Consider the following 72089-nt stretch of genomic DNA (forward strand, 5'->3'; position numbering starts at 1 on the left):
CTGAGACCTACATACATTACTTGGTCATACCATTCAGTGTTATGCATGAAGTACTAACTGCAGTTGCTCATCCCATTACGGAGACTTATTTAATCTAGTCAACCTGAAGTCTTAATACCAGATAAAGGCACCAGATCACATCTGATATCGGAAGCTAAGCAGGGTCAGCTCCGGTTGGGAGTACCAACAGGGCGATTTTGGGCAAGGCATATTCTCTGAGTCTTAGAGAAAGGAAAGGGCAAACCCTCTCTGAAACTTTGTCAAGAAAACATCATGTTTGGGTCACCTTAGGGTTGCTATAAAGTCAGAAATGACTTGAAGGTGCACAACAGCAACAACAGCTTTTCATACAGAATAGCATCAGGATCAAACAGTATCCCAGTCAACATGTCTATAGATTGTTATGCAACAAAGGCAGCCACATACATGTTTGTGGCAGAAATTATTTTAACTGGACACACAAGGATGCTGAACTTGACACTTTATCCAAGCAAAAGGCATTCAAGCACCTCTCCCTAGGCATCTTAAAGTGTCCCCTTTCAAGGAATTAGTTCCAGATTGATCCCATTTTTAATATGAAAATTTTATTTACTGTATAAGCAAAATATATCACAGAGCACTCTCTCTTTCTCTCTCTAAAAACAGACCTTGCCCTGAGAGGGAAATGTGTTTGTACAAAATTATGGGAGTGGAGGGGGGGGGCATTTCATATACAGCATTTGTTTTTTAAAAAAGTATATACATACATATATTTATATATTTATATATAAAAACATTTCATTAAAAAAAGGATCTGCAATGGGATAAAAACCAAATACGTGGATAGTTTTGCAGGCACATCAGTGTAGCAGATGCAAAGAGAAGGCCTTGATTTCAACATAAGGAGCACTTGAGGGAACAAGGCAAGGAAAACCTTCGGAGCTCAGAGTCCTTGAGCAAAGTGTGATGAATGTGTCGGCAAATGGGGTGGAAAACATGATCTGACACTGAAAGAGCATTGCTGAAAATATGATTCAGATGATGATGATGATGCATTGATTTCTGAAGAAAGGTGGTGGCCAAGTGTTTTGGCAGGCTTGCCCCAAGTTAAGCCCTGATGGGAAAGCAGGAATCCTTGAGTCAGACCTGTGGCTCAAGAAGGCAATGGAGAGCTGACCCCTTCCTCATCCTTTTTCCCAGCCTGGCTCTGAGACATGTGAAATCATGGCCTCATTCCCACCACCTTTTAAACCGGATCGCTATTCAATTTGAACCAATTCAAATGACCCTGGTTCCCACTTAAATCAAATCGCTGAAGCAATTCGGCGAGAGGGGCCATGCACTACACAACCTGCGTCTTTTTGACGCTGATGTTTTCCGTGTCTTTTTGGATAAATTGATTCTGCGCAAGGGTGAACCAGATGCAGATCGTAATCGGTTTAAATTTACCCCTTGGCCGGCTGGAGCGGGTCCATTTTGAATTGATTCATTCGTGAATGTTGAACCACAAGTGGGTTGTTTTACAGGGAGGAAAATGTGATCGGGGCAAATGCATTGGGAACCAAATGTAGCGGGAAAGAAAAATTGTGCAGAAAAGTGCAAACTAGGCAATAGGTTCTCAGAGAGCTAAAAGCAACGGACAGATTTTTCTTTTCTTCCCCACCATTGAATAGGTATCGCAGGTGAATACAAAAACCTGCCACACCTGGAGTCAAACTGGGATGAGCGTACAAACTGGGAGCACCCATCCTTTTGTAAACCAGCTTCAGCTCTAGGCGGAAAAAAAGCCTGCAAAGTGTTTTCAGCCAAAGTGACTTTGAATATGCAATAAGAAATTGCAAGTATGTGCTATCAACCTACTATTCAGTGGCTTTTACTGCTAAGAAGTTGCCAGATGGGATAAGAGGCAATGAGCCATTATAGCAAGGCTGCTGGAGTAAGCAATTCTACCCTGTCATTCCTCTGAGATCGAACGGTGAATTTATTCTGAATTACTGATTTGCAAGAGATTGTGGAAACTTCCAAGGCAGCATCCCCAGATGAAAACGTCCTCCATCAAGAGACCGTGAAGTTGGCATGATTTATCATAAAATCAATGGGGAGTTTCTAAAATGAGAAATAGGTTTCTTCTCCGGTGGGCAATGGTGGCCATGTATGCTAGAGCACCAAGTGGGGCTTCTTTCCGTTTTGTATCCCTTCCACTTATTTCCATGGAAAGCTGAACTGGATTCTCACGAAAACCTCACTGAATGGGATGATGGAAGATTTCGAAGAAGGACTCAGAACTGAACTCTGAAGTTTTTATCTACCTCTTTGTTCCAACTAGAGAGGAGAAAGGCTGAATGTGACCAAGCTAAAGGCCTCCAACATCTGCATGACAAGCAGAAAAGGAAAGTGCACCTATTGTGCTTTCACCTGTTTACAGTTGCTAAAGACACTAGTGTCTTTGCCAATAAAAGGAAGAAGAAAGAAGTGGCAACTTTAGATTTTCCAGCAGTTTGCTAACTAAGAGGCAGGCTCTAGCTTAGTTCAGTGGTCCAACAATAACCCCAGACAGAAGGGAGAGAAATGTTAGGATGCATTTTAATCGCACCCATCTATGGGCATCTCTCAGGTAGAAGAGACCAACCTTGGCAGTGAAACAGCTGGCAGTGAAACAAGGAAGGGGGAACTGGAAGGGGAAGGCAGGCATGGCTTTCATATATATATATATATATATGGTCCCACACATTTTTTTTAGCAGACTCTGCCCCTGCATCTTTGATACCAGCTGCACAGAAATTTCACAGGCAATGCTTTTCCGCAGCGAAGCAACTCCATGCCAGGAAAAATGTCACCCATGCAATTACTGTGCATCACCCCTGTCATGAAAGGCACCGAAACAGAGCCACAAATATAATCCCCCAAAGATTACAATCCTCGTACCTCTGAGCTGGTGGGAGCCAGCTCAGTTTGGACTGCACCATATAGAAAGGTGGGGAGAAATTAGGGCTCAAACCTCCAAGATTCCTTTTCTTGGATTGCTCTGCATGGTCTTCCCCACTTTACCATCTCCCCCGTAACCTGAGAAGGGCTTTTCCCACACCTGCAGCCTCTGTATTGTGGCATCAAGCATTGTTTCTCCCTTGTGTTGGAGATGTGGGCAGGAATCCCCAAATTGTTGTAGGGTGGGGTATGGTGTTGGCCACGACACATACTCAGGGGCCAGTCTTTTCAAAAAAACCCACCTTAAAAAGGAGGAATAAGCCAGGGAAACAGAGGGAAAGAAAGGTTGGCAGAATGGAAGCAGTGGTTCATTTTGGATAGGAAGTGTGTGTCTCAGTTGTGGGGTACTTAATAAATCCCTTCCCCTCAGCAAGGGGGCATTCTGGATCCCATAAGGGCTGTTGTTGTTGTTGTTTGCAAACTCCCTTCCCCAACAACTAAACACCTTCACCCTCCTTAGGCTCCTTCTTCCGTGGCGGCACAACTGGGGGGGCTCTGTGAGGAGTCGGCTGCTCTCGTGTGGAGTGGGGCACATCACATAGCGTCCTACGCCTTGGGGCTGATGAACCTCAGCAGCCGTCACCACCGGCTTCAGTGACTGGATTTCCTTCGCCGAAACCTCCTCGGAGCCCAAGCCACCGACAGCTCCCAGCTCCGCTTCCCCGGGGGCCACCCCGTCATCCATGTTGACGTAGAGGATCTCCTCGGGGTCCTTGGCGGGTGGGAGAGACTTGAGGATCTTCTCCAGCTCGTTGTGCAGGACCTCAAAGCTGGGCCGGTCCCGGGGGTTGAGAGTCCAGCAGCTCAGCATCAGCTCATACCTGTGTGGGCAAGACAGAAAGGTCACCCATTGTACAAAGGACTAGAAAATAAAATGACTATATATCTGTATTGAAATAATCCCCTCTAGTGTCAGTTTATTGATCGTCTGTTGGGGGGAAACTCAATAGGTAAGGGAATTAATGGATTATGCGGTAGGAAATTATGGGAATTTCACAGAACCTGTCCATGACCTTAAGGAAGAATGATGGCACTACTTACAAGCCATCCAGGCAGTCGATGGGCTGCTTCAGACGGTTGCCTTGGCGCAGGTAGTCATAAATCTCACTGTTTTCCACACCTGGATATGGCGTCTGGCCACGTGTTGCAATTTCCCACATAGTAACACCAAATGACCACTACAAGGATTAGAGAAAAGGTGTGAGATAAGCAGAAAAACAGCCCACAAGCCAAACATAAAATCCAGCTTTTTCCTTTGATCTAGAGCCGGGGAGGAAAGAGTGCAGCCCATGGTCTTCTCAGGGCCATTTTTTAAAGGCATTTTTAAATAATGGGGGGAAAACCCAATTCAATTGCCTGCAAGTTCCTTCTAGTTGGCTTGGGGACATTTCCATCACGTTTTGCCCTCTTTGGGCCATTTTAGGCACATGAGATGCTCTTTTCTAAATGAGGATGAAAACAGAAAGGTATCTCCTAAGCCTAAAATGGCCCAGGGGTCTGCAAAAACATGGCAAAAATGTTCCCCATCTCCCCTAGAAGGCATTGGGGAAATTTGGGGACAATATATTTGCATGCGTGGGGTATGTGTGATCTTCCTAGCCTCCTGCAGTTACTTATCTAGAGTAGTCTAGAGTATCTAGTCTAGAGATGGAAGTAATCCATCCCTCAAGATGCTGTTGGAATGCAACTCCCATCTATCATCATTCCTCATCACTGTCTCTGCTTGCAAGGCCTGCTTGGAGCTGTGGTATAGATGCAAAGCTTGTAGATTTTACATTTTTGGACCACAGTGCATGTCCAAATGCATCTAAAGAAGTGGACTTAAGTCTATGAAAGCTCATGCTGCCAACTTCTTTCTTTCAGTTAATCTCAAAGGAGCTACAAGATCTCTCTACATACTTAGACTACACTATTCAGAACTGTCTAGACAGCTCTTTGTGGCTTCTCATTGGCTTTTGAAGGCAATGGTGAAAGGTGAAGACCCCATCATTTGGCTCACCACATCACTCTTGATGGTGTAGACGCGATCTGCCAAACTCTCAATGGCAATCCACTTGACAGGCATCTTGGAGATGCGGCCTTGCCGGTAGTAATCCCCATTGTAGATCTTCTTAGAGAGACCAAAGTCAGCCACGCAAGCGGTCATGCTCTCATTCAACCTAGTGCAGGAGACAGGTTACATGTCAGTGTCTGAGATGCTAGTGAAAGAAACATTTTGGACAGGATGAACCCAAGACTACCACGTGTTGCTCATGCCACCTCCCAGCCTCCGTTGGCATCTCTGATTTTCTTTAACCCTCCCTTTTGCCTGTTTCCAATGTTACACACTCACATGCAGTTGCGAGCCGCAAGGTCACGATGTATGAAGTTCTTGCTGCTGAGATACTCCATCCCGCTAGCAATGTCTGTCATGAACTTGACCAGCGTCTGTGTGGGCAGGTACTGGAGGGCAAGGAGAGGAAAACCACAATTAGACACAGGGAAGGCTTCCACTGGAGGCCCTGCCCAGATCAGGAGTGGACAACTTCACCAGGTATACAGGTTGGATGGGCTGATATCTCACTATAAGGCAGCTTTCTGTATCCTGTCCTAACACAAGAAGGCTCTTATGGCTACTTGCCATAACTTAGGACATTACATGTGATTCCTCCACTTTTCGCACAACATCAGCATTCAACAGTTGCTGACCAGTTATCCTATCGTTGTTATTTCCTTCCTCTCCCATCATCTTTTCCTATACAGAGTGCATTCCCTAGCTCCTGGCATTTGCCTGTCCTTGCCGTAGTTCAACAAAATGCTGCCAAAAAATTATATATATATATATATATATATATATATATATATTGCTTCATGTACTTTTTATATATTTTCCAAGAGTGGAATCTTTCTTCAGCAAATACAGGATAGAGAAAGGGCAAGAAATGGGTGCATGTGGACTCTCCTGCTAGTGGCCAATCTTTTAGGACCTGCTTTTGATCTGGCCTACCTGTCTAAATCTAGGGTACCATCTGCACAGAACAAATGCTGAATTCTGTCTCCTTGCTATGAATGCAGGTAACTGACCCAGGCCCTGGTGGTCTTGGATCCAGAGATCTGGTGTCTGAATCTCAGCAAGAGATGTCTTCACATATTTATAACTTACCAATGGGCTATCTCCAAGACGGGAGTATAGGAGGAAACTGTGGAGGTCACCATGTTTCATGAAGGGCAAGATTACAACAGGAGAGGGATATCCTTCACTCTCTGTGTTCTGCAAACAGACGCCTGAAAGAAAGAAGTGGCGTCGATCTGAATTATTTCTCCAGGGCAGATGCAGCCTTAGGAACCCACTGTGTGAAGGGAGAGGGATGTGTTTGGCTCAACAGGTGGCATGTTGCACAAGGCCAGACACTGTGCTACTGGGGATTATCACACGGGGGAAAGGATGTCCTTTTCCTGTCCTTATCGCACAGTCATGCAAAGATTATCCTAGGATGTCTCGCTTATCTGGACATTTTCCCATTAATGAAATGGAATTGTCTGTGATTGCGCAAACGACTATCATACGATGTTGCACTTATCCTGTAATTATCCTGACAGTGAAGTGGAATTGTCCTGTCATTTTTCATTAATGGCAGTCTCCATTATTCACAAGTGACAGGATAATTCCACTTCATTGACAGGATAATGATGGGACAAACGCGACGTTTGTGATACTCTTTTGGGCAATCATGTGATAAGGATGGGAACAATCCACCTCGCTCCCATCCTTCTCCCCTACAGTGGATGTAATCTCCACTGCTACCTCCCTACCAGAGCACTATAACTCCCAGTACCCCTAGCTAGGACTGCAACTCTCCAAATTCCCATAGCCAGTGGAATCTAGGAATTGTAGCCCAAAAAGGAACTTTCTCAAGCAATGATCCTTGTAAAATGAAAGGACAAAAGCAAGAGGCATTCCCATCCCACCCTTGTGCATTCACACTATGATTTCCCAGCTCGCCCTTGTGTTTCACACCTGTCCCCAAACCTCCCCTCCTTGCCCAGGGGTTCTCCCTGTGAGAACTGCCCTTCTTGTGGCCTCCTAGGCAGTAACACTTTCGGTGAACAATATTTTTATTTCTCCCCTGATGTAAACCAGAAGAGTGGGAGGTGGGGACAGTGTGACCCATCCTGCCTTGGTGCCTTGCAAGCTTCTAAGCAAGGATGTTTTGCATTAGTGGAGCTTCCGCCCACCCAGCCCTGGCTCCGTCAGAGCTCCCAGCATCCTTGCCAACATCTGTTTTCCCAAGAAGTCTTTCCTCCTCTCCTTCTTTCGGAGGCCTCTTCCCTAGGGACCATCCCTCCATTTTCCTTCTCCTCCTCCACCGTTCCCTAAAGTCCAAAGGCTGTTTCCTCTCTTTCATTTTTTCCCAGGCTCCAGCCGACAGAGTCCTCTTTCCCAATACAGACTGAGCATCCAGCTCACCAAATTGGGTTGACTCACAAGCCGGGCACCAAATGTAAGCAGAGATATTGGTGCATGGATGGCTCTCTCCTAGGCTCTATTCAGTTGTTTTTATTTTTGTGTGACTGTCCAAAAAATATCACTAACACATTCAGGTCTTGTTGTTCACACTATTTTTTAAAATCGGAACTGCATCTAAGCGCATCTCTGCCAGATTTGTTGCTCATAAGTGTCAGCATTCGAATAAAGATGGCTTCCAAAGCACCACAACGTTCCTTTTGCAGCACTACAACACCCACCGGCTTCCAATATTTGCTTTCTCGCACTTATGGGGATGATGGGAATGTATTTGACATACATTATAAGCATGCAGAGTTTTACCCAGGTTTATCCCAGGTCTATTAAAAAACAAAAAACAGACTGATTTTGGGTTAAGTAGTTTCCCAACTTAATTGAATGCATTCAATTCATGCCCAGAGAAACCAGAAAGTTCAGGAAAAATTTAAAGAGTAAAAGAGTAAACACTGTATGCAAACAAGTAAAGAGTAAGTTTAAAAAGTAGTATGCAAAAGGAAAAGTGGGCAATTGTTGGTTTGCAGGAAAAAGCATAGATAAAAATGGTGGAAGTGTTGTGGATGTTCTAGACCTAACTGGGGTGTGTGTATGTGTTCCATAATAGTATCCTTATGTAATGTGTAATTGCACAATTGCACAATTATGACTTTCTTTGTTGCGTTGTTTCTAAAAACATCACTCACGGAGCAAACAGGGGCAGTATAAATGGTATTTGCATATTTTAAGTGCAAAAAAGCAAACAAGGGGCTTGTATTGCTGGCTGGGGGTTCTGGGATTTGTAGTCCGAAAAGGAACTTTGTAATGTTTTAGTAGGGATGCAGCAGTGTCTGGCCTTTTGCAGTGTACCATACGATAAGTGATGATGTGAAAGAGCACACTGCTAGTCTGCTACCTTCCAGGATACAGGAAACACAGTTTTTAAGACGTGACATAAAACAACCGACTAGTGTGAGAAGCACCTTAGATGTGAACCCCGCTCCAATGAAAATGTCCACTTTACATTCACCCTTCATGTGGCACAGCTAAAAGGCAAGAGACAGTGACATATTCCCCCTCCTCTTACCAATCAGCTTCATGACATTGGGGTGGTCAAAGTCCTTCATGCAGACGGCCTCGCTGAGAAAATCCTCCATCTCGCTTCGGGTGCAGATGGCAACTGCAGGTCGAAGAAGGTTAGGAGTGTGAGCATGTTGGGGCTCAGAGAGCAAAATCGGTTTGCCATATTTGAGACAGTCTGAGGATCCAGAACATGTGAAGTGATAGCATGAGACGAGAATTCCTCTGAGTCTGGACAGAGTGTTCATTCATCACCTGCACACCTGGCAGTGGCTTTTTGGATTGGGGATCATAAAAAGGTGGCTTACACTGAGTCAGAGCCTTGGTCCATTGTAGCTAAGGACTGAGTGCATTGACTGTGGACTTTGCACGTGTGTGTGTGTGTGTGTGTGTGTGAAAACTTCCAGGAAAAAAAATACTGTTGTTTGTTGTGGGTTCTCTAAAGATGCCAACCACAGATGCTGGCAAAACATCAGGAATAACCTCTTCTAGAACATGGCCACATAGCCCCAAAAACCCACAGAAAACTATGGATGTCAGCCATGAAAGCCTTCGACTTCACATTAAAAATAATGTTTCTTGCTCTCTACTTTCTCAAGTGGCGATATGTTTCGGCACATTAGGGTCACTGCCACACTGCAGAATTAATGCAGTTTGACATTGCTTTAAGTTTCATGGCACTATCCTATGGAATCCTGGGGGATTGTAGTTTGTTGTGGCATCAGAGCTGTCAGAAGACTAAATATCACACAAAGCTACATATCCCAGAATGCCATAGCACTCAGCCATGGCAGTTAAAGCTGCATCAAATGGCATTAATTCTGCAGTGTAGATGCAGCTTAAGTTTGACTTGGGAAGAAGGGAATAGTAGAATCAGTCTTCAATAAGTAGAATGAAGGAACCATTTTAATTTTTCAGGGATTACCAGAGCCTGCATTTTGCCCCCAGCCTTGGAAGATGTGAAGTTATGGAAAGGGGAAGGAGCCTCTGAGCATATGCAGAGTGAAATCTTGTGATGTTCACAGCTGGAAGCTATCCGTTCTAAAGACAAGGGGGATGTTTCGGGAAGCTTTATCCAGAGCTTGGAAAGGTTAGGATTTTGGACTTCTAGAATCCCACATTCAGTATGGCCACTGCAATCCAAAAATGTACCTTTATCAGACTCTGGTTTCAGCCTCAACATGTGTCCTGCTTAGAATAAAAGGGTTGTTCCAGAACCATCAATGGAGGACCTTTGGAAAGGCCTGAAGGATTAGAAAATGGACACTTCTCTTCTTCCTACTTACTCTTCATGGTCTTAACAGCAACCTTAAGAACTGCTCCATCTTGGCTGAGTTGCCCCTCCATGACAGAACCAAATTCTCCTGCAGTGACCAAAAAGAAAAGCGAAGGCTTGTGAACAAGACAACAAGTATAAGAAATGTGAAATATCCTATTTATCCTGTTGTTCCTCCATGGATCTCAAGGCAGTCCTGGTTTCTTTCTCCTCCTCCCACTTTCCCCTGTTGTCCATGGATTACTTCAATTGCTGCAAACTTGAGTTCAAAGTACAAAAATAATTTGCGGTCAAATTAACCCAAGAGAGGAAGAGGTGAAATCTTGCTCTTCCCAATAGGCTCAGGCCAAGCAAACTGCTGCAGCTTGTGTGTTCCTCCTCATAAAGAACTTTTGCCACCTTGCCAAAGTCTGATTTTGTTGGCCACATATGTCCTGATTTTCATCTGTAAAAATTTGGAAGGTATGGGGTTGCCGTAAATCAACAGGCAACCTGAAAGCATACACACACACATACACACATATATATATCCACACACAGACACACAAACAACCCAGGCTTCAAATAATCTAGTCAGCACTGGTGGCTAGGAAATCAGCCCTGGGAAGCTAAAGACATTTTGCCAAAATTGCTTCTCCTTTTTCGGTTTAGGCAGCCTATCATTAATCTGGCCTGATAGTAAACCATTTTTTTATCTCTTGTAATGTTAGTGGAAGCTTCTGTTGCTTAAACAAAACATGCCAGGAATGTAAAGGGAAAGAAAGAACGCTCTACTCTGACAAGCATGTCCCCCACAAGACCTCCCCAAAACATCTCAAATTCCCATCTATCTCTATCCTTTCCAACGCAGCAGATGCAAACACATCCACGATGGAAGCAAAACACAATTGCATTGGATAGCTCCCATGCCTAAGAACCAGAAACTGCGAGGGATGCGGGTGGCTGTTGATCTTGCAAAGCAAGCTAAAAACAACAGATTTCTATAATGCCAAAACCATTTCTAGCCAAGCTATGAACAAGTCAAGAGGCAACTGTAGATGTATTTATGGGTAACTGATAACACAGCTACTGTTAGTCCTCTCACTGGACTTTCAAATCAGATCAAGGTTGGGGGATTCTGGAAGCTGTAGTCCAAAATGTAAATTTCCAGGCTCTAGGAGAAAGAGCATTTTGCTGTCATTGGGTGCCTTTAAGTCATTTCCAACTTAGGGCGAACCTAACTATCCTGGGGTTTTCTTGGCAGGTTTCTTCAGAGCATGCCCATTTTAAAAAGACAGAATAGCTGCACATAGTGGGAATGCTAGCAGTAGAGTGGCAGAGCATTGAAAAGTTACTTATTTGGGTTACAGCTCCCAGAATCTCCTCCAACCGGCACAGTCTTGGGGAAAGAAGTCTAAACTCTGATGGTATGCCTTCTGAAAATCAGATGCTGAGTCTTGCCTTCTAAACTACTGCCTTCATGCTCTGCTTGTAGGCTTCCCAGAGGTATCTATAACTATCCAATGTTGGATGCTGGATGCTAGATTAAATTACTCCTTTGCTTGATCCAGCAGGGCTCTTCTTATATTCTTCAGTGTAAGGAACAAGCCAAAAGGAGAAGCAAAATTCTCCCCCACCCTAAAAAGCTGCAAGATGTGGAAAGAGGCCATTGATCTAACTCTCGATAGTCTACATCTGGAGGATCATGCAGAGTTTGCCCTGGCAAAAACAAAGGCATCTGGATGGATAGGAAATGCAGACAGGTGGGAAAGCCATCTTCCCCGCTCCCCTCTTGGGGCAGAAGAACATGAGTCTTGTAAGGGTTTCCGCACGCGACGCAGCCCCTTGAAGAGCAGAGCCAACTGCTGACATTTCGGGGCCAGTTAAGACTTTCCATGTCTGACTCAGTCTGGCTGCTGCTGCTACTCTTGCTTGCTGAAATCTAGGGCATTCAAAGGACAAATCCAGATGAGAGATCTGTGTTAAAACTCAATGCTTCTCCTTACCATACCAGACCCAAACAACACTGCAGAGAGCTGAGGGGATCACATACATCCCGAAGGACTGACACATGACCCTCCAGATTTTGTGGGACAACCCGTTCCCATCAACCCTAGCCACCATAGCCAATGGTAAGGGATTATGGGCTCTGAAGTTCAACAACATTTGGGAAAGCCACAAGTTGCCCACATCTTCATCAGGGATGTTAGGCTTAGAACCTTTTGCTGATGCCAGGCATCCACCAAGGAAAATTGTATTTGTAATACACAAAAATAACTTTTCCAAGCTCTGGCTGGCATCCTGTTAGTGGCATATATACATGTGTACGTTTCCCTTAAGTGTGCATATGCCCTTTTCAGGTGCTGCAAAAATGGTTATCTCTTCGTCTCCATGTAGCACCCGAAGCATCTCCCCCAAGACTTATTATCGATGTGCTGGCAATTTCCCATACACATTGTGACAGGTCAAGATCAGAGAAGCATCTGGCTATATCACCCTAGTGCTAGACACAAAATGATTTCGGTAGCACTGAGACGTCCAGAGAAACCTGGCACATTTTACATCTGGCTACAGGGAGGGACAAAACCAAATGTTCCTCTGATCCAGCTTGCTTCCGGTGTGGCACAGAAAGGCCATGTGAGCTTCAAAGGCTTTATGGTAAGTCCAGGAGATATTATATGGCTCAGCCTAGCATAGCTTCACATGCAGAGCTACTCTGCTATGATGAGCCATGTCTCTGATAGTATATCCTCTGAATATCAGACATTGAATATGGGGTTGGATGGGGACAAATGAACTGAAGCAAAAGCAAAGCACGGAAGCAATGCATATAGTGAGTCACAAGGAAAATGCTTCTGACCATTTGCAAAGCACTATACCTGTCTCCACTGACAAGCTAAAAGTCACTCAATCCAGTCAGGGTTTGAGATCAAATCTTTTAAATCCTCAGTGGTGATAAAGTTTAATTTGGATTTGAACAACTCTTCATTAACTGATTTTTGAGACAGGAGACTTGCAAAAGCTAGTTTTGGGGACTATAACGTCCAGGATCCTTCAGCCAGCAAGGTTACACAGCCATGTTGGCAAGAGGATTTGGAATTGTAGTCCAAATAAATTACTCTACCAGTCTCTGAGGCGCTACCACTAACACTCAAAAAGTAGTCCTTCTACTCTACTTAATAGATTTCCTCCCCCCCCCCTTCCTGGCTATTTAAAAAAAGACAATGTTGTGGGAAAACATGGAATGGCCGCAAACTGAGAACATCATCTGTGTCTCCACAAAATTCTATGAATGAAGCAGTACAATTTCACAATAAAACCACATCTGGAAGCTCCCTTAATTTGCTAGAGAAAAATTAGCTGTTTGGCCACTAAAGGAAATAGAAATTGGAAATATCATTTTATTACTTTTCTTGGAAACTGACAGCCGGATCTCCGCTTCCCCCCAGTATTAATTCCAATTACAGTTACTCCTGGATGGTTTTCCTGTTGGGATCCTAGCTTTTACAAAACATTACTTTGTATTTTTAATCTAATCTTCTTCACTTTTTTGCCTGACTGCTTTTATTTTACATTGACTTCAGTGTAGTTGAGTTTACAGGACCATGGAATGAGAAAAGGCCAAACGTTCCTAGTGTACTATGCCATAACTTTTATTTCACAAACAACAATTAGGTCTTATGTGGTCAAAAAACATCAGAGGGTGGCCAGGATGACAAAAGGTTATTAATAGGCAATAACACACAAGCTAGAATAGGCTGCAGCAGTTTGCTTTTGCTTGAGTCCACAGGGAAAGATGGGATTCTGCACCTTTTGCTAAGTTACTTGGGTACAAACTACTTTTCCACTTTGAACCCAGTTGGCAACAAATGGGGAAAGTGGGAGGAGAAGACAGAAACCAGGTTGTTTAAAAAGTGGATGAAAAATTGGGATGGCAGAGAATTAATTGGGACTGACCCTTCCAAATTGGGACAGTTGGTGGGTATGCCCTACATCTCACATATGAGTTAGAACCGGCAGCAACTTGGCATTAACCAACCCTTTTTAGCCCTTGAATTGCCCATTTGGGATAAAATGAAATATGGAGAGAGTGGCACCGGTAGCAAACAGAATTTTCTAGCAAGCCACTTTAGGAGACAGAACCAGAGGCTCCCCAGCAAAAACCGTCGCTGACCCAGTATCTGATGACTTCCCAAAAGACTTTCTGATGGATTTTTAGGGTCCATACAAATAGGCCAAAATAAAGCTGCTTCGGATCACTTTGAGGTGTGTTGTTTAAATGATGCATGCATCCTAAGAGTCTGGAAGTCACACCAAAGCCACGCTCCAGTCCTTATGACTGAAGCATGGCTTTGGCATGGCTTCAGGACTCTTAGAACGCATGCATCATTTAAACAGCATGCCTCAAAGTGACCCGAAGCAGCTTTATTTTGGCCTGTCTGTATGGGGCCTTAGACAGTACACCTACTTCCCATCTCTTGCTTTTTTGAAACCAGAGAAAAGAAGGAGTGGAAATGTTCAAGGGGGAACATATGTGCCACTGCCAGGGGCTTTTTCATCTCTGCTTTCCAAATGCTTCCAAACGAATCCCAGCTGTGTTTGGAGGAAGCTTTTTGACTTCCTAAGTGAAGATGAGAACGAAAGCTTTCCAGTCCTTCAACCCAAATGAGCAAAACAGGCATTCGTCTCTCCACATTTCTCCTCCAAGAAAGCTGGGATGAAATGCTTTTGGACTGTTGCATCTAGTGCTTAGTATGACATGTTATTAATTATCATTGCCATGTTGGAAACCCAGCCATGACATTTACTCTGAGACGGGAACAGGGGCAGGGGAAGTTTTATGTCTCTGAAACACTGATTTATTTGTTATCCCCTTCACCCTGGAAACTTTCTTCATAATGCTGGATAAGTATAGTCTGGGAGTACCTTATGCTGAAAGCAAAACAAATCACTCTGTTTGTGCTCATAGATACTCTTTGCCTTATTATGGTGCATTGAGAATTCAGGTGAGAACTCAGATAGCCTCCGCTGCAGCGGCTTGCTTTTGCCTGAGCCTCCTGGGAAGGGCATGATCCCATCCCATCCTTCCTTCTCTTCTGCTCCCAGTTAAGGGGGAAGGCAACCTACCTTCTCCAAGCGTTTTCCCGAGTGCCACCTTGTGGCGATCAATCATCACATCTCTCAGCTTCTCTTTCAGCTCCTCGCTAATTCCCAGACTGTTCACTGCAAGAAATAATAAGGATAGGACATCATCATGGCGCATTACTAAACACAGCCTTTCAGAAACAAAAAGGGGGACCAAACGTCCAAAGTCTTATCCAAGTGGCACGCACAAAATAAAAGCCATAAACACTCATATAAATGTAAATTCCTGCTTCTTAGGCATGCTCAAAATGGAGGCATGCTCAAAATTCCTCCTGGACAGAAGGTTGAAATGTAGGACATGTCCCGGAACAGGAGGATGTTTGGTCTCTCAGTGGATAGCAGGTGTTTAGACCCTCAAGGAACAACAAGGAACAATGGAGCCCTGGTGGCGCAGTGGTTAAATGCCTGTACTGCAGCCATTCACTCGAAACCACAAGGTTGCGAGTTCAAGACCAGCAAAAGGGCCCAAGCTCGACTCAGGCTTGCATCCTTCCGAGGTCGCTAAAATGAGTACCCAGACTGTTGGGGGCAAATTAGCTTACTTGCTAATTAGCTTACTTGCTGTTCACCGCTATGATCTTTGGAATAGCGGTATATAAATAAAACAAATTATTATTATTATTAATTATCCCTCAAGTACACAGGCAGCTTGGTGCATAAGCTCCCAACAATTGGTCCGCCAGCATCCTTTTCAACTTCTGCTACTACTGATAGGATCTCCCAAGCCCTGATTGGCTTCTAGCCCAATTTTCTGGTTGGCTGGGAGCCCTGTAGAAAGCCTTTCAAGTCAAGTCAATCCTCCCACTCTTGGGTTTTTCGCTCATCGGTCAAGACCAAGGCCAATAAAATGGGGCTTCCCCACCACAGACAAAGCTCTCCTGACCTGGGGCTCTGATCTTCCTCAACTGGCTGCTTGCCTTATGACAGATCCTCATACTTTGACTCCAGCTCCCACTCTTCAGAAACAGCCTGAGGCTGCATTACACTTAACATTTGCTCTAAATGGACTTGGATAGTAAAAGGATTCCAGCTTGGAGCTAACACAGTCCTGAATTCCTTTTGTTGTTGTTTGGGATAGCTGTGTTGGCCATACAACAAAGTACAGTATCATCCAAAATCCACAAAACGGAGATATTTTTATTGGGCCAACCAAAATGCACATCATACATGTTGAAAGCTTTCAAAGCTCTGCTAGCTTATTCCTTAGGCAAAGGTGTTAAAATGATAGAGGAGAAAGAAAGAAAGAAAGAAAGAAAGAAAGAAAGAAAGAAAGAAAGAAAGAAAGACGATGTTAGTCATAGCCCTGCACTTGGTCAAGATGTTGTAGTTGTTGTTCTCTGTTCAGAAGGTATGGAAAGGTATTCATGCATTTATCTGCCTTCATGAATATCCTTCCATACCATCTAAACTGAAGACAACAACCACAACATCTTGACCAAATGGAGGGCTATGACTTAACATTGTCAATTCTTTCCTTCTTTCTCCTATATGATTTTTAACACCGGAAGAAGTCAGTGGATCTCTGAAAGCTTTCAACATGGATAAGATTAGAACTAGATGAAAAAGCAGGCCGGAGAACCAGAAAGAGTGGGACTTATACAGGAAATGTCTGTTGTTTGGGGGTGAACATGGATTGAGAGGGGTCTACATGTTGGGAATGCCCTTTAATGGTGCTGGAGATGGGAAGCATTCTTGCTGAACCTTGGACCGGGCTGAATGTGCTCTGGACAGGCATGAAAATGGGGCACACTCCTTGCATGACACTCACATGTGGCTTCGGTGGTACGGCGGCTGTAAGATTTGCGGACACGGTAGTGAACCACCAGCTCCCCCTGCTCCATACTGGGTTCAAATGCTTCCCTGAAGAATGAACAGAAAGAAAGAAAGACAATAAAACAGAAGGAACACCCTAATGATGCCCATCCCATTGACCTGCCTTTGCTAAAGGGCTGTGTAATGGGTATTGTTTCCTAGTGTCTGTTCTTTGCTTACCCATAACGGGTCTCTTTTCTCCTCATCCGTGCAAAGAAGATGGTGATGAAGGTGGCAGCAGCCACGGCTGTGGCTATAGCGATCACCACATACCACCAATGCCAGGAGAAGGCAGGGGTGGAGATTCCTACTGCGGAGAAGAATGCCAAGCGTTAACAGGGCAGAACTGTTCCAGGAACCATCCCATGTTCCATGTAAAGCTTTGACTATTTTGTTTCTGCATGCGGGGACAAATTGTTTCTGTAGTTTTCTCCCTGTCGTGGGAGAGGACGAATATTTCCGCACGGTTTTTAACCTGCCATTTGCACATCCCAAAGTGTTTTGGGGAATTGTTCTGTGAAAAAATACACACGGGTTTTCATGGTCAAAAAGTCAAATAAAATAAAATCATACTTTTATGCAAACACCATTTTTGAACCAGAAAACCAGGTGTTTCCAGGAAAAGCGTGCAAAAACAATTCAGTACAAAACTAATTCAGTACAAAACCTTTTTTCCTATTACTACCTGGACTCCAAGAATACAGAAGGGGATCCAGTGACTTAATCTCGGGCCAGGTATCATCCCAAAGGGAAAGTAGAACCATGTCACTGGCTACCCACTTAGTTCTGCTCCAGTCAACAATACCTCTTCATCCCCTCTCTGAAATTGCAGCCAAAGAAGTCAGTCCCTTTAACACATCCTTTAATCCAGTTCACCTTGTCTGAAAAGATATATGTTCAATGGGAATATGGGTGAAGGTAAATATATAGTGGGCTGCCATATTGTTGGGCTAGCCATTTGCATGGCACTCCCATACATTTCCCCACCCCATATTAGTCAAGGGTGGTGCATGCCCCTGAGTCTGCTACTATGGGCATGTGCCCATCACCACCCATTGACTAATATGGCCTTCAGCTCCCACTTTTTCCCCATCTGTAGGGGAAACCAGAACCAAACCCCCACAGATGGGAAAGGTCCACTATATTCATAGTTCTCCTCATGCTCTTTTCTCCCTTCCTTCGCAATGAACACATACTCCAGGACTCTTTCACATCACGCAGTTATAGCACTATGATTCCATTTTAAGTGTCATGGCTTTCTCCTATGGAATCCTGGGATTTGCAGTTTGGTGAGATATTAAAGATCTATAGCTGAGAATTCCAAGTGTCTCTCCTTAACCTGCAAGTCCCAGGTTTCCATAACCATAATGCAGTTAAAGAGGAATCACAGCATAATAATGGTATAGTTTGAAAGGAGCTCCATACATATATATGCATACACAGACTCCTTGCAGCCTTCACTACTACTTAGCACACATTTTGGACTAAGGAAATCACAAATCATTCTTGAAGTTAGCATGCCATCGGCGGTGATGCATGGCTTGATCTCTGGAAGGAGAACTTTTCAGAAGATAAAGGCTTCATTCCTTGACATCCCAACCTTCCCAGACCATTTCTGGTTCTCAGTAGAGCAATAGACTCTGCTTCTCACCTGGCAAGGCTTCTGGAAGATTTTCACCTGCCAGAGAGAAGAAAATGAAAACATTTAAGGAGTTTACTTGAATATGGATACTAACTGAGCCAAACGCAATGGCCAGGTTCCTAACAAACAGGGCTTCAATTAAAACCAGGCCACTTTCAGGACCCATCAAAGAGAACCAAAACAAAGCATGGCTCCCATTTCAGAGTTGGCTTTAAAGTCAATGACAATGCAAGGCTCCCAAAGCCACAACAAGCAGGACAGAAATTAAGACCAGGGGATCTTCAGTGATCAAAACCAGGCCTGAGATCATGGATTGCCAGACTCAGAACCACTCATGGAAAGCGGAAGCCAGGGCCCCTGAAACAACAACAACAACCCAGAAATCAAAAGCCACTTTGGGACAAACTGCCAGAATTTAATCTAGGAATATTGAAACCAGTTAGGAACTATTTTGCTGAAAAGCATAACTTTGGAAGCCGAATAACCTGCTCCTCCAATATATTTCTGATGTTTCTTAAAAAGATGTACAGGAATAGCTGGCTCCTATTTTATTTATTTCTTAGTAGTGCTTTTAAGTGTTTCCATCGTTCCCCCATTTTAATAAAATAAAGCCTTTGATCTATTTGTTTCGATTTTGGGCTCATCCAGACAGGCTCATTTTCAGCTCTTTTGTGCGTTACCATTTAATGTTGCTTCTTCATGTCCTCCTCCAGCTCTCCTTACTTTTCAAAAACCTCAATAAAAAGGCAACACATTCCACCATTTCCATTTAAATCTTTAGTACCCATCTTCTAGAAAGAGTGAGCAATAACAGTTTAAAAGATTGTAATAAGACATTGAGTCAATGCAAACCAGAAACACATCTGAAGGCTCAGGACAAAGGGCAAGAGAACCGGATATACCAAAATCTAATGTCACAACCCACAATAAGGCTCAAGGTCTAACCCTTCTCTGCCAAAAAGTCCTGGTGTCTCACAAAATTACAGATCCCAGGATTCAGTAGTATGGAGCCATGGTCCTTAAAGCAGCATCAAACTGCATTATCTCTAGTGTAAATGCACCCTGGGAGACCAGAGTTTCAATCCCCACTTGGCTACGGAAACCTACTGAGTGCTCTTGAGCAAAGCACCCTATTTGAGCTGCAAAGGGAACCGCCTCTGAAGGAATCTTGCCAAGAAAACCCTAGGACAGTCTGACAATATGCTGGAGTCAACTCGAAGGCACATAACAAGAACATCACACGCCCCGCTGCCTCCCATTTCGTACCAAAACCAGAGGAAGAAATCATGATGGCTCTGCTCCAGGGCCCATCGCCTGCATGTGTGTAGGCTGCAACCCGCACGGTCAGGTTCTGTACTGTTGAGTTTAGCATCAGGACGGTCTCATTGGTCAGCCCCACATCCACAACCACCTGGCGAGAAAAGGCGCAAATGCGTCAGGAAGGTTCATAGGAGGTCATTGGAGAAAACTGGTGCGTCTTACCTCGAGGGAGGACCAACTTACCTCAGGTGAGTCGCCACTCTGACAAACCAACTTGTATCCACGTAAGATCCCATTGATGTCGCCCCGCGGCTCTTCCCATTGGATCACAGTACAGGTGCCATTTTGTGTGGCCATGATGTTCTCTGGTGCCGCGGAAGGCACTGTCATGGAAATTATTTTATTTTTTATTTGAATCCCTCCCAAAATGGGATTCAAGGTGGGTTACAATAATTAATAATAAATAGAGGTATTAAAAAAAAAATGATTAAAGGACCTTTAAAGCATATGTAAAACATAGCGCATATATATATATATATATATATATATATATATATATGAGACTCTGTAGGACTCTGGAGATCAGGGTTTGAATCCCTGCATAACCATATATATATGGTCAAGAAGGTGTTCGAACCCTGATGTCCAGAGTCCTATGCTCAAACAACTATACCACACTGGCAGAGTGATTCCCTGCTTGGTCATGAAACCCATTGGACACACTCTCAGCCCCAGAAAACCCTGCGATAGGGTTGCCTTAGGACCGCGATAAGTCACAAATTATTTGAAGGCACACAACAACAACAACAACAACAACAACAACATGTTCCCCATACATCCATGTGGGGTGGGAATTGTGTGGCCCATCATATACAGGGCACACTTTAGGGCCAAACACAACCAATTTTAGGTTGGAAAATGGCCAATCGTGCCCCGAGAAGCCTCTGAGAAGAAGGGCTTGACCATTTAAAGCCTCCCATGAAATGTCATCAGCTGCCCATCCCTGATCAAATCCATTATTTCTTCCATTCTTCTCCAGAGATTAAATCAAAATCCAGGAGGCTCAGCCTCTAAACCTCCCCCACTGCCCATTTCTCCCCAGTTTCCAGCTTACCTCCTTCCAGGGTTTCCATTGCTACCCAGTGTGTCCATGGGGAGTTGCCTTCCCTGGAGCGGCAGGACACACGGACGTGGTACATGGTGAAAGGGCTCAAGTCTTTCAGAGTGTGGCTGAAGGGGGGCACGCGGAGGTTCTGGTTATAGAGCTCCCGGTCAGAGACGGTGCTGAGGTCCTCATTGGAGCGCACAGCCTGGGGAGAAGGGGCGATGGGATGGCTTTAAGAAGAGAAGGATGCCGGTGCGAGAGACATGAGAAACATACTGAATTGCTTTGGACCTGGTCAGTCTGTCACAGCCATTGCAGACTACTTGGGCTGCCATCCAAAGATGGCACTCTCCTTTGTTTCATTGACAGAAGCCAACTGGGGCTGGCAGTTTAGTCTTACTTCAGCACTGGTGATGGGACATTGTCTTCAATAGGCAGGGATATTACTAGGGACATGCAGAAGGTATGGACCACACTCAGAGAAGGTCTCTGCCTTCCGGTATGGAGTGTATCTCCTCACTTCTCCGCAGGTAGACCAAGACTCCTGGAGACTGGAGGTTTTGGGAAGGACCTGGTCTACCCACCCAGAAGGAGCAAGAACGCCAGCTGAGATGCTGTTGAAATGCCATGGTGAAATTTTGGAGGCCAGTCCCATTGCCAAATGATGCCTGGATCCCTTCAGGACTTGCAAACAAAGTAGTTAGACTGGAACAGCCAGGGACACAGACATCCTTTTGGGTGCCCTGCTCCCCCAACCATCAATGGGAAGTAGACCAGAGCCTTTCTTTTCCATAGCATCCCAATCTACTCCTGAAGGACCATTAGCTTGGTGGCTCTGAGCCTGGCAATGATGACATGAGTTATCACACTAACACCAGTACCATCTATTCATGTTCTCTGTGGGCTTCAGAAAGAGAAGCCCCACCCGGTCAATGGAGATGCCACAGAATTTTGAGACTTTGTGCATGCAAAGCATGTGCTCTATCACTGAGCTATGGCATCTCTCCTATAGGTAGACTCTTCCTCACGAACATTACATTTATGGTTTCCAGGGGTGGGACTCAAAAACTTATATTTCTCTCTCCTTCACTTGAGGCTACCTCCAGAAAATATATATTTTGATTATACAGATGGTAAATCACCCCCAGATGTATCAGCCTTCTACTTTTGGACAGCTTTAATGTGTTTTAACATGGGAGAATATTCAAAATGGCAATCCTGCTCCACCTCTATCCAGAAATGGTACAGATCACTCTTATCATCTCAAGCCTGCTTCATGAATTGGATTGGGGCAGAGAGGAGTCTGCATGAATTATCACACCTCGGAAATCCCCTCTCTGTTATCAGTTTTGTTTCTTGGCTCCTGCTTTCCCTTGCTCAGCCTTTTCGGTTCCCCATACCGGGGAGATGTCACATTTCATGGGACTGAGCCAGGAGGATGGGAGCGGATGTCCGACGGAAGCAGAAGTTGGACAGGAAATTGTTTCCAAAAATAAAAGAGTTTCTTTACAGGACTGTAGTGGAAATGGCAGAGAGGCAAACTGGAGCCCTAGGATTCCTGGATGGCTTCCTTACATCAAACCTCTGTTGTTCTAAGCCATCACTTTTTTTACCTGGATGGTGCAGAGCTCCAAAGCATAAGCCCCACTGGCCCCAGGCTCCCATGACACTTCCAAGCTGTGGTCACTGCGATGCACAAGGGATAAGTTACGTGGTTGTCCAGGTATCACTGTGAGAATAGCCAAGGAAAACAGGGGCACAAGGACATGGTTACTGTCTTCAGAAAAATCAGAACAAGAATATTTCACAGAAGATGTCTAGCAGGGGTAGACATCATATTTGCAATTATTCATTTCCAAGTCAAAATGTATGTTTTTGTGCAGAACAGTGCAATTCAGACTCAGAGACAAGCTAGAAATTAAATTAAAAGTGTTCATGTATCTGTATGGATTTCAAAAGACAAATTGTATCAGCTAGGCTCAAAGCAGATAATGAAAGGATCAGAGCAGGCAGTGGATGGTCTTAACTCTTTCCAGGCCTACAATGGTCCAAAGGAAAATCCCTTCTCAAAATCTTATATTTGCATTGGCAGGAAATCCCCCCACAATGGTTCCTGTCTCTGCAAAAAACAAATACCAGATTCATTCAGCAGATTTCCCCCAAAACTACATTAGAGGAGGAAAGAATTAAATACTCTTCCCAATGCATATTCTGATACAGTTAACTATCAGCTTTCCCCCAAATGAATGGAATTTGCATTTATGTGTTTGTTTGTTGTTAGCAACTAGCACCTTAAGTACAAAGACGCCATCAACAACCCAAAATAGTCTTGACTGTCAGCATAGGAAGAATAATTATGTCAGGGTTTCCCCATAGATTGCTATATTGTCCCTACAACTTCCTCTCACCTGTCACCACTGCAGTTCGCGATGTGCTCACTCCCTTAGCATTGTTGGCTTCGCATGAGAAGGATGCACTGTGATTTAGACCTAAAAGACAAAAGCATGCGTGGATTAATATTAACTAAATATGAATTGCAATTTTTAAATGGCAATGATTATTGGTATTTGCACTTCAGTTCTAGGTTCGATATTCTGATACTCTTGGTAGCCCTATAGTCTTCACAATATTCCTGTGAGGAACTCTCAATTGACAGAATGCTCTCCCAATTTACAGATGGGGAATGCTAAGACTTTGCGATCATTGTTTATGCTCAAGATCATACAATGAATTCAAGAACATGTAGAGAATTTCAGTTGTTCTCCAGATTCAAGATGGGGAATATTAAGACTTCAGGACCATTGTTTATGCTCAAGATCATACAATGAATTCAAGGGCCACAGAAATATCCGCTTGACCTGATGTATTCGACACCATGTCCTTAAGCATGTCTTTTTTAAAGAGCTGCAATGATCCACATCTTTGGAAGTGAATAAGATATTGAACTGATTCGCATAGTGCTGCATTATTCCCAGAAACTGAAATTTTAAACCAAAAGGGTGGCAAGTGTGAATGGCAACAGGGTTAAAATGCCATGGAGAGATTTGGAAATGGAAAACGTAGTGGGACCACCGATCCGGTATTGCATCACTGCAGAGATCCAGATCTCCTTGGGACAAAACAATAAGTGTGAATGCCTCCTAGGAGTTACCTGACCACCATCCGCTTTAGTCAAGCGTGCCTCCCTTCTTTCTAATGCACAAAGCCTTCCAAAAACAGTTGTGAAACGGACCATAAGCTCAGGAGGCAAGGAGGCAGGATTCTCATTCTGCCTATAATTTGAGCCGCTGAAGTAAATCCACATTTCCTACTCCCACGCTAACATTGGACACAAGGGACTTCTAAAGAGTAACCTACAGCAGCCTTCACACACGCTCCGTCCTGTTTCAAATTAAAGGCAGACAAAACCCCAAGCGAACACCATTGGGGACACTCCTGGGATGTTCTTTCTTGCAGAGGACTATAGCATGCCAGAAACATCCCCCCCATAAAAAGAGAGCTTTCCATAACAACAACCTTTCCGTTCCCACACATACGTTGCAAAAAGAAAGAACAGCACAATAATAGCCAAAAAAAGCTATTGTTTAATCCTGTTCCCATCCTGCCTATGTGAATAAAAATGCTCACGTTACACTACAATTCCCATTGCTGCTGTTCAGCATTTTTACCATTTCTTCTTACTGTCTTGTGAAAGGAGGAGGCCAACTACAGTATTATGTAGGTTGAGTCTCCCTTATCTGAAATGCTTGGGACCAGAAACGTTTTGGATTTTAGAGTTTTCCAGGGTTTGGAATATATGCATCTACATAAGGAGACATCTTGGAGAGAGGACCAATGTCTAATGATGACATTCATTTCTGTTTCGTATACACCTTATACACATAGGAGTTTATCACACCGGGGCTAGTTTTGGCATTAAAGAAAAAATAAAGTGCATTTAAAGCATCCTGCAAATAAAGCGAAAATGGCAAGTAATTGCACAAATGATTATCACACTCAATTGCGTAAAAAAAGTGATATCAGAAATGCATTGTCGTTGAAATCCCCAAAGTAAAAAGATGCGTGTTAATGCTTATTTGTGACCACTTTAATGGTGGGTTTTGTGCGACATTGTGTGAAATCGTCTCGAGTAATTACACAATTTTTCTGGGCTAAATAATAATAATGATAATAATATTTATTTATAGCCCACCTCTCCCCGGAGGATTGGGGTGGGTTACAATCAAAATAAAACGTAGTAAAATAATAACACAGTCCCGATCTCCTTCGTGTGATAAACCCCATAGTCTGAAAGTAATTTTATACATGACATTTTAAATAATATTGTGTATGAAACCAAGTTTGTGGACACTGAGCCATCAGAAAGCAAAAGTGTCACCACTATCTCCACCACCCAGAAAAAAGCTTTGCTTTTTGGAATGCTTCATATTTTGGAATTCCACATAAAGGAGACTCAACCCATATTTACCCAAATTGCTGTAACTGAGTATTGTAGTTACACTATAAACCCGTGGGTGAAGAACCAGAATGACATTGTTTTCTCTGAGCGAAACCACGTCCCTTCCCTTCCTGCCTCCTCCAGAGGAGCAACATCTGGGGACCAGTCTTGAGTCCCAGCTGGTATGTCCTGTTCCTCCCGCCCACCCGTCTGTGGTTTGGGTTTCCTTATGTCTGGCTCCAAACATTGGCCCTTTTTCCATGCTTCAACTAGTCCCTTGAGCCAGGGCTCCTGGGCTTATTTATCCCTGGTTAGGGGAAAGGAGGTTAGAATTGACAAGACAGAGCGCTGTGACACTGCGAAGGGACATCAGGAGACAGAGGTTGGAAAAAATTCCTTTTGGGCACAACAATTCCAATCAACCTCCAAACAAGTAGTTTCTGTGAAGTAGTTTCCCAGAAATTTTATTGTTGTTGCATGCTTTCAAGTTGTTTCCAACTTATGGCGACCCTCAGACAAACCCATTATAGGGTTTTCTTGGCAAGTTTCTTCAGAGGGGGTTTGCCATTGTCATCCTCTGAGGCTGAGAGTGTGCAACTTGCCCAAGATCACCCAGTGGGTTTCCATGGTTGAGTCAGGATTCGAACTCTGGTCTCTCAGTATCCTTAGTCCAATGCTCAAACCACTATGCCGCACTAGGAGTACCAGGCACCTTTACTACAGTCTCCATCTCAAGAATTTGTGAGCATAACAGTGGCACTCTCCCCTTTCCAGGGTTATTCAAAACACATTTGTATTTATTGGGGGTAAAACCATACCTTCCAACATTTCACAATGGAAAACCAGGCGACCTTATGCCCAAGCAACATCAGAGTGTGGTCGATGTGCCAAAAGTTATGAATGTGGAAGAACATACAGGCTAGGAGAAGCCACAGCTGTTTGCTTTTGCTTGAATCAACTGGGAAGGAGAAGGTGCTGCCACCTTCTCTTCTCTCCCTCTTGCTGAGTTAAATGGGTGCAAACTGCTTTTGAACTCAGTTTGCAGTGATTCAAGTAAGATGAGGACAAAGAATGAAAGTGGGAGGTGGAGAGAAAACCTGGGACATTTTAAAAGCACCTGAAGAAGTGGGATTATAGAGAATTAACCAGGGGAGTCCCTACCAAGTTGGGCCAGTTAGAAGGTATGATGTATCACATATTTAGGGTTGTGTGCCATGCACAGGCTGGTTCACGGCACTTCAGTGCCCTATCCACAGTATAGTCGAAACATCGGACCCCAGGATCCTTTGCACTTTTGCAGAAGACGATGGAAGTGTCCCTATGGATGAACGCCAGAAGCATAAATAACCTCTACAGGCGAAAAACAATACCTTGGGAAGAGAAGAATTATCTGCTGCAGTGAACCATGCCATTCCAAAGACAAAAGCCAGCTTTATTATTAAGAACAAAACAAAACAAACTTCTGCTATCAAAAGAGAAAGAGAAATCACTTAAATGTATTTATCTCCAGAAGTCCACGCCTGTGAGCTTTACTCATTTTACAACAGGCCTCCTCTTTCGGAAAGTGCCTCCACCCAGTCCTGCTTTTTATGCATTGGGCACTTTTATGGGGCACCATCGCTCTTTCCTCCTCCCAAACCCTATGCTAACCTCACCTTTTTGGTGAAGCCCCAAAACCTGCCCTCAACCTACACATGAGATCAACTTATAATCAAGTATATATGGTATATCCCATGTTTCTCCCAATAAGAGACCTAGGATGGCTCATTACACAGATTTCATTACACAGATTAAAACAAGATTCAAACAAAATCCCAGAATTCCATAGCATGAGCCATGACATTAAAGTGGTGTCAACCCAGATTATTTCTGCAGTGCGGATGCAGCCTTGGTCAGCTGATCTGACTATACAGGTATGAAGGGGGAAGAGTTATCAGTAATAGTAACACAGGCATTGGCTAATAGGTCCCTCTGACCCTTGTGCAACAATCTTGAACATGAACATGAACAAGAGCATGAACCTAGTGTATATGTGTGCATATTTGCACAAAATATTGGATTTTATGATGTGGGAAATGTGAGTCCTCAACAACCCCAGTGACAAATTTAGAGCTTTGGAAAAAGTGTGGTGATCCTCCGCACAACAACTAAGTTGCATTTCAAACCCAATTCTTTGGGGGAAAGCCCAGACAGAACAATATCCATCACTACCATGAATGCTATTTTCTGACCACCACGGCTCCTGCAAGGGCTGAGTCAGCCAGTGGGCACTCAGAGCCTGCCACCTGCACAAGCAGATGGCATTGACAAAAACCGAGGCAGGCAGGCTGGCAACGCGGTGGCACTGACATCACTGTGGGGAAGAAAGGAATTAGGGCAAAGTGCCGCTGGCTGCAAAGGAGAGCGATGACAAGGGGAAAGACGGAGGCCATATCCAGCCCTCTCACCATGCTGCATTCTGACCACATCATTCCTGTAAGGAATGAGTCAACAAGTGGGCAACTGCTGCCTGCTGTTGCCCGCTTGAGCAGATGGCACTGATAGAAAGGACCAGCCAGAGAGAGGGAACCCACTTAGGGGCATGAAATGCAAAGGCTTGCTGAGATAAAATGGAGCATCTGATTCCAACTAGCTTGCCTCTGGGAACCAGCATGGAGTAGTGGTTCGAGTGTCGGACTAGAACTCTGGAGACCGGGGTTCAGTTCCTGCTTAGCCATATGAAATCTGCTGGGTGAGCTTGGGTACAAGTCACTAAAGCGAAAAACACACATATTAATTAATATACTGTAAATTCATGCTTCTTAGTCATGCTCAAAATGGAGATTTTGGGATTCTTCCTGGACAAAAGCTGAAATGTCAGACATGTTCTGGGAAAGGAGGATGTCTGGTTACCCTGATCACAGTCCAACCTTACTTGGCCACAGGCTTCCCAGTTTTCATCTGTGAAATGTTGGAAGGTATGTAGAGATAAAGAGCTCTGAGAGACAGCGTGCCATAGTTGTTTGAGAGTGTTGGACTATGACTCTGGAGACCAAAGTTTGATGCCCAGCTTGGCTATGAAACCCACTGGGTAGCCTTGGGTGCAAGTCACACTCTCTCAGCCTCAGGAGAAGGCAATAGCAAACTCCTCGGAACATTGCCATAAGTCAGAAACAGCTTGAAGGCACACAACACACATACATTTTGTTATGTCTAGTTGCTTGGGGATTCTCGCAGTTTCTACTGGCTGCCTTTTTGTGGCACACCAAATCATCTGGCTGTCTAAGGTAGCTCCTTCAATCCACCTAATGGCAAAGCTGGCTCTGGATGGAGGATCTGGTGTATCTATGCCATCACCAACCATACCCCTGAAATGCCTTGGCACAAATGGGGATTAAGGTTTTAAAAAACACAACGGAGATCCTACATCATAGTTTCCGCTCATACTTTTACCAATCCTTAACTACATTGCAGAAACACAACCAAACTCTTAGTGAATGACAAAGCTAGGGGAAGCCACAGCAGTTTGCTTTTGCCTGAGCCTACTGGAAAGGGCAAGTTGCTGTCCCTTCTTCACCTTTTCCCCCTGCTAAGTCAATGGAGTGCACACTACTTTTGCCCTTTTAAACATAAGGTTGATAGTTTGCACCAATAGGCAGAAGACAAAGGGGGAAAGTGGGAAGAGAAGACAGAAACTGAGATATGTTAAAAACAGCTTAAAAAGTATGAGGGCAGAGGATTAATCTAGTCCTTGACTCTCCCAGTTTCCCAATGCACTCTTTCTCTGGTGAAAGAAAGAGTGATTTCTCTCTCTCTCTCTCTCTCTCTCTCTCTCTCTGCAAAGTCTCAAAAAGTGGCAATTCTCTTTAAAATGAGTTGAACCCCTGTTTAACATTTTAAAAGCTATGTGGGTATTTTTTTCCCTTTCAAAACTAGAAGATGACTTCTGATTGCTTCTGGTTTTGCTTCATTTTCTTATGGTTTGGCATTTTTGGCAACACATAGCCCTTGGAGGGTCCCAGGGGCAGAATATTGACCCTCAGATCTACTGCAGTTCTCCAGCCCAGCCTTAAATAAAAAAGTTGATTCTGGTCTTTCTGCATTCCAGAAATGCACCCTTCCTCTCTGTAGCTGTTGGGCTCTAACTTATTTCAACAACTGTGTAGTGTAAAAAAGAATTCCACAGATTGCAAAAAGTGTATGTAACTTGTTTTGAATAGTCTATACACAAAAGACAGAGGAGTTGGTTATAAGTATTGGAGGAAAGGGGGAAGAGGATGAGGAATGAAAGGCAGACTGCTTCTGGGGCTGCATCCATGCTGCAGAAATAATCTGCTTTGGCACCACTTTCACTGCCATGGCTCAGTGCTATGGAATTCTGGGAAGTGTAGTTGGTCATGGCAGAGCAGAGTGAGGAACTGAACCCTAATCTCCCAGTATCCTAGTCCAAAACTCAAACATCATTCTCTCAATTTCTCCACTTTCCAAAGGCTCTCCTGGCTGAAATCCCCCAGGATACAGGATCCCAGTTCCTGACTCAGACGTGTGTCATCTCCTGCCCAACATTCCCTTTCCTTGACTCACTAACTGCCATGACAAGGAGGCCAAATTAACCGAAGAAAGACAAAAAGGAATGGCAGGCATGTCGGGTGAGGCAACGCTCACAGGCACACACCCCATTCGAGTGTGGTGCAGTTTTCTCTCAGCAAAGGAGAGAAGGACAGCATGGGTTTAATACAAGTATATCAATGAAGACAAACATATGGGTTCTTGAACAGATCAGGCCAGGGACTCCTTGGAAGCAAAGATGATCAAGTTGAGACTATCGTGCTTTGGCCACATCCTGAGAAGGCACGGATCACTAGAAAAAACAATAATGCTAGGAAAGGTAGAGAGGGTTGAAGAAAGAGAAGAAGACTACAAACCAGAATGAATCAGGATTTTTTTGTCAAGGGCTTGCAGGATCTGGGCAAGACTTCAATGGAAGATTTGGATTCTTGGAAATGGCACATCCACGGGGTTACCATGAACAGAACTGACTAAAGGACAGCTAACAACAACAAATCAATGAGAGAGAGGGACTTTCTGGAGCCAAGTTCCTCTTCTAGGGATGGACATCAACATTGAAGAAAGAACTGAAAGTCCTTTCAGTGGCACAATGTTTTACTTCCCATGGGACAGGTGGACATTGGGGTTTTTTTGTCCCATTGTTCGCCAAACAGGTCTGACAGTCTTGAGAGGTGTATATGTGGAACCATGTCAAAACTCTGCCAAACCTGTTTGACTAGAGGCGACAAAAGAAACAGGTCCGCACTTTGGGAGAGGCGTGCCCACATAGTCCAGGAGCCATTCCTCCTCCAAATTGCTTTTGAATCCCAGGGGGCAAAACCAAACAACAAAAAAAGAAGTGCCTGGAGAAAGGTGCCGTGAGAATTGGAACCTACATTGTTATTATCTGTATTGTAAAGAAAATAGATGCCCAGGCCAAGAAAGGTTTATCAACACCGATGGCGAGAGCCAAAACAGGACAGAGCTTTAGGGCCATAACTGCACATCACTGTCCTGAACCGACAAGGACAATCCCAATTTGTCATCCCAATTTTTCATCCCACTGCTTTAACTGCCCTGGCTCAGTGCTAGGGAATCCTAGGAGCTGTAGTTAATTGTGTCACCAGAGGTCTCTGAGAGAGAAGGCTAATGTCTCACAAAACTACATTTCCCAGGCACTGAGCCAGGGAAGTTAAAGCGGTTTCAAACTGGATTATTTCTGCAGTGTGTTTTGGACCCTGGTCTCCAGAGTCTTAGTCCAATGCTGAGACCACTACACCGTGTTGGCTCTCACTTCAGTTCAAAGGGGCAAAAGTAGTTTGCATTCCATTAATTCAGCATGGGGCTGGTCTTTTCCTTCCCAGTAATTTCTTGCAAAACCAAACTGCTGCTGCCTCTCCTAGCTTGCATCCTCGCCCTTCCTTTTTATAGCTTTTTCCATCTGGACCACACTCTGATGTTGCTTGGCCACATGTGTCCCAGTTTTCCTCTGTGAAATATCAGAGGGCATGCAATTGACCCGGTTAGTTTCTCAACACCATCCCCTCTCCCATGCATTGATCAGCTTAACATGCTAAAACCCAGCAAGTGGGGCTTCTCCTGCCATGGAGATGCTGAGTGATGGGAAGTTACTTCATCCAGCATGCCCAAGTATTGCTGATTTAGGGCTCTGAAATGCAACTCTCACTTGAATAGTTGTATAAATCTGGACATGGTTGTGAAAGCTGGACGACAACGAAGAAAGCTGATAGGAAGAAAATCAACTCATTTGAGATATGGTGCTGGAGGAGAGTTCTAAGGATACTGTGGACTGCTAAAAAGACAAATAAATGGATCCTAGAGCAAATCAAGTCTTCAAACAGAGGCTGGATGGCCATCCGTCGGGGATGCTTTGATTTAGATTTCTTGCATGGTAGGGGGTTGAACTGGATGGCCCTTGTGGTTTCTTCCAACTCTATGAGTCTATGATTCTAAGGCTAAACTCTCCCTTGAAACCAAGATGTCTAACTGAAGCTGTCATACTATGGTCATATCATGAGAAGGCAGGTGGTGGTGGTTGTGTGCCTTCAAGTCATTTCTGACTTATGGCGACCCTAAGGCAAACCTATCATAGAGTTTTCTTAGCAAGTTTCTTCAGACGAAGATCAATCAATCAATCAAATATCAATCAAAAGACCTAAAGGGATGGAAATCCAGTTCTGGTTGTCAAATGTGTATGGGTTTTTTTTTATGTGCCAGTGATTCCCAAAACATTAGTCTTCCAGGTATTTTGGACTTGAATTTCCAGAGGCTCTAGCCAGCTTTGCTAATAATCAGGAATTCTGGGCGCCAAAGTCTAAAACATCTGGATGACGAAAGTTAGGGAACCTCTGTATTAAACAGTTGCAAGAGGCCTTGCAATATAGGTAAAGGGTCCATTGTTGCTCTGGAGTCTTGTGGGATCAGCAACGTGTCCTCTTTTTTGGCCAGAAAAAAAACATCAATTTGGTGATGCCAGAGAAGATAAAGGGCACAAAAGCATCCTTGGACTACAAGTTGCCCACTCTTGGCATAGACCTTTGCATGGAGCCACTGGGTCCAAAAACGTTGGACTGGGGCAATGGCTTGAAGAGACTCTCTTGTTGCCTTGATGAAGTTTCTATTCCAGGAGGAACAAGGAATGTCCCTTGGACCACAAAACCCTGCCGGAACCACTTCCTCTTACCCAGGCGTCTGGTTTGGCTGTGTGCAACCCCACGCATGTGCCGCATCAGCAAAAGAAAAAGATGGGGGAAAGGCTCCCACAGTAGCTGGCTTTGGCTAATTGCTCACCTGCTTCCAACAAAAAGGACCAGTGGTGAGGCTGCTGAGAAGCTGCCGGGAACAAGACCAAAAACGCACTGGAGCTGATCATCAAAGCAGCGGAAAAGGAAATGCCAGCAGACAGAGCCAGGCAAATCCGGGAGTGCAAAAGCAACAGAGAGCTGGAGAGTTAGCTAAAGTTACTTTTTGAGGACCACGACTCTAAGGAAACCCCAAGCAGCCAGGCTAGCAGCCATGCTGGCTGGGAAATTCTGGATGTTAGAATCCAAAAGTGCAATATTTCCCAGCTCTGGGTGAGGAAAGAAAATGCCAGGGAAGCAGACCCTTCAATATTTCATAGATGAAAACTGAGGTCTGTGTGGCCAAGCAACATCAAGATGGTCAAGACAGGAAAAGTTATTGTGAAGAACACACAAGCTATAAGATAGGGCAGCAGTTTGCTTTTGCCTAAGCCTACTGGAAAGGACTCTGGGCCTGAACATACTGTACAGGCCAAAATAAAGCTGCTTCGGGTCACTTTGGAAGTGTGTTGTTTAAATGATGCATGCATCCTAAGAGGCTGGAAGCCACACCAAAGCCACGCTCCAGTCCTAAGAAGAGAGATAAGATGGGAGCAAAAGGGGACAGAAAGCCATGGACAATTTCTTGAGCTCCCTGAAGCAGGAAAAAGAGGATGGAGATGAAATAAAGAATTAATCTGATACCCTAGGTTCTCCTTTCCACTGGACTGTGTGACCATATCTTCCATGTTAGCAGGAATGGTCCCAACTAATGCTCTGCCTTCTCACTTTTTCAATTGCTGTAAAAAATCCCACTTTCTCTTTCCTGCTTCTACTTTTCCCCTTTGTCCTGGGCTTACCTCAATAGCTGCAAATGATCAAAGTGAAATTAAAAATAGTTTGCACTCAGTGAACTCAGCAGAAGAGAAAGAAGAGTATGTGGAAGAACCTTGCCCTTCCCAAGAGGCTCAAGCAAAAACATACTGCTGTAGTCCCTCCTATCTTATCTGTTCATCTGCATTAATAACTCATGCCATCTTGACCTTGCTCTGATTTTGCCTGGCCATTCATCATGTCCCAGTTTTCATCTGCGAAATGTTGGCTGGTCTGCGTGACTCATGGCATTGCCCTTCCCTGCTGCGCCAGGAACAAGGGGGAAAGTCCTGGCATGCATACCCCCCCTACCCACAATAAATTGCCATGCTCCACACTGCCTATATGTTTGGCCTACTTTACAGGGTTACGGTAAGGATTACGCCGATGAGGAATGTAAAACAAGGTGTTGTTTCTAACCATCGTGAGCAACAAGGGCCATAGATGGCCGCGCACACAGACACACATGCCTGCCCACTGCCCAATTGGTATTTGGCAACCTTTGCTGTGGGGCACGCCTGTTCCCACGCTCAGAGCAAACCCCCTCCTCGCCTGAGCCATCGGGAACCAACCTCCATAGAAAAGGGAACAAAAGAGGCTGTGGGTTGGGGACAGTCCTGGCTTTGAGGGTATTGGGGGGGTATGAGACAATTAGCAAAGACAGAAATGCCAAAGAGAGGGAAAGTGGGCTCATGAAGCGAGGCTGAAAGGAAGGCGAGAATAGGGGGTCTCATGTATTCACTTCCCTCCCCTTCTACAGCCATTCCTCAGCCGAGCCAAAGCAGAGCTGCTGGGAGACTCAAAATTCCCTCTTTGCAAGCCAGTGGAATGGAGAGGAAAATACAAATACAAATAAAAGGCTGTTTTTTTGGCTCAGCCGCCCTGATAGGGAAAATGAGATACAGGAGTTGAAAACAAAGCTCAGTCCGAACCAGGGCTCCTTTTGGACTCAGACTGAAAACTACTATTTTCAGCCCTGGGGTCAGTCGGCCCCCAGAACATGCCAAGCAGGTGAAAAAAGGTTGTGTATTGAAGCTGCTGTTCCACATTGAGAGAGAAGAATGTCTTTATACGTTGAATAACCTAGAATGTGTTCCCACACCACAGGGATTAGCATTTAGGGCTCCCGAGATGAACGTTGGGAGCCTTCACAGCCAAAAAGCTTCGGCTGGAGAAAATCTAGCAGCAGTTAAGAAAAACAAAGCCACAAACTGTAAATGGAGTTAAGTAAGTAAGTAAGTAAGTAAGGAAGGAAGGAAGGAAGGAAGGCAGGCATATAAGGTCTAATACTGGAACCTCCAGGGCATGTACAGATCGAGATGATAGGGACCCATCCCAAACGCCAGATGTGTCTTTCTCTGGAAGGACTTTTTCACTCATAGATATATAGCTATATAGGGCTTAATCCACCCGCTGCTCACACAAGTATAGCTACAGGAGGAGGGAGAAAACTACGACATTATTGTCCTGCCCCAAATAGGAGTTCTAACCTCCCCAATGAAGTTTTCCATCACTTTGCCAAATTTCTAGCACTGCAGTCACTCAAAACGTGACTTGAGCATTCAGAAACACAGCTTAAGAGTCCAAAGAAAAGAGGCAAGCACTGACCAAAGGAAGGCGAACACAACAAACAGAAAAGTCTACAAATATCTCACGCTCTGCAATGCTAGAAATGTAGGGACTAAAGGAAAATTTAATGAAGGGGCAGAATCCATATTCTCACTTTCCTTGCTTCCATATCAGCCTGGTTGGCATGGATGGGGTCTGCTATGCTTTTATATGGCTTCTACTCATTTTCACAGCCAGCATAGTGGCCTTAACCAAGTCACACTCTCTCATTCTCCGAGGAAGGCACCGACAAACCTTTGCTGAACAAATCCTATCGAAAAAACCCTACAATAGGATCTTAGGGTCACCATAAGTCAGAAATAATTTGAAGTACACAACAACTCATTGTCACACGTCTTCCACAGGAAAAGCTACAACAGGGAAGGATTGTGGCTACCAATCCTGCAGTCCTGTGTGATGGCCCAAGCTCCTGCCATGAATACCATCCTTGTGCCTTATAGCAACAGCAACATCACTTATGTTTCTCTATTGCTTACCAGTGAACTCAGTACTCCCTGAGCGGTTTGCAATCTGTAAACCAATTGCCCCCAACAAGCTGGGTACTCATTTTATTGACCTACGAAATGATGGAAGGCTGAGTCAACCTTGGAGCCCTGGGATCAAATTCACAACCTTGTGGCTGTAGCATTGGCATTTAACTACTGCACAACCAGGGATCCTTATAGGGTTATGCCTCTGGATTATAGTCACTTTTCCTATTTTCTGAACAAGAGAAATGAATGCAGTCGGAAGCGACTCACCTTTCATCACCAACATGGAAGGTGTCTGGGCCAATGGGTCAACCAAGGAGTTGAGGGGAATGCTGTCTTGAAGCCAGATCACCAGGACAGGTTCTGGGGGTCCTTGGGCCCTGCAGCTGAGGTTGAAAGGGGTGTTGGCAGTGACCTCTAGATCCTGAGGCTCATCCGTGAAAAAAGGAAGACCTGGGTGAAAAAATAAAATACTCAGCAAACAAACACAATTGAACTCCAGTCTGGTGTCCAGGTGGAGAAAGGGAGACATATCATCATCATCACCATCATCATTTTATATCTTCCCTTCCTCCCAGATTGAGACACAAGGCAGCTCCCCAATTAAAAAGTAGTAGCATATACTTCAAAATATAGAAAAGCCAACATTAAAATTGCACCCAACTGTGAACCATATTTAAACAATGTAAAACATTTTTAAAAATTAATTTTACAATTTAATTTAAAAATCAGAAAAAGAATTAAAGACAGTCGCATTTAAAACAATGTTGTCGTTGGCAAGGCTTCCAGGTCAGTAAATAATGGCTATCCAATGGCTATACTTTTCCTGGTGTTTATACTAGATTTAGAGGTAGGTTTATGGTGAGCAGCTATAAGTGAAGGAAGCTATCTCCAGCATAGTTGGCCACCATAAATAAGAAAGAGGAGCGGATCATGACCTGGGCATCACTATGTTAGCACTCAAATGCTTCACCTTATCCTGGCCTAGAAAAGTACAAGGATGTAAAATTATACAGAAATGTTGGTTCAATGTGTTAGACCTGATCAACTATTTCAGGTACAGTCCCTACCTTTGATGCAACCTATACTTGGCAGCATTTTGATGCTGACCCAGGTCACAATCCACTCCTGTTTCTTATTTATGGTTGCTAACTATGCAGGAGGTAGCTTTAAAACGTAATTGTTCTGACCCACCTTGAATTCTTCGGAGGCTCAGCAAAGCGTGGGATTCTGTCATTAGCAGGAAGATTAAGCACCACAGGAAAAGTTAGGCTGGGAAAAGCTAACTAAAGGTTTTTCTTTCTTATTCACCCGAGTACCGTTCTTGCAGTAAGCCTGCAATCTTGACAGATCAGTAGCACAGCTCAAAAAATACAAGTATGTACACATATGTACATAAAGTGTTTGATCAAAGTAGTGGAGTCAGGTCTTACACAGGATCAAATCCCCAAAGTTTAATGATTATCAGTGACTATGAGATTACCTGTCAATCTCCCACACCTTGTGTCCCCCTTGAATCTGCTGATTTTCTAGTTCAGCGAATGTATGTGAATTCGAATTGCATTCGAACTGACTTCCCATTGCCTGAAAATAGCTTGCCATTGCCCAAAATTGCATATGATCACCTCTCATGCAATAATGTGAAACCCCATGATTGCGTTCGGACTGACTTCTCATTGCTTGAAATTGCATGTGGTAGTCTGTCACGCAATAATGTTAAATCCCATGATTGTGTTCGGATTGCCATTGGATTATACTTCCAATTCTCCATGTCTGATAAACTCCAATGAGTGAGAGATTTTACCTTCCAGTTGCAGGTAAGCTTCATCAGATAAGACTTCGGATCCGTTCACCAAGGCTACACACTGGTAGTTTCCCATATCTGAGAGCTGTACCATTGGGATGCTGTGGAGGCAAGAGGGGAAGAGATGAAAATATTCACACTGTTCATTCATCCTGTTTCCCGGCTCCTGAATTCTGATCTTGATCTGAGACAAGAGCGCTCAAATTTGACTCCATAAAGGAGAATCTGAACTCTTTAAAACAGTAATATTTGTTTTTTGAACTTTGTAATTTTAGTGCTTATACTGTTTTAACCTGGATTTTGTTAGCTGCCTTGAGTGCCTGGATCGAGAAGAAGGCAGTTTAAAAATAAATAAATAATAAGTATACTGCATCTGGCCATGGAGGGTCATTTCTTATTAATACTACTGCTCTTATTACCAAAAAAGAATCCAAACCATCCTTTCGGGGAAGAAGGTCCCGAAGGTGGTTTCCACGACACAAAGTCTCCATAACAACAAGTAACAAATAACAGTACATTACACAAAACATTGAAATTCATGTTCGGTTAGAATGGATGGGCAGAGACACAAATGCATCTCGCTCACCGAAATACTAAAATCCAATGAAGAATTAATTTTAAACACACACAACTCTGTAAAATCCTTTTTAGGAGAAAAGCACCAGACAACAAATGAGTCTTTGGGGTTTTATTTATCCATAGTTGCTAAGAGTTGCTGATAGATCTCTCCTCTGTTAAGACTTGGGTCTTTTTACACACTAACCTGAGAGTAAATGGGATTTGCCTGGAACTTCAAAATGGAGGATTGTACTATTTATTGTATACTGCTATAGGTTAGGGACACAACTGGAAAAGTTACCTTTGGATACAGTTACTCCCAGAATCTTCTAATAATAATAATAATAATAATGTTTATTTATATACCGCTTTTCCAAATTAGATCAAAGCGGTGAACAACAGGAAGTACAATACAAAGTAAAAAAACAAAACAAAAACATAACAGGCCTCTCTCCCCCCAAGATGGTGGCTGAAGGGAGGGGTTTTTTCTTCTTCCAGGCAGGCAGTTGGAGCTAGCCTGCCTCTCTCCCCCCCAAGATGGTGGCTGAAGGGAGGGCTTTTTCTTCTTCCAGGCAGGCAGTTGGAGCTAGCTTGCCTCTCTCCCCTCAAGATGGTGGCTGAAGGGATAGCCAATATAGCTATGGCTCACCCTGGTTGAGGATGCAGGGAGCTGGACTGTTCCTTCCCAACCTGATGGCTTCCATATGCAATTTTACTACAGCTCCCAATAATAATGATAATGATAATAATAATGGGAATTTTAGCATCTCTTGAGCATCTGTCAATTTTAGCATCTGTCAACATTTCACAGATGAACACTAGGACATATGTGACCAAGCAACATCAGAGTATGTTCAAGATGGTCAAAGTTGTTAATGAGGAAGAGCACACAAAATGGGAGAAGATGCAGCAGTTTACTTTAGGGGAAGCCTCTGCCCTCTCCTCTCCTCCTTCCTGAGTTAACTGTGTGCAAACCAGAGTTAATGCACCTGAGGAAGTAGGATCTTCTACAAAAGCACCTGCTACCACCTTCTTTCTTTCACTTAGTCTCAAAGGGGTTGCAAGATCCCTTTGCATTCTGTTTGCAGCAATTGAAGTCAGCAGAGAGCAAAGGGGGAAAGCGGGAGGAGGAGAGAGAAACTGGGACGGTTTAAAAGCAGCTGGAAAAATGGGATGGTAAAGGATTAACCGGAACTGTCTCTGGGCATTTTAAGGGCATGGTGCATTCAGGAAGCCTGCAACAATATGATATACTGCTGGTTAGCAATTCTATCTAGTTTGAGGACTGGCATGTTTTTGGAGGCAAGCCATCTCTCTTTTTGTGTTAACCTTTGGATTCTTTCACCTTTTTTGCCCCCCGTTCTTGAGAGCCGTCAGCCCTTTGCCTCCTCTACTCTCCAAGAAAGCAGACAAAACAAAGTATATATCATCTGCTAGGTTCTTTTGTTTGTTTCACAAAAAGTTCTTTAAACCCACTTTGTTTGTTTCAGCCGCTCATGGTTTCCCTCTCTGTTTATCAAATCTGAGATGGATGTATAAGCATTTCTGAAAAGGGAAAAACAGCTAAATTGCCTTTTTCTAACCAAGAATTAAAAAGAGGCTTAAGTGAGCCCACGCAGCTAATGAAAGATAGTTTACAAACCACAAAATATACTTTAAAAAACAAGCGTGGGAACTAAAGGACAACAATTTGGTTTCCGATAGTCATCCGCTGAGGAAGCTTCCTAGAACTTCAGTTGCAAAATTTTAGTCTCTCTTTAAAACAAGGATAAGCAAGTGAAGACTGTCAGATGCTCTGGACTACACATCCCTAAATCAGTTACTATTATCTGTGTTGGTTACGGTTGATGGGTGTTGTAGTCCTCAACATGCTGGGATACAAACATGGATGGCATACCCTCCAACATTTCACATGATCCATATCCAGAATGCTGGCTGGAAATCCTGGGAGTTGTAGTCTGAAAAAAAGGACTGGTTCCCAACTCTGCTCATAAGCACTGTGTCCATAGATAGCATTATGTTAAATCACAATATATTATTTTAAATTCCCCCCTGAATCTCCCATAGCCATGAATACATTGGGCCCTCAGTATCCACTGGGTTTGGTTCCAGGACCCTCCCTGGATGCCAAAATCCATGGATGCTCATGTCCCATTAAATACAATGGCATAATAAAGTGGTGTCTCATACATAAAGACAAGAGAGCATACTATCAGAAATCAGGTTTGCTTTTTGGAATTTATATACTGTACTGTGGTCCATTGGTATCCGCTGGGGTTTGCATACCAAAATCCAGGGACGCTCAAGCCCCACGCAATACAATGGCTTAGTAAAATGGTGTCCCTTATATATGATGGCAAAATCAAGCTTTGCTTTTTGGAATGTATATTTTTGGGATATCTGTGGATGCTTGAATTCGTGGATGAAAAATCCGTGGATATGGAAGGCCAATGGTACTCCTGCTTCCTGCGTTTGTCCCCAACTTTCCTGAAGCTGCCAGTCAAGAAGAGGGCAAGGAAAGAGCGAGAGGAGAAAGGCACCATGTCAGAGCTGGGAGCAAAGGAGAGAAGGAGGCAGGCTGCCAACCTTCCTGCTGCCAAGTTCTCCTGCCTTGGAGTTGAGCAACTGGAAATAATATTTCCCAATGAGTCACACACACTCATGCATAGCGCATGCATACATACCCTCAGAGGCAGCCCACCCACTCCCCGTCCCCGAGACAAAAATGGTTAACTGTTCACGTGAAGCCAACTCAAGTTCGTGACCTCCCTTTAAATGTGCAACATCAAAGATTATTTCTCAATTTTCCACGGTGTGTCGTTTCCTCGTGTTGCCTGAAGACTTCATTTCTATATTGCACATATTTGCAAGCAGCTGGAAATATGTGCCATACTGAAGTCGGAGCCCAGAGGCTCAGCACTTTCCTTTCCTTATTAGGAGGTAAGGTTGCTAAGTTTGGGATCATCCCAGGCTCTGAGCTTTCGGAGCCAACATTTGAGACCTAAAGACGGTCCCTGATCATTTCACCAAGCATTGTGCATTAAAGTACCAACCACAGTTGCTCACCTTGCTTGGAGAGATGGGATAAAGAACATTTAATCTAGCCTACTTGCTTCTAGCCAGAAAGCGGATGCGGAGCAGAGCGGAGGGTAAGACCTGGCACTTGGCAAATGCAGTTTTAATTCAGTTAAGTCAGGAAGGAAGGAGAGGACAAGGCTGAGTCTGTCCCTTCCCAGTAGGCTGAGGCAAAAGCAAACAAGCCTCTCCTCGCTTGTGTGATTTTCCTCAATATGAACTCTTGCCATCTTGACCACACTCTTGATGTTGCTTGGCCGCACGTGTCCCAGTTTTTATCATTTATGAAATGTTAAGAGGCCATTTATTTAAGCCATTTATTCAGATGCTGAAGCTGCAAGGTGCTTACCTGAGTTCGCTGGTGGCCATCCATTCTTCGTCATCCAAAGGCACCTGTACCTGGTTGCTGTCCGCAAACTCCAAAGCCATGCCATCCCGCAACCAGCTCAGCTCAGGCGGCTCTCCGGCGGCACGGACAGAACAGGAGAATTTTACATCCTTTCCCAATGAGGATGTCAGGTTGAATGGGCTCTCTAGGAAGTACACAGCTAAAAGGATAAAGACAAGAGAGTATACTATCAGAATGGCATAACAGAGAAGAAAACGGAGCAACAATTTAATTACATCTTGTTCTTATTACTAGAATACGCTCTACATAGGGCTGCCTTTGGAGCAGGGGGATTCGAACCCTGGTCTCCCAGAGTCCTGGTCCAATGCTGAAACCACCCTGATTATTATTTAAACCTTAAATACTCCCTTACATTTTAAAGGGTGGTCACTAGCCAGGAAAAAAGAGAGAATCTGGCCAATGTGGGTGCCTCCAACAGCAGTTTGATCTAAAGGAAATAATATGCGAGGCTTTCAAGAACAAAGAGAAAACACTACTAACTGTTGCAAATGTCTGCAGCGGGCTGAGTAGCTGTTTCATTGCTCAGGAGCAAGGGTTAGTGTAAATGCTGGCAACCTCTTAGCACAAGTGGATCTGGCTCCTTTCCTTTCCCTTCCATTTCCAATCTTCTGCTCTGTACCAGTTGGGGAAGTAGGAAAGAGTAATGCTGTCATGATCTGGCTGGATGAATGCAGACGATGCCTCTACTACTCGCCTCTCCGTCACTAGATGCCAAGGGTGGCAGCTACCCACACCAGTCCCACCCGCTTAATGATGGCTCCTGTTATTCTCTGGCATAGCACACCCCAGAGATGCCAAGGACCAAAAAAGCCTCTCATGCTATTAGAGGGTTTGGAGGATTCCCAGAGCAGACTGTACAATTTCTTGTTTGCCTTAACAAAAAACCATCCTTAAATGAGTGTCTTGGTGACAGAAATTCAACAGGCGAAGCTTATGCCTTTGGGATTTTATATACATTTTTGATTATTTTTCAAGCAGTGGATGCTTGAATCCATGGATAAAAAGTCCATGCATATGGAGGGCTGACTGCATTATTATATCCTGTGCTCTTTCCAAAACTAGGACTTACAAGATTAAAAACAGTACAGTTAAAAACATAGAAAAGGGTTGCATTAAAACAGAATTAAATGATTACACTATTAAAAACATACTGTATTCTTTGCCTAGTTTAGGGAAGCGACCGTTGAAGTAGCCCTAGGCAGATCCCCATTTTAATGGGAGATCTCTGGATGATTAGCAAGAGATTGGCAGGAGTCCCCAGCTTTCCATTTTTTAACAACCGCAACAAGAAAATGACAACATTGTCCATCCACCCACCCGCCCCATTCTCCCACTGCTCTAGTTAGGTTTTTAAAATTAAGAAAGATTGCTTTTACCAAAAATAGACTTTTATGCGAAAGGACGGCGAGGTCAGTTCAGTTCTAATACTGTACTTAAAACAAAACTCCCGCCAGGCTCAGAATGCATTCTTTTAACTCTTTAAATCAAAGTGCATCGCTTTGGCGCCTGGCTCTGGATGTTCAGTCTCGAGATAATAGATCCTATAAGACTTGAACATACATGGATTTTGGAATCTAGGAACCAAACCTCATCAGATATCAACGGTAGTTCCCGAAAAAGGAACAGGTCTTGTCGACTTTGTATTCGGATCAATGTCACGTTATTTTTCATTGATGCAAACATCATCTGAAAAACTACCCACTTTTGCAGGTTATTTCTAAATTCTGTTCAGGTTAACACTGAACAGCATGTGAAAAACAACCCACTATTGCAGGGTTTTTGAATTTGAATCAGGTTTCTGCACAGGATCCGTCCCATGTGATAAACTCTGCAGAAAACATGGTGCTTCCAGATGCTGCCAGGATTGCAACACTCATCGCTCTTTGCCAGCAAGAGTCAATGATGGAAGAGGATGGGAGCTGTAGTCCAACATCTGGAAGGGCCACAGATTATTCCTCCCTGCTCTAATCGGTGGCTATTACCAGCTCATTCCTATGCAGCGTAAACTATGTTATCCAGCTGTATATGGGGACGCAGAAGTTGGCTGAAGTTTTTCCAGCCTAGATCAGTAATGTGGACTAAAAGTGCGTCATTACAAGGCTCTTCCATCAGCTGCGAAACAAGGAGAATTTATACAACCCTTTGGGAGGCATACGCCAAGTGAAGGATGGAGTGTGTGTTTTTGTGTGTATGTAAAGTAGAGAGGGCAGGGGGTGGGTAAGTCCATAAATCTGAGAATATCCTGCCTCATAGCCACAGTTAACTCTTGAGGAATGAGGGACACATTCCAGGGCCTGAGAAACAAACCATTGTGTATTTGGACAGCACCCAGGACTCAGTCTTAGCCCTCACATTTCTTTCTCTGTTCATGGAACCGCCATCTATATGGCATCTGACTAGAGATGGGAAAGGAATTTATACAATCGGCCCTCCGTATCCATGGATTCTTTATCCACGGATTCAGGCATCTATGGCTTGAAAATATAGTTGTCCCTACATATCGACGGATCTTTTTATCCACGGATTTGAGCATCCACGGCTTGAAAAATATTCAAAAAATGTATAAATCCTAAAAAGCAAACCTTGATTTTGCTATTTTATACAAGGGACTCCATTGTATTTAATGGGACTTGAACATCCATGGATTTTGGTATTCGCCGGGGGACCAGGAACCAAACCCTAGCAGATATCAAGGGCCCACTGTATCTATCTATCTATCCATCCATCCATCCATCCATCCATCCATCTATCTATCTATCTATCTATCATCTTCCAAAAAGCAAACCTTGATTTTGCCGTTCTGTATAAGAGACATCATTTTACTATGCCATTGTATTCAATGGGACTTGAGCATCCACAGATTTTGGTATCCACAGGGAGTCCTGGAACCAAATCCCACTGGATACTAAGGGCCCACTGTACTATCCAAATCTTAAAAATGAATGTATCCAGGTTTTGGTCTGTGAGACTCTTTGCAAAAGCATGTCCATACTTTTCCCATCACTGGGCACAGACTACAACATACTTTAAATCATCCCAATATGGCAAGGATAGTCCGTATTAATCCTCAGTCCTACTTTTTCAGCGTTTTAAAAATTGTCCCAGTGTCTCTCTCCTCCTCCCGCTTCCCTCCTTTGTCCTCAGCTTGCTGCAGTTCCTGCAAACTTATGTTCGCATTGCTTTGCACTCAGTTAACTCAATAGAGGGAGTTGTAGCAAAAGGATTTTTTCACTCAAATGGATCAGCAGAAAGAGAGGAGAATGGTGAATCTTGCCCTTCCCAGTAGGCTCTGGCAAAAGCAACTTGTTGCAACCCTTCCTAGCTTGCATGTCCTTCCTCATTAATAATGTTAGCTATCTTGGCCACACTCAGATGTTGTCTGACCAGACGTGTCTTTGCTGAAATGTTGGTGCTTAGAGCCACTCAGTCTGGAGGCAATGGCATGCACAGTGGTTGCATGGATGAATGTGGGATGGGGTGCACCATTCGAAATTGAGCAAGGAAAGGAGAGGACTGATAAAATGGCCCCCTATGGACTGGACAGCTGTTTCGGTCCCCTTTCCATGCTCCTGACATCACTGAGCAAACAGTGCCAACCACTCCACCTCTCCCAGTCCCAAAGGGAGGAAAAATTGGCACAGACCGTTACCCAAAGGGTGGAGAGCCGTTCCTCTCCCTTCTTAGCTAGTTATCACAGACCATTCGGGAGCCTGAAAGGAGTCCCTGAGGTCTGGAAGACAAAAACATGCCTCCTCCTTCTGCTCCTCTGGACTGAAGAAAGACAAGCCTATTCTACATCTCTCCTTTATTGCCTCATTCACCAGATACCGACTCTCTCGACCACCACCTACACAAGCAACTCTTCTAGAGAAAGTCATCCCCTCGCCTCCCAAGTTTTGCAGCATCCCAAGACAAAGTGGGAAGAGGATAACACTATCAGCTGGCCATCTTGAATAAAGATGGAGTCAAGGATGCGAACGCATTCGAAGCACATTCAAGGCATGCAGAGTTTTATCCCGGATCCATTTGCATCAGTTATTCACACAGCTGAGAATACGAATCTTAGAAAAACTCAGGGGTTATTCAGATAGTGAAAATAATCCAGGTGGAATCTGGGTTGAATTGTTGTTCACATGCATTTCGAATGCATCCGATTAAGTTGGTGGGGCTGCCAAAAAAACCACTTAACCTAGGATAATTGATGTCAATCCTTTCCCCAAATTCCCCCCCCCCAAAAAAAAAACCTGGATTTTCAGCTGTGTGAATAACTGATAAGAATAGATCCAGGAGAAACTGGGAGAAAACTCTGGATGTCTTCAACGCACTCCGGATACAAGATGTAAATTTATGCTTCTCAGTCATGCTCAAAATGGAAGACATTTTGGAATTCCTCCTGGACAGACGGTTGAAATGTAGGACACATCCAGGAGAAGGAGAACATCTGGTCACTCTGTAAAGAGACAGTCTGCGTGTATTTATCTTGGCTTTGCTGCTATTAAAGCCACAAGAGTACAGCCGGAATGAGAGGTGGCTGGCAACATTCTTTGGTGTTCCACCTCCAACCAAACCCCATTCAGTTTTACAAGTTCAGCATTGGTCCTCCTCGACTTCAGCCATCACTGCTGTCTCCAAACCAGGGCTTGGGAAATTTGCTCCTGTGGACTACCAATACTGGAATCTCTCGGCCGTCATTGCTAGGGGCTGTAGCCTGCAAAAGTAAATTGCTCAAAGCTCTGCTTGGAGAAGTAGGACAGCATTTTTGGTCCCTTCTTTAAGGGCACTCATTCCACAAGAGACATCTAACTACCATGCTAAGGGTGCTAAAAAAAACAAGGGGGTGTGAGAAAACCAATCTCCTTCCAATAAGCCACAAAGCAGCGGTATGTGCCATTATTAGCCAGCTTAACTGATGGAAACTGATGTTAAAAGGAGTCAAATCCATCCACTCTATAATACACCCCAAAAGAAAGTAAGAGAGGGAGATAATGGGGGAGAGAGAAATAGCTGGAGAGATAAAATAGATACCGGTGGATGGATGGATGGATGGATGGATGGATGGATGGAGAGGGAGAAAGGCAGTAAGAAAGGATGAATGGAGGGATAGATAGATTAAGATAGAGATAAGATAGGATGGATGGGTGGATGGCATATAGATAGACAGATAGGATAGATAAATAGCTAAGGTAGGATAGAGAGACAGAGACAGATAAAATGACAGGCAGGCAGATAGGTAGATAGATATAGATAGACAGATAGATAGATAGATAGATAGATAGTAGGTAGATAAGATAGGATGGCTAGATAGACAGATGGAATGACAGGTACACAGGTAGGTAGGTAGGTAGGTAGGTAGAGATAGATAGATAGATAGATAGATAGATAGATAGATAGATAGATAGATGTAAGCTGCTCTGATACCCTTTTGGCTGAAGAGCGGGGTATAAATACTCTAAATAAATACATAAAGTCAGGACAGGATAGATAGATGTTAGCATGGATAGATATTCAGTAAGATAGGCAGGCAGGTAGGCAGTATTCCATTTCTTGGACACTTCAATATCCTGGGCACTTAAAACCTGTTTCTGAAACCTTACGCTTGCAAAGAGCAGCCACTCCCTCCAATCCTGGCCTCATGCAAACAGATCCTCTGTTCCCTAAAAACATGGTGTAAGATTTGCATTTGCAATCTGGAGCGCAGATGACATGCTAATGCTGATACAGACTTGATGAAAACTGTGCGTGTGTGTCCCCTCCTTGATCAGGGTGGAAATCGTGCAACCTTCCAGATGTTGTTAGACTGAAACATTCAGCATATCAGCATTGGAATCTGCAGTCTAACAGCATCTAGAGGATGGGACAACTTGCTTTAAAAGGACAACCGTCATTTCCAGTTTTTACAGCTTCTTTCTTCTCGGGGTTGGGGACAGGGGCTTTATGGAGTTCAGATTTAAATTTACACTTTGTTGTGTATCCTATAACACAACATTAAGTTATCACCTGCTACTACTCAAGCTAAGGCCCAAGCCTATCTGAAGATCTTATGCATCATCGAGTGATTTTACAGAATGTAGAGAGCCAGCATAGTGTTGTGGTTTGAGCATTGGACTATGACTCTGGAGGCCAGGATTTGAACCCCAGCTCAGCCATGTAAGCCTACTGGGTGACCCTGAGTAAGTCACACTCTCTCAGCTTCAGAGGATGGCAATGGCAAACCCTCTCTGAAGAAACTTGCCATGGAAACCCAATGATAGGTTCATCTTAGGGTGGCCATAAATTGAACATGACTTAAAGCCACACAACAACAACCATAACCTATTTTTCAGTGGACATGTTGTGCCTTGCCCTTTATCCTCCCACATCCAGTGGTCTTCTTTTTATCCGCTTACATTTTCCTATAGCAAAATGCATGACTCTCTGAATGGAGTGTTTCTCTTGAGCAAGCAGTTAAGGCAAAAACAGGCAAAAGTTGACTGTTTAATTGTTCATGTGATTCTTTGGTGTAATGTTTGACCGCAATTGTCTGGAATAATCTTCCTTACTATTAATAATAGGGCTTAGGTGTTTCAGCTCACCATGACATCACTTGTTTTGCCAATTCTCCTGAAATGCTAGGTGGCCTAGCATGCATTTCCAAAGAACCCCGTGCGCAGACATGTTGCAACCATACCAGTTCAAAAGCATGAATCAGGTCCCACTGAACCATATACTGGTGTGGTGGTTGCTATGTGCCTTCACATCGCCACTACCCTGCCACAGGGTTTTACTGGCAAGATTTCTCCAGGAGAGGTTTCAGATTGGCTTCTTAGTAGGCTGAGAAAATACGTGACTTGCTCACAAGGTGCATACCTTCCAAATGTCCAGATGTGCCAATTAATCCTCTGTCATCCTACTTTTTCGCATGCTTTTCAAATGTCCCGGTTTCTCTCCACTTCACTTCTTTGTCCTCAGCATACTTCAGTTGCTGCAAACTTAGCTCAAAATTATTTTGCACTCAGTTAATTCAACAGAATCTGGTCCTTCCCAGTAGGCTCAGGACAAAGCAAACTGCTGCAGCCTCTCCTTGCTTTTGTGTGCTTCCTCATATATAGCTTTTGCCACCCTGGCCCTATTCTGATGTTGGCTGGTTATATGTGTCTTGGTTTCCGTCTGTGAAATATTGGACAATATCAGAGTGGGGGATTATCACACCGCCAGTTATGGCACAAACCAATCGGCATAGTTCCGATTTGGCAACAGTCCTGACCATGTGACGCAGTGCGCAGACTGCTGCTATCCTGCTTTAAAACTGCCACTTTTCATTCCGCAATTACGCAACAATACTGCATCCAGCAACCAATGCAATCATGGACGTGCCGTTGTTGCGCAATCTCGCAACATTGCGCCACTCCCTCCCTTCTAGTGAGGTTGAGGTACTCATGCGCAGCTTTAAAAAAAAAAGCCCCCATTTAAAAAACGGGGTCAGTTCCTGCCGCTCTTATTGCGAATACATCCCGGTTTTCAGAGACATGTGTCATCTAACGCACGGCTGCAGCATGTCATGGTTTCATTTCTTTTGGGTTGCCAACAGTTAGCATCATGGTGCGATAATCTCCTGGGTTTCCATGGCTGAGGACGGATTCGAACCTGGGTCCCCCCAGAGTCGAAATCCAACGCTCAAACCACCATGCTACACTGACTTGCTTCCCTATGGACCATAATGTAATACAGTCAAAGTGGCTAAGAAATACCAGAAAGGTGGGTCTTATCCTTTCAGTGCAATCTTCTGGTGGAATGAGAATTGCAACCTATGCAAGCAGCTACAGATATTGCGCTTGACGGTGGAATTCCAGATTAGTCAGGAATACATCTGGTATTATTCCATCTTTTATTCAGCAGGGGGTACCAAAGGGGTGAAAAAGCACCTGGCGTCAGAGAAGACTCTGGGACAGTTTTGCTTGGTGCCGGCTCAACTGTTCCATTGTTTTACACATTCTTTTAAGTATACAGTAGAAAGGATGCCATTGTTTTCTGCCTGTAAGTCACCTGAAGTACCTTGTACAAAGGAGGGAGTATACATTAATAAATGATCATTTCGTCTCCTCGGTACTCGGCCCTTGGGTTTCACCCTTCAGAATCTAACCCTCGTCTTACACAAGGCATCAGATATGTAGCACCACACCCTTTTAGTTTGGCTCCGTTTATGAATATGAATTTGGAGAGCTCTTTCTGGCATTTTTTTTCCCATCCCTCCAGCATGACTTCCAACCACAACTTTACTCAACAAGGAAGGGGGAAAAACCACTTCTAAAGAAACAACACCAACACCTTGGACAATGACTCCGGGGACCAGGGTTTGAATCCTGGCTCAGTCATGCAAACCCACTGGGTGGGCAAGTCACACTCTCTCAGCCTCAGAGGCTGGTGACCTGCAGGTGGAGTTTAAGAAGTTACCTGGTTTCAGACTATTCCTCCCAGCATCCCCCAGGAAGCATGCTGTCCAGGGGATTCTGGGAGTTGTCATTCAAAAAGGTAAGTGATAGAAACTGTTGTTGACCCTTGAACTGCCAGTTCACAGAATCAGAGCAGTTTCTCTAGGGACCCACCTGCAGCACTGAAGTTCTTTCTTGGCTCCAGCTTCAGAGCATTGTTTTACCTTGCAATCTTCAAGTCAAATAGAGTCAGGTTTCCCCTGTAAACCTAGAGGCAACGGAGTGGGAGAGTCTGGGATCTAGCAATGGTGGTGACTGATGTGGCCCAGCTGAAGGCACCTGAAGTGGGCAATTTCCTAAAGCCTACAAGAACACACACAAACACACAAAATGTCCCAACACAGACAACTGAATCATCATCTCCCCACTCTGCCATCAGATCACCAGACTTGGCAAGAAAAGGAGACTTGCTCACTCCGAAATCCCACTCTGGCCAATATTTGGAGTGGAATGGAGAAGAGCATCAGACCTGCTGTTGTCACTGTGTGCCTCCAGTAATTTTTGACTTATGGTGACCCTATCATGGGGTTTTCTTGGCAAGTTTCTTCAGAGCAGGTTTGCCATTGCCGTCCTCTGAGGCTGAGAGAGTGTGACTTGCCCAAAGTCAACAAGTGGTTTTTTTTAGGCTCAAGTGGGGAATCAAACCCTGATCTCCTGAGTCGTAGTCCAACACTCAAACCACTACACTGTGCTGGCTCTCCGACATGAGTTCAAATTCTTTGCTCAGCTGCAGAGTTCACAGGCTAGCCTTGACCCAATCACCTCATCTTTGCCTACCTCACAGGGCTGTTGCGATACCGCCACGGGGTGTCACTTCTGCTTCTTGAAAGAACAGACAACGCTCCATCACCCATGCTTCTTAGACTGTCTAGATGTTCAAGACTCCAGGGCAGTACGTAACACCGAGAGAAAGCATGTTTTAGCATCACAACAACCCTTGGAGTAGGTTGGGTCGAAAGACAATCACTTGCCCAAAGCCATTTCGGAGAGCATCTTGGCCAAGGAGAGACTTTCTATCACTTGACCCTGACACCAACCCTGCGAGGTAGTCTAAATCTGAGCTGTGATATCCTATCTCTCATTGAATGTCACACTGCCAAAAAATTAAACCACTTGTATCCAGACATCCAGACATCTTGATCTACTTTCAACCTTCTACTTATCGCATCACACTTGATTGTGGTACTCTTGGTAACATCCACTCTGTTGTTGTTTTGAACACAAGACCAATGCTGTGCCCTCTGTTTCACATCCACAAATCCCCATGCAGGCACATCCTTACCTTCCTGGGCACTGCTGATGCCAGTCCACCAAACCATCAGGCAGGAGCAAAGAAGAGATCGGCCAAGTTGACTCATTTTCCCGAGACCAAAGAGTCTCCAAACAAATCTCAGCCTGCCCAAGAGAAAACTAAAGGCTCATTGGCAGAGATGTGGGGAGAGGGACACCAAAATTTGGGGGACAGATTCTCACAAGTGTCCGGCAGCTCCCCGGTTTGTGGAGGAAAAGGCTGAAGGGAGAAGTTGTCGCTGGAGCCGAAAACAAGTGACGAAATCGAGAGTGAAGTCAGCACCCAAGAGATGGATGGAAAGATGGATCCAAGGTTTTGAAACAAAACAAAGGCAACTTCGTTTTTTTTGCTTTCCCCGACTTGCCAAAACTCCTGGTGGAAATTCCAGATAAGTTTCCCAACTCGGGATAATGGTCCCTATCACAAAAAGGACAAAAATCCAAAGGAGAGCCAACGAGAAAAGGTCTTGCCTTCAAATTTCCCACTTAAGAGTTGGCTTCACTTGTCACAAGAGTGTTGTTTTTCCATCCTGGCTTGTCCCAAGTCCTGCACCTGATTTTCTTTTCCTCTTCTGCCTCCTCTTGCCAGGCAATTCTTCCTTCTGCTCTGGTTTTGTTTGCTTCTTCTGACTCGAGGAGGGAAGAAATAGATCTGTGTAGCCCAACAAACTTGCGCGCCCAACGTCTCCAAGAGTGCCAGCCTCTCTTGAGGACCAAAGTGCTGACTTCTCCAAAAAGAGAAAGGAGAGAAAGAGAGAAAATTAGGGAAACAGCTCTTCCTTTTTGCTCTGCCCCTGACTCACCCACTCCCACACACTACTGTTGAAAAGTGCTTTGGTTAAAAGGCCTGCCAGAGCTTAGCAAGTTGAAAGGGAGAGAAAGGCTGGGGGTGGAAAAGACAGGAGGAACCAGGCAAGGGGTGTGAGAATGAAAAATTCCATCCAGCTTTGGCAGGGTTAATGGGAGGAGAAGAACAGAAGAGAGAAAGAAAGACAGACTTTTCTTAAAGTTACACGCACCCACATGCCGGAGAAAAAGGAGTCGTGGGGAAAGCCGCACCGAGCGCATGGGACAGAGGCAGAGCATGGATTAGCAGCAAACTCTCTGACTTGACATCCTCACATACCAATGGCATATATATGTCTATGCTGGCTTCCACTCCGCCAAAAAGCATCTGAGGAAGTCAACTCAAGCCTGCGAAAGCTCATGCTGCCAACTTCTTTCGTCCAGTTACTGGCAGATATTGAGCCAATGCAGCATTTTGTACATTGAGATGGAGAAAGTTTCAAAGGTGCTACAAGATCTCTCTACATACTGATTCCACTGACTAACATGGCTATATTTTTAATACTCTTATCATGAGTTGACTGCCTAAGGATTGCTTTCCTCCACTTCTGGCAGTTCATCCCCAAAGGCTGAGATGTTGTTTGCCTGCTAAAGAGAGAGAGAGAAATGTTGGGACGTTGAGGGGAGCTGTGGACTGCCAGATGTTGCTGGACTGTTGTGCCCATCATCCCTGATCATTTCGAGACAGCCAGAGTTGCAGTGCAGAACATTTGAAGGGCTGTGGTTTCCTTAGTCTGATAGAAACTAGTACAGTTGGTCCTCCTTATCCATGGAATCAGCCATCCATGGCTTGGAAATATGTTTTAAAAATACAAACTCCAAAAAGCAAACCTTCATTTTGCCATTTTATACAAGGGCTTCATTTAATTCTTCCATTATAGTAAGTGGGACTTGAGCATCCACAAATTTTGGCATCCAGACAGGTTCCTGGAACCAAACTCCAGGGCCCACTGTATAAAATAACCCCTCTTTCTCTCACACGCAAAGACAGTGCCCTCCAGATATTTTGGAACTAGGATGAAATAGGGACAGGACTCTTGTACTGTTAATAGTTATATAGAAATGGGAATTTTGCATGAGGAGGAACACCGGCTGAAATTACACCTTCGACACTACTATTATAGGTACAGGAGCCCTGTCCCTTATTTCACTTGGCAACCCTTAATGGAACACAACCCAACTCAAGATGTTTGAGTTCTCATTGTACAATCAGAGCTTTCCTGTGCGACACAGTTTGCGAATTAATACAATCGGGCCAACAGTTTTCCAACTGGTGGGTTCTTGTGATTCACAACTGAGTCATGCATAGTCCTAAGGTGGCTATTTGGTTTTATGGGGTTTTTTTATCCATCCAGGAGAAACAAAATGAACAGATACAGATAAGGTTAACAAATTGAGTTTGGGGTTCAGTGCAGTACAAGTGAGGGTCATTTCTCACATGCTACTACTACTACTACTACTACTACTTCTACTATTTACTTACATCCCACCTTTCTCCCATTATAGGGACTCAAGGTTTAATAGAAGTTGGAGCATTACCGTATATACTTGACAATAAGTTGACTTCATGTATAAGTCGAGGACAAGTTTTGGGGCCAAAATTATGGACTTTGCTATATGACCCATGGATAGGTCGAGGTAAAACTTAAAGGAATATATCAAAGGATCTAAAAGATGAAGCGAACAAAGTCAAAGAACTTATAAAATACCAGCAGACATAACTCTTTGTGCTTACTCTTAGGGCTAGTTGGATGAGAGTAGAGGAGGTTAGTGCTTCCATGACAGATTATACTCTTGCTTTTCACCAGGGGATGGTTCCTTCTTTTAAATAAGAGTTAAGATACAGTACTTACATTCACCCATGGATAAGTCAACTCAGGTTTTTTGGGGTCAATTTATTAACCTAAGTTTCTAGAGTTATACATTAGTATATACTAGTAATTCATCTACTTAAGCTCACAGTGATAAGTAGCTTGACCATTGGTCAGGAGCAGAGACAGATATAACAACCCAAAGTCTGGAAGGCTTCTGCAAGATTTCACAGTACATTTATCACATTTCGATACTTCAGAAGACCTGACCCAGCCGCGGAAGAGCGGCAACGAAGGCGGACTCTCCTATCTTGGCCTTCAAGTTGAAAAATTCCTGACTAAACTCTTTTCTTCCTTCCTAGATTACTCTTATTTTCTAGTGTTACTTTTATCATGTCCAGGATGTGGCAAACATAGCGCTTGAAATGGACTGAATGCGTTGCTCTCCTCCAGATGAGGCCATGTGCCTTTAAAATGCCCAGCAGCTAACAAGATATTTTTATTGGCAGAACTTCAGCCAATGCAGCATTTTGTATATTGATGGAGAAAGTTTCATGGGTTTCTCTGAACATGTGAAGCGTGCATCTTTTCACCACTGAGAAATCACAACGCAGCCAAGTTGCTATAATAAAAGTAAACCTCACCTACACCAGGGAATGCAATTCAGATCATTCATGCAACCTTTGGTCGTCCAGGTGTTTTGGACTCCAGCTCCCAGAAGCCCCAATCAGCTTGGTCAATTGACAAGGATTCTGGGAACTGAAGTCCAAAACATCTGGAGGATCAAAGGTCTGCAATATTTTCCCTTGCCCTGCAGCCAAACCAAACATACCTAGCATATTTGGCTAATAAATGGCTTTAAAATGCTCCATTGTTTGTGATTTCTGGAGGGGGGAAAGGAACCTGTGTCTGTGAGGTTGCAGAGTTAACCATTACCTTCCACAAAGACAGGAGATGGGTGACATTGCTGAGGAGCTCCAAGGATCCGATGCAAAGGTAGGGAAAATTAGAGTCGTTGAAAGTCGCATTTATTTGTCTTCAAACTAACCTATGTGCCGATAATTAAGCAAATGAATCCTTTTCACTAGAGACTATATATATCACATTTTACATCAGAAACAATAAATAATGCATATCAGACCCAAAGTATGCAACTGCAAATGAAGATAATAATATAGTAGTACTGTATACGTACTTGCAGAGCCAGCATGGGATACCGGTTGAGCATTGGACTACAACTCTGGAGACTAAGGGTTCGATTCCTGCTTGGCCATGGAAACCCATTGGGTGACCTTGGGCAAGTCACATACTCTCAGCCTCAGAAGGCAATGGCAAAACCTCCTCGCCAAGAAGCTCCATGATAGATTCGCTTTAGGGTTGCCATAAGTCGGAAATGACTTTAAGGCACACAACAACAAATACATATTTGCACCATCCCAAATCCTAACGCAACCCCCCCCCAAAACACCCCCAAACCCCACAAAAAAACCCAAAGTAAACTTTATGTTCTCTCTTTGTCAAGAAAGCTGCGGAGGAAAAGCTTTGGTGGGACAAGGCACTTTGGGGGGGATCCTGTGTGCATATCTCCCTTTCAAGATTCAAGTTCTCTGTTGATTTATGGTAATCCCATGGGTTTTCTTAGGTAGGAAAAACTTAAAGGGGTTTTTGCCAGTCTCTTCCTCTGAAATACAGCCTACCTGGTATTCATTGGCAGTCCTCCATCCAAGTACTAACTAGAGCTGACCCTGCTTAGCTTTCACGATCAGAAGGTATCTGGTACCTTTAGGGGATTTAACTCCCTGAATTCCTTGCATTCAGGATCGTTCCAGGCCTTGAGGTTTCCAGGCCAAAACCTGAGACCTGGGAATGGTCCCTGGTGATGCTATTAACTATGATGTGCTAAGTATGAGCCATAGTTGCTCACAGCTGGTCATTCAAACACTGACCTGCACTGCAGAAATAATGCAGTTTATCACCGCTTTAACTGCCATGGCTCAATGTGATAAAATCCTGGGATTTGTAGTTTGTCCTAGCACCTGAGTTCTCTGGCAGAGAAGGACAAAGACCTTGTATAACTACAAATCCTAGAATCCCATAGCATTGAGAAACTACATTATTTCTATGGTGCGGTCAGCACCATAGAGATGCACACACTGGGGTTCGACGTTACAATAGAAAGCCGAACTGAAGGGGCTGTTCCCAGAGCAAAATGAAATTAGGAGATTATTCCTTCGCATTTAAGGAGACAGGATAAGGAACACTTCATCTATCTTGCTTGCTTCTAAGGAGAAGGTGGATGCAGAGTGGAAGGTGAGTCCTGGGGCTCCCATGACTGGGAAGGAAAGAATTTGAATTTAATCAAATGCATGCATAGAAACCCCTCTGCAGAGTCTTTGCAAGCTGCAGCAACAAAAAGAAAGCTTGCTGACTATAAGGATCAAGGTGCTGCTCTATCATCTGAGCTGCAGATTTGCCTCTAGCCCTTTCCTCTTGTCTCTGGAACCAAGCTCACCAAAAACTGAAGAATATGTCCCCTTCTCTCCTGTGACCCATGGAAACTGGAGACTCAAAGCCAGGCCCTCAAAACTGAGATCAACTGTCAGGGGGTGAAATGTACATCTTTAATCTCATCCCTTCAGGCTGTGAAGACCCATGGCCTACTTCTTTTATGCTGGCTAAGCATAGTCAAAGCTCTTCTCTGCTGCTGGGAGAAACACCCAGAATCCAAGGTCCTCTGGTATTCCCCTCTCCTCCTTCCTTCCTTCCTCCTGAGCTTTTGGCATTTATCTGCAAGGATGGGATGCAGGGAGGAGAGCTCAGTTGCGCAAACAGCAGATCTGGGCAAAGGTGCTGACATGCAGCAGAGCAGAAATGTAGAGTCAGGTTTCTTTCGGAAGGCGCCAGCCCAGTCTCTGTGTGTTGAAGGATCCTTCGGAGTCAGGGACTGTGGCTGATCATTTCTTGTTGTGTGTCTTCAGGTTCTTTTGGACTTATGGCAACCCTAAGGTGAACCAAACACGGGGTTTTCTTGGCATGATTTGTTCAGAGGAGGTTTGCCATTGCCTTCCTTTGAGGCTGAGAGAGTGTGACTTGCCCAAGAGCACCCAGTGGTTTTCATGGCCGAGTGGAGAACTGAATCCTGGTCTCCAGGATTGTCGTCCGACACTCAAACCACTACATTGCCTGAATCAATCCAAAACCTGAACCTGATCCAGACTCAAGTCAGGTCCCATAATCTCTATTTTTCTAACACTTTAGAGTTAATATATGCTCCCAGTTATTGGTTCTCTATGTAACTGTACAATTGAAAATCTGTGTATGCTCAAGTCCCATTAAATATAATGACATAGCAAAATGGTTTGCCTTATTATAAAAAAAATGGAAAATCAAGGTTTGATATTTAAAATACTTTTTTTGAACATTTTCAAACCGTGGATGCTTGAATCCATGTGTAAAAAAACTGTGTATAAGAAGGGCTGACTACACACACACACACACACACTTTTCATTTGAATTCCAACCCGCTGGATGTTGTTGGACTACAGCTCTCAGCATACTGCACCAAGGTATTTCACACTGCTGTGTTTTTAAGTAGACAATCCATAGACCCCCCCCATAGAAAATCTACACGTGTATGTATGTGTGTGTGTGTGTGTGTGTGTGTGTGTGTGTGTGTGTGTATATATATATATATATATATATATATATATATATATATAACCACCCTCAGTGTGCCTCATCTGTAAAACAGGAATGGTACTGGGGTGTTTTCGCACAGCTTTTGTAGCTGCGTTTCAAGAGCTGTGTTAATTTAGATATAGCTTCATACCTGTATTATACACACAACTGATAACAGAGGTCACAGGAACCAGGTAAAAATTAGCTTGCTTCCTGAGCAAACATTTTGCACCAGTTTCTGTCCTACACCCCACACAGGCTGCAACAAATGGGACCACACACATATATATGTGTGTGTGTGGGTGTGTGTATGGAGAAACCATGTTATCTTCATCATTTTCAATATTGTGGTGCCTAGAAAGCCTAGTCTCAACTGACGTGGTGAGAGACAAAATAGAGTCACAGCTTATTCTTCCAAATTGTTTTGTATATCAGCGTTCAAGCCTCAGAACATATGAAGGACACAAAAGAATATCTCATATTTAAGGTCCTTAGATTTCAAGGCCTTTCCTGGAATCTAAGGAATAGGTTCCTTTCCTCTAGTCTTTAGGATGTAGGGGAGGAATCTTTGAGCAAGGGCATGGTTTTGAAAAGCTCTAGTTGCAATTGAAATTTCCCAACAAATCCCAGCTGCAGCAGCTGTTCTGTCGCTCCCATCACATCTTTCCAGCGTCTTCTTTGTAGAGCGAGCGGAAAAGGTAGAAGAAGGGGAAGACAAACCCCTGAAAGACAACAGACACCAATACTTAACATTCCAGCTGTCCCTTGAGGGTATATGTATGTTTATATGACAGAGGTTGAAAGCAACCAAGGTCTAATTCCGTCTACTGGGAATAATGCTAAGAAAAAGAAACACACACATACCAGCCCTAGTCAAACTGGGATAACATTCCTCCCTCCTGCTTTGGATCTTTATCTTCCAACTGTCCAGATTTAAACAAGGAGAATCCTGAATAATCCTTTTGTCATCCCACTTTTTGCCCTGGTTTCCCTCTCCTCCTCCCACTTTCTCCCTTTATCCTCAATTGCTCCAAACTGAGCTTCAAGTACAACCATGGTTTGTATTCAAGTCAATTCAACAAGGGAGAGAGGAGAGATGGGGGCAAAATCTCGCTCTTCCCAGTAGGCTTAGGCAAAAGCAAACCGCTGCAGCCTCTCCTATCTTCTTCCTCATAAATAACTCTTGCCATCTTGACTATTGCGTGTTCTGGTTTTCACTCATGAAATGTTGGAGGTCATGGGCTGATGGTAGCCATTTAGGAACATGGAATGCTGCTGATATAAGGAGTCAGGTCCTTGGTCCATCTCGACTGAGGAGTACCAACTTGACTGATAGCAAGTATCTTCCAAGGTTTCAAGCAAGAGGACTTCCTCATCCTGCTGGAGATCCCTGTGATGGTTCCCTGGTGATCTACTTTCCAAAGGCTAACCAGATCCAACCTTGCTTAGCTTCTGAACTCAGATGGGGTTGGTCATGTAGGAAGCTATCTCATCGCAGGGATCTCCAACAGGAGTAAGATTCTTGGTCCATCTATCGCAGTACCATCAACTCTGAACGTCAGAGATGACACTCCAGGATTTCAGGATGGACCCTTTCCTAGCTCTACCTGGAAATGCCTGGGATTCATTCCTGGTGGTCTCCTGGCCATGTATTAAGTACTTAGTAGGCTCAATCTCTCTAAGCTTCGACAAGGAGACCAGATTTGATGCATTCAGGATGGTAACATCAAAGACTTTCCTCTCTCTTTATCTTTAAACCGGACGTAGACCAGACAGTCCTTGAAACCAAAGACTAGCCTCTGGAAAATGGGACGCACAGCAATACCACTCGGCCAGCACAATTTTGGTTGTTGTTGTGGGCCTTCAAGTAATTTCTGATTTATGGCAACACTGGGGTTTTTTGGCAGAATTTGCTCCAGTAGCCCTTGCCTTCCTCTGTGGCTGAGAGTCTGTGGCTTGCCCAAGATCACCCAGTAGGTTCCCATGACTGAGTGGGAATTCAAATTCCCCAAGTGGAAATTAGATGTAGTCGACCACTCGCATCACTAAACCATACCAGTTCTTTTAGCAATGTTGCAAAATGCCTCCTTTGCCCATCTTACATTCCTTGGTTTCACCGTCCATCAGCAAAAGGAGGATACTCTCTTATCTCTGTTGCTGCCCAAAGGAAAAACTCTATGTCCCTGGCAGCAGAGGAACTGTCTTTCAGGGTCACACTATCAGCCCGGTTCATACTCCCCCCGAATGTGACATTCTTCAAAGAAAACAGAAAGGGCTGAGATGTTCTCCCAATGTGGAGCCAAACACAGAGGCTTTGAATATTTCCATAGTGTAGAGGGGGAGTGGGCATCATGTGCCCCTCCAGATGCTGTTGAACTGCAGCTCCCAGCGTTCCTGATGCTGGCAAAGGATGATAGAACTTGCAGTTCAAGCACACTAGATCCATAACCTAGATTTCACTGGTGGCCAGGGGTTCCTTTGCAAGGTTAAAACTAGTGGGCCAGTTGCACCCACTCCCGGAGATGTCAGATTGGGCTACCATGGCACATGCCTCCATTATATCCCATTTAGATTGCCGTAATGCACTCTAGGGACCAGGGTTCAATTCCCAGCTCAGCCATGAAACCCACTGAGTGACCTTGGGCAAGTCACACTCTCTCAGCTTCAGGGGAAGGCAATGGCAAAGCTCTTCTGAAAAAATCCTGCCAAGAAAACTCCATGAAAAGTTTGTCTTAGGGTTGCCATACATTGAAATTGACTTGAAGGCACACAACAACAGCAACCAGAAAAGCACTCTGCATGGGGCTGACTTTGAAAAACGGTTTAGAAAGTCCCACTTGCTGGGATCAGAATGCTGATAAGGGAAGGCTGAGAGAGTGTGACTCACCCAACGTCACCCAGTGGGTTTCAGGGCTGAGCAAGGATTTGAACCCTGGTCTCCCAAGTCCTAGTCCAAGACTCAAACCACTGTGCCACACTGCCTCATGACTTCTTCTTAGGTTTCCCTTTTGTCAGTCATAGATTTTTATTTTCATGCTTCTTGGAGCACCTCCTGGTGGCCATACTTCCATGCTACAATTGCATTTGGAAAACTCCCTCATCTACTCCCTGCCCCATTATTTTCTACAACGAAAGTAAAGTAGCATTTTTATTCCCAAAGCAAAAGCAGCAGCCTACAAGATCCTAACAAACAACCTGGGAGTCGAGATCCACACCTGTCTGACGGTTTAAATGGACAACTAAACTCTCTGATATCGGACCACACTGAAAAGCATTTCACAAATCCTGAATGCATCACTTCATTTTCACAGTCCTTGAGGTCCAGAGGTTGATCTAGACTCCACTTGCTCTATTAAATCAAGAAAAAAAGCACCTTGCTTTTATAGCCTTAATTCCTTAAAATGTTTTTTAAGGCATTGAATATATATTCCCTTGGAAGCCAGAACAATTTCGCTTCTTCTCAAAGTGTACCTGGACACACTTGTAAATGCAACTCTTCTGTTGAAGAGAAAGCACTCGGTACAGGCTCAGAGGCACTTTTAGTACTGCTCACCTCTAGTCCTGGTCAGGAGATGAACATTTGCTAACTGAAATCCTCCTTTGGAGCATGGTTTGAAACCTGAGCTCAAGCATGTGTGCCAAAGGAAGTATCACTCTCCACAAAATATCTGGTCGCTTTGCCATAAGAGAGAAAGGGGCTGTCGAGATGACAATTTCCAGAGGGACGGACTGGCAAATAATTTCTGATCATGGTTCTGACTAGTTGTTTCATCTTTTGCTGGATCATAGCTAAACTATTTCCTCCTCTTGGACAAAAGAAATAAACAGAATGAGTAACCAAGATAATAAGGGATACTGTGGTTGACCCCTTTTTGCAACACATTTTGATTACATTTCTAGTAATATATATGCATGAAGGACAGTAACGTCCAAAATCTACCAAACAGTGATACCTTTCCTAGACTTCAATCCGGTTCCTCGGATGCATTGGACCTGCATCTGAGGAAGCAGATTGAAGTCTAGGGAAAGATCATGCTGCCAATTTCTTTCTTCCATTTAGTCACAAGATGGCTCTAAGTACAAAAAATAAAATACTTGGGGACAGCCTTGCAGCAAAGCTATTGGTATCCAGTGACTAGGTTTAACTGGTTTTGCAAAAGAGGAACGTTTGGGCTGACCGGCTTGGGATAAGAAAGCCCCCTCTTCTTTGCTGCTATAAAAAGGTACAAGAGTGCAGCCTTAGACACACATCTGGTAATCCTAGCAAGAGGAACAAATCTCCTTCTCTTCCTCCACCCGGCCTTTGTAGGTTCAAGCTGGATCTTGTGCTGAATCGCCAAGTATTTGAGGTCAAGAAAACAAGGCAAATGCTGTGGGGCCTCACAAAGGATCCGAAAGCGCAGAGGTGGCTTGTAACTGGGTTATCTGAGGCTGCATAGGGAGGACAGGGAAGAGTTTTCTTTTCTTTCCAACAGTTCAACTGTCCTGCCATCCTTTTGCCATCTTCGCTTCGGTCGCTTCAACGGCCTCCAAGCCACAAAAATAAAATACCCCATTTCCAAGGCAGGGGAGGTGGACAGCTGCTGACAGCTGGCTCCAGATGTTTTCTTCTGCGATGTGGAACTCAGCTTCCCTGTCTCTCTTGGCCCCAAAAGCCAAAGGATCACACCCTGTTCTGTGTGTTTTGTGTGCGCAACAGCAACAGGGCCCACTTAGGAATGAATAGGGAGGTGCCTTGCAAAACACTGCACAGCCAAAGTCACTTTTTGAGAAGCAGTGATTCCCAAACTCTGGACTTCCAGATGTTTTTCACTGCAACCCCCAGAAGTCCTGACCAGCTGAGGATTCTGGGAGCTGAGGTCCACAACAGCTGGAAGAGCGAAGCTTGGAAATGTCTGTTTTAGAGGGAAATGTGCTCGAGTTTATGTATCTCAAACATCAGTTTTCTTATATTGTAGAACAGCGACTTATACCTGCTTGCTTCTTCCAAGATACCAACAGTATCTTGAATATACCCCTCATATTATGACTATGGGTGGGCATCCATTTTTTGTTCTATATAGATTTCCTGCAACATCCAAAATGGAGATGTTGGGACTGCAACGCTGTCACCTTCTTTCAGCTGTATGTTTTTACCATCTCTGCCCAGTGAAGGAGCCTGTGAAACTTTGACAACGAATGTTGTGTACCTTCAAGTCATTTCCAACCCATGGCGTCCCTAAGGCAAACCTATCAGCAGGGCTTTCTTGGCAAGATCTGTTCAGGTTTGCCATTGTCTTCATCTGAGGCTGAGAGAGGGTGACTTGCCCATTGTTTTCAACCATTTAAAGCCATTTCATTTATTATTTGTCATTCCCATCATGGTAGCCATATTGTTAACTGCTTTAGGTGATGGCATGGCCATGGGGGAATTCAAATACTGCTCTCCAGAGTCATAGTCCAACACTTAAACCATGACACTATGCTGGTGTACTATATTACTATGTAAAACTAGAAGGTAATCCCACCCTCGCCTCCAAATAAGTTAAGAGGACAGGTCTTAGAATAAAATAATGGCTACAACCTTTCTTAAATGCAAGTTTCTAATCCTCAAAGGCACAAAGGTTAAGGTTTTGCTCTATCTGGGCAATTGTAGATGGTATCAAGGAAAAGCTGAAAACAATTGTTCCCCATACAACCCAATCAGGATTTCTAGTAACAAATGGACAGCTTTGAGATTCTACCTACCTTGCCGCTTCTTGATCTCAATTGCACCGTAGTGGCATTGGATTCAGCACTGTAACTTGGTTAAAAATAATCTGGATAGCGTTAACTATGGTTAGTACTGGTAAAGAGAGAACATTACGTCAGGAAATAGTGAAGCAGTGTATATAAAGCAGCGGAAGAGAGTTTGTGCAAACCTGCTGTAGTTAATGATCTTACAATTAAGTCTGCTTTAAGTCCATTTTTAACTAGCGCCTTCCCTTTTGTCAGTTGCTGAGGAGGAAGGGGACCCTCAATACTCTGTTTCCAGGACAAACTTTTAGAAAGGCAAAAAAGTAGATGGCAGAGAGACAGAAGAGTCCTAATACACCAAACTGGGCAGAGAGGTTTTTACAAAATGCATTCCTGAGGCATGACCACCCATACACTTAGCCAAAAAGAATTTCCTGCCGTTAAGTGAAAAGAGAAAGGTTGGCTGGTGGTGCATCAGGCAGCTATTTTAATCCCAAGATGGTTTTGTTTTGTGGCAACGACTGGCCTGTAAGAAGAGGCAGCCGTCTCTTCTCTCCAGTTCCATCTCCTGAAGAATCCAAAGCCAGGGCAGGGCTGTGAAGGCCCAGTCCTTGCAGTTTTGCTACACTTAGCCTCCACTTTGATACCTGAGATGGATTTCTTCCAGCTCTTTTAAAAACACATTAGCACTAAGTGTAAAACCATTTTATGACATTTATCACATTTCCTCACTGAAGGATCCAAAGAGGAGAGTGCAAACAGCCAGTTTCACAACATGGTTAAGTAAATTGTACAGCACAACCCTGTCTGGAATACTGTGGGCATGCTTGGTTCAGCCCAGTTCACTTATTTTGGAGGTGAGAAAATGCTAGAAAACACAACTACTACAAAAAGCCAGGGTTGAAATGCCTTTCCTAAAGAGATGTTAAAGCACTTGTGAATTTTTCATCTTTTTCATTCCCTAAAGTTGGTTTTGTGGCCCTTCACTCCACCAGAGTCTTGGATTGCTCACTCTCTGGAAATATATATATATATACCTTGGGGTAAACTGCCTCTCTTGAAAAACTGGCAAAATGGCACTTCTCCTTTTAAACAGGCCATAGCCCTCCCTGCACTGTACAACAAAACCAAAAAATACCAATTTTTAAAAACCTGAAGCGGCTTTCTGACTAGGGATGCAATTCATTACCGACTTTCTTGTTGAAGTAAGGAAAGAGTAACTTTGGCAATTTTCTTTGCCCTGTGAGAAAGAATTCAAAAATTAGAGTTGTCAAAGTCTAGTCAAAATGTGGGATATATTCTACACAACATTTGTATGTGGCTGTTTTGCGCAGAAAACTGCATCGTCGGTAGAGGAAATGGCTTTTTCTGTGCTGGAAATAATATTACTATGTGGATTCGACTACCACCCCACCCCAGCTTTTTTGGTTTTGTGAATTTTGCATGGAACACTCCCTACCACAGCATTTTCTGTGAAGGAATTAATATGTGAAAATATTATCTTTTGCACAGACAATGATGCTTTCTGTGCAAAACAACCACATGCAAGTTTTATGCAGAATAAGCTCTGAACTGCGAAGATTCTCATAAATCCAGGATTCTTCTCATCCTTCCAACTCTTCTCCTGACCACTTGCTGGTTTGGGGTTTTTTTAATGGTCTGTGCAACCCATAAAGGGTCCTATGACAAAAACTTAAGAGATTTAAGGCTGTGAGAAGGAAGTGATGTCATGCAACACATAATTAACTTATCACCAAAAAATTTTCTAAAGAAATGCATAACAAATGCTTCTGTGTTTCCACAATGACACACCTCCAATCCTGACCGCAAATACTTATCCTGAACTCTCATGAAGAGGGGGAGAAAAAAGGAAGAAACAGCAGAGAGGTTGTTTGTTTTTTAACTTAAACACCCATATGAATTTATTAAATCCAGAGTCTGTTATTAGGATGTAACGATGAGAAACGGTAGTTTTTTTGTTTTGTTATGTTATCTTTTGTTCCGATAATCAGCTCTCTTTATGAAACGGAGAAACAACTTGGAGGAAAACTCCTTAATAACAATGTCCTAAATACCCGCACAATGGAATGGAGGTCACAATGATTACTGGTTTGAATCTTGCTTTTAAACATAGAGACTTACGGAGGGGTGGGTGGGTGGGTTTGGGTGTGAAGGGTGAGGTTTCTCTCCCATGAATACAACATGTCACACTGAACTTCACCAACATTTCCAGCGAGCCTTCTCCCCCACCCTCCCCGCCCCTTTACTGCCCACACGAGTTTACTGGAATATAAAATAAAAAGCTTTGACCCTGGAGGACCGAAGCAACTCTGTCCCCCTCTGCCCCCACCCATTTGCCTTCTGTCCATTATCCAACAGCTGAGAATATCAAGTTAGGGATTTTAAAAAATAAAAGTTAGAGCAGGTTAATCTTTTTTCTTCTCCTCTGCTGTTTTCAGTGGGAGTGTTTCACGGGTACCGTCCAGCAAACCCGCTGAGACCACTGCGGGGGAGCCATCGGCCGTCCCCTTTGTTACTGCTGCTGCGGGAGCGCCATTGGCTGGGCCCTCTGTTATTGCCCCCATGGCACTGTTGGCCAGCACTGCAGGGGCACCGTCCGGTTGAGCTAGGCTCTGTGTTGTTGTCTGAGATGGCTGGTCCTCCCCGCTGATGCCAAACTCATTGACACGGGTTGGATCCACTCGGTAGATCCATCGCTGGTAGAGATAAATGAAGAAAACTACATCTGTGGGAGAAGAGGAGAGGTCAGGTATTAAAACAACATGGATCTTAGCTAGGTACGGGTGGATAGGCCCTTTGACCCAGAGCTTCTCCCACTTTTGCTCTACACACTGCTCCCTGGGAAAAGGAATGGCAGCTGAAAACAGAACTCTGGCAGCAAAGGGGAGGGGATGGCAGAACATAAGGCAGTGGTGCAGAAAAATTACCATCTCGAAGGCAGCCTATCCTGTACATCATGGGCATTTTGATGACAAAGGCAAAGAGGTCATCGATGAAGGTGTTCAGGGCTTTGTAGGTGAGCATCCGCCATGGTAGGTGAGCCACTGACTTCAGCTTGTAGTTGATGAAGAGCTGAGGCGTCATGGTGATGAAGCCTAGATCACAAGAACAGGGAAGGATGAACAATAAAACCAGCCCAAGAACAACCAGGGTACTGATGGGTCAATGAAGGAGCTAGAAGCAGGTGGTCACCCAGGGTTTGGATACCCCAATATGCTGGTGACTGACCTGACTCCTTCCCTTTCCTTTTCAGCTAAATCGGCAGCGCTGGTTATAAGGAGCATATAACTCCTTTGCTTCACTGGTTACCGGTCCATTTCCAGGTACAATTCAAAGTGCTGGTTTTGATCTATAAAGCCTATCAGGAAGACCATACATTCCCATATGACCCTGCCCAAGTCTTAAGATCTTTGGGGAAGGGCTTTTTCTCCATTCCACCACACTACAAGCTTTTACTGTTTTTGAGCATATTTTATCTGACTTGATTCTGTGTACACTACTTTAATTTTATATTTCATGATCATTTTATCATATCTTATTTTACTGCATGTTGTGTCACTGATTATTAGTTGACCTGGACATCACCTGATGGCAAAGCAGTATACATACAGCCATATTTTGTGTAAATAGCTTTTTTTTTTTTTTACAAAGTCCTTTTACACATGCCGAGCTTCTTCTCTTCTATGTAACTGGATTTTTTAAAAAGCAGCATGAGCATTAAAAAGATGGTAAATGAAGGCTGGAGAAACACAGATTTTCAGTGTCAAGTTGCAGTAGCTGTGTCTGCAATAAACAATTCAATGAAAGCTGAACCTGAGGAAAAATGGGATTTTACAATATGCTGTTTGAAGTATGCTCCTGTTACTCACCAAAGGTCAGAAGGAATCCATAGAGCATGCTGAGAACCCAGGAATACCAGCCCTTGTGTTCCATGTAGAGGAGGCTGTACACTGCGTAACAACCTAGTAGTGGGAAGAGGATCCAGGAAAGATACCGGAAAGCCATCTGTAGGGGCAAACAGGCAATGGAGACAGGCTTGGAACCATGAAACTGATGCAGGTAAACTAGGATCATCTGGCTAGCTATCCAACCACAAGGCAAAGACAGGCATTTGTTGGGAATTTGACAGAAATAGAAATTTCTGCAAGTTATGACGGTGGAAGAGAACTCTTCCTTCTCCTGGTAAGATCTGGAAGTGATCCCTACCCACCTCCTTCCCCAAGCAGGCCCTAAACTTACATCATCGTAGACTTTGGTAGATGATTCTATGTATGTTGATTTGTCTTTGAACGTTAAACGTGGGAAAATCCCGGCTATTTTGTTCTCTCGATCCAGCTGTTAGAAAGAAGGAGGGAAGAGAAAAGGAAGGGGTTGGTTTAGTGAAGCAACACAGCAGGCTTGAAACAAGTGAGCTGAGCCAAAGGCTGGAAAGGGAGATGATGAAAAGACAGACCACAGCACACAAACACTCAACACCACTGAGAGGCAGAAACATAGCTGAAGCTGAGCTAGCATGAGCCACAGCTCTGGCACTGTGGGAAATAAAAGTGAACTGTTCCTTCTAAAGTGGTCACATGACAACCCAAATCTCCAACTTTCTCTGAAACAGCAGGTATTTTCATCCCCACATTTTTGTTTCTGGAAAGTGGGCCCCTAGAACCTCTCTGAAACTGCAGTTTGCATTCAGGATGAAAGAGGTTCCCTACTGTGGAAAAGCAGGATAATGGGAAGTAAAACATCCCATACTCAACTGTCTCTTTTCAGCTTGATGCAACATTATCAATCTTCTCAGTAACATTTTTGATGACTACAATGAAATGAAAAGGGACATAGATGGTCTCTAAATTCCATTCTTTCCAGCTCTTACCCTGACATCCATAACTTTTGTGATCTTCCATAGGTCAATGAGGAGCCCAATGAAGACACTGACTTGCACCACAAAGTTAGTTTCGTTGTCCAAGATGTAGAGGAGGACTACAAGCGACTGAAACACTCCAAAGAATACTGATCGGACTGAGAGTCCCTCTAGAGATTGCCTGCTGTTCCAGAACTGAATATCTAGAAAGGAGAATGAGAAATCAAGGTACAAATGAAGAAGCTCACTTGGTACACGGGAGATTTTCCTGACATTTCAGCAGCATCTGTGGCTGGCATCTTCAGAGAATGCTGGCATGGAAGTGAGTGAAGTATACAGTATATAATGTGTGACCCTTGGTAAAGAGGAAGTGATTTACATTTCCTTCCAACCAAAGGTTACTCAATTCCAGCATTCTCTGAAGATGCCAGTCACAGATGCTGGCGAAACATCAGGAAAAAACTCTTCTAGAACACGGCCACATAGCCAAAAACCCACAAAAAACTATGGATGCCAGCTATGAAAGCATTCAACTTTACAGTAAATGTTATATTCTGTGTTTATATTTCTTACAATATTCCATACACTTTTGAAATATCTAGATCTAAACAGTCTACAAATGTTTGTCAAGAAACAGACAAATAAATAATCTATGGTGGCAGGAAAAAAGGAAGGAGAGAAAAAGAATTTTGAGTATCTTGGAACTTACCATTTTTGAAAGCAAGGAATTCAAAAATACTGTGTACAATGGAAACAATAATGGTCAAAGCCAGCAGGTATGGATTGGTTTCTAACAAAGCAACCTAATGGGGGAGGAAAAGATATAAGAGTATAAGTGATGAGCACTTCCAGAAATCCACAAAGCATTTCCTACCTTCTGATACCAAATGACACACAACACTTATATTGACACTAACAGAACCCCGGTAGTTTGGCACAGTGCAAGTAACAACTGCTTTGTGTGAGAAACTCAGTTTCAAACCTCACTTCAGCTACAAAACGAATGGTTGAACGCAGACAGACATGCCCCATCTCACAGGGCTCTCACAAGGATAAAAACTAAAACCTTATGAGTAAGCTATTATCTTTAATAGTCTTTGGAGTTTCTCTTACACAAAATGCATGGGACCTGAAGTGTTTTTGATTTCAGATTTTGGAACATTTGCACATACATAAGGAGATACATACATAAGGACATCTTGGAGATGGTTCCCAAGTCTATATGTGTAATTCATTTATGTTTCATATACACCTTATAAACATAACCTGAAGGTAATTTTAAACTTAATATTTTAAATATTTTTGTGCAAGAAATAAAGTTTTTGTACAATGAACTATCAGAAGGTAAAGGTGCCAATATCTCAGCCAGCCACCCATGTGGACAATTTTGGAACATTGCAGATTCTGGAATTTCAGATTAAGGGAAACTCAATTTGTAGTATCTTATTCTTTGGAGGAGCAGAATGTGTGTGTGCGCGCGCTCATTCGTATACACGTGTCCTTAAACTACCTGCCAAACTATGGCAAGCCTGTACATGATAGGGTTTTTTTTAAAGGTAAGAAATACTCGAAGGTGGTTTTCCCAGTTCTTTCGTTTGAATATAGCCTACAGTAGCTTCCACGATAGTCTCCCTTCCAAGTACTAAGCAGGGCTGACCCAACTGCACTTCAATTGCACTTTTGATGTAATATTAATGTGAGTCACCTTGAGTTATAACTCTGGAAGAAGAAACTTCAAGGGCACCATCATCTCCCCACTCACCTTCACTGAGTCTTGCTCCTCATCTGACTGTTCATACAAATCCTCCCCCAGGAAGTTCCAGGGGGACTTGGTACTCTGGGCGGCATACAGCTGCCATCGCCACAGTGAGAGAGGGCAGAAAGAGAGGCGGAAGGGCAACCGCTCCACCGTCTCATTGATAGGAAAGTAGTCTTTCTGCAAGTTCCAGTAATCATTGAAGTACAAGATGGGGTAGTAGTCACCGCTCACCGCATCAAACTTCACATCTGCAACAACAGGTCAAGGGATGTACACAGTGTGCCTGGACTACTGAGACACAGTGGAGACCAGGAGGAAAAAGAAACTGCAGTTCAACACCCTGATCTCACACAGGACAGCAAGCTGTGCACCTTTCTCATTTCATCCTCTACTTACTGGCCACCTCCTCACCTCAAACATGTTGGGGTGGGGGCCAACACACGACCAAACTGGAACCTGTTGCTTTCTTAGGGTAGATCAACATATCAAAATGTGAATCTGCAATGTGAATTTTCACATTCATCATACAGATTACACAATTTGAGACTTTTTCACTTCTGAAAAAATGTTCACACTTGGGACTGAAATTTCAGTGTGCGTGAAAGAAAAAATTCTACACTTAGTACGATTTGTCTTCTACTTTCCCCTCCCCACTGTCTCTGCTCTTAAAGTAATGACTATACAGAAATAAAGTACATTTCTTTGTAAGCATTAAATGAGTAAATTAATAATCTGGATACAACATCATAGATAATACCCAGCACAGTATCAAGAATCCATGACAGTCTCCCTTCCAAGTTTAGCAGAGTGGTTTTTTGGAGGAAGGAGGGAAAGGAGTGACAGAAGGGAACAGATCTTGTTAATCAGAAAGTTCATTCGAACTTCAAATGTACACAAAACCTTATTTCCTCTTAGATGTTATCCTGAATGGTAAGGATCTAAATTTGATTGTGTTGATTTAATGAAGGCATATCTTAAGAAATACATTTTTGTAATGTATGTATGCATGCATGCATGCATGCATAAATTTTAAGTGCTGCTGGATGTCTGGGCCAGGATGCTGTTTTGGTTCATCAGGTTCCTGCTTAATGAAACACCTTTCACAGAATGTAGGTGCTAGTAAATGCCCTATGTCACTTGAGGGCCTATGGGTAGAAAAAACAAAGAGTAATAAGCTGCAGCCTGTGTTTTGTATACATTGCCTCAAACATACAAAGGGACAATGAGGAAATCCAATAAAAATGTTGAGGCACCTTTTTACCTTAGTCCCACAGAAGCAAGTGCTACCAAAGCAGCTCAACAAGGTAATTACTGCATGCAAAGGGATCTTATACCACCTTTTGAGACTAAGTGTATGAAAGAAATTGTAGCATAAGTTTTTGTTGACTTGGTATACTTCCTCAGATGCTAAGTCTACAAATGCTTATGCTACAACGTCTTTTGTACAAATAATCTCAAAAGTGCTACAAAATCCATTTGTGTCTGATATTCCAGACTAACTTGGCTATGTCTCTGAATTCTACCGCCAAGGTAATTACTGGTTGTTCTTACATTGGTCCAGAGGTGGAGGAACACTGCCCTTGACCCACGGTGTGTGGTCATCCACTATATTGATGGTGAGGTTTGGGTGCCAGTGAGAGATGACTTCCACAGGGCCGTAATCTTCAGCTCTCTGCAACAAAACACAAGGCCTGAGTCCTCTTTCTATGGCAGGGAAGGAGAAGAAGGGTGCTCAATTCAAGACTATTCTGGGAACCACCAAGAAGAGTGACATTTCACTGTGTTATAAGGGAAGTAGGGGGTAGAGAGAAATAGATAGCTAGGGGTAGCCTTTGCTTTGCTGTTCCAACTCTCTGAAAGAGGAAAAGGAAATTCTTTTCAAATAAAGAGACAGAATGTTTTCTGTCTTCTGAAGACAGACAGACAAGCACTAAGAGAGGGCAGGCCATTCCTCTGTGTCTGTGCATTGCTAGCCCATCCTTTTTCCTGACAGGGGATGTGCATAGCCTCTACACCCCAAAAAAGTATTGCAAGGCTAGGACTCAGCAGGAGGCTTTAATTCAACCAGAAAGCTTTGTGGTTGAGCAGAGATGAACCTCTACTGCAGGGTCTCTCAACCAGGATTTCCAGGATTCCACAAAATATCATTAAGAGTTCTACAAGAGATCATGACTGAAAATAAATAAATAAAAAAGCTGTAAATATAGTAACTTTAATGTAGGGATTCCCTTGCACCAGAAAATTATTTCAAGGGTCCTTTCAGGGTATAAAATTGAGAAAGGCTGCTCTAGGCACAATACACAGACTCTCCAAGTCAAGAGA

The 72089-nt window shown here is 43.8% G+C and overlaps 2 protein-coding genes across 2 annotated transcripts in view; both read right to left on the reverse strand.

Moving 5' to 3' along the window:
• Positions 1 to 3288: 3288 nt before the first annotated feature.
• Positions 3289 to 51967, reverse strand: LOC121917602 (tyrosine-protein kinase receptor UFO-like). Its single transcript, XM_042443692.1, is given in 21 exon segments — positions 3289 to 3456; positions 3458 to 3785; positions 4006 to 4142; positions 4964 to 5123; positions 5297 to 5406; positions 6107 to 6228; positions 8529 to 8621; positions 9808 to 9885; positions 14904 to 14999; positions 16690 to 16781; positions 16914 to 17043; positions 18385 to 18411; positions 19642 to 19786; positions 19879 to 20018; positions 20750 to 20945; positions 22354 to 22469; positions 23149 to 23229; positions 35749 to 35931; positions 37283 to 37383; positions 41265 to 41463; positions 51075 to 51967. Coding segments are annotated over 21 exon segments (2646 nt in total). The 5' UTR covers positions 51151 to 51967; the 3' UTR covers positions 3289 to 3420.
• Positions 51968 to 65023: 13056 nt separating this feature from the next.
• LOC121917603 (cleft lip and palate transmembrane protein 1 homolog) overlaps positions 65024 to 72089 on the reverse strand; it is a 21655-nt gene continuing 14589 nt past the window's right edge. The window contains exons 7-14 of the mRNA XM_042443693.1: positions 71319 to 71439; positions 69771 to 70015; positions 68718 to 68811; positions 68021 to 68211; positions 67393 to 67488; positions 67023 to 67158; positions 66081 to 66248; positions 65024 to 65878 (exon numbers count right to left, since the gene is read on the reverse strand). Of these exons, the coding sequence (XP_042299627.1) occupies positions 65559 to 65878; positions 66081 to 66248; positions 67023 to 67158; positions 67393 to 67488; positions 68021 to 68211; positions 68718 to 68811; positions 69771 to 70015; positions 71319 to 71439 (1371 nt within the window). The 3' untranslated portion in view covers positions 65024 to 65558. The remainder of the gene's footprint in view (positions 65879 to 66080; positions 66249 to 67022; positions 67159 to 67392; positions 67489 to 68020; positions 68212 to 68717; positions 68812 to 69770; positions 70016 to 71318; positions 71440 to 72089) is intronic.

This window comes from Sceloporus undulatus, unplaced genomic scaffold (genome assembly GCF_019175285.1).
Source record: "Sceloporus undulatus isolate JIND9_A2432 ecotype Alabama unplaced genomic scaffold, SceUnd_v1.1 scaffold_24, whole genome shotgun sequence".
Lineage (NCBI taxonomy): Eukaryota > Metazoa > Chordata > Lepidosauria > Squamata > Phrynosomatidae > Sceloporus > Sceloporus undulatus.